Source organism: Camarhynchus parvulus, chromosome 5, assembly GCF_901933205.1.
Source record: "Camarhynchus parvulus chromosome 5, STF_HiC, whole genome shotgun sequence".
NCBI lineage: Eukaryota > Metazoa > Chordata > Aves > Passeriformes > Thraupidae > Camarhynchus > Camarhynchus parvulus.
In genome coordinates this window covers 21511579-21572526 of record NC_044575.1, presented here as the reverse complement: position 1 = coordinate 21572526, position 60948 = coordinate 21511579, and the positions used below count along the sequence as shown (strand labels likewise).

Sequence of the window (60948 nt, the reverse complement as noted above, 5' to 3'; positions counted from 1 at the left end):
TTTACATACATACAGGGGCTAGACAAGAAATTGCTTTTTCTAGATACAAAGAGCAATGTGCAACAGATTTCTTTTGAAGTTTTTCATTTACTGAAAAATAGAAAAAATATTCAGTGCACATCCTCTTTGTTCTTTTAATTTCAGGTTTTATTAATTTTCACTGAAAAATCTGTAGGCATTTCAACATGAATAAAAACCTACAGCTTCTTTTACACAAAAAAGTGATCACAGATTTTTGCCAGAAAGACGAAATCACAAAAGAAAGCAAACCTCTCTAGCTCTTTGGAAGATGACATAACCAGAGTTTTTCTGGGATGAGAAAAGTTTGGGAATCACCTCGCCCTTAGATGAAGTATCTGACCCAAACAGAGGTTTGCTGCTCTCCACTATGGATCACAGATGGGGAATGCACAGCCCCAGTGGGGAAATAGCCAAGTAGAACAAGGCTGCTGAAAGGGTGATGGGAGCAGCAATTGTAAATGATAAAAAATCCTGACATCAGTTGAAAGCAGTCTGAGGAGCTCCAGCCTGCATGGGAAAGAACAAGAAGATGCAGCAGATATTTAACTGTTCTCATAAAACTTTCCATTGGCTATTTGCAGTTATTCCTCCTATCCCTGGGCAAGATGAACAAAATTGCCTAATTAGGTCCACATCTTTGAATGTCCCAATTAAACCAGCTCCTCATCTTCTCTTGCTGAGAGGCACCCTGCATTCTCTGATTGAAGCTGGTGGCAGCATTTAATGTAGTATGCTGAGAGCTTATGGCTAAGAGTTAGAAGCTCTGAGAATCTCTCCTGTGCCTGTGAATTTGGGATGGAGCTGGTAAGCAGCAGGCTCTAGAAGGAACATGGACACTTTAGTTTGAAATGAGCCCTTGAGGAAGTTCATAAACTGTCTGGTAATAGCAGGTGATGAGGGTAATAGGGGCTGGCAGTAGCTCAGAAGAGGTTTGCCTCTTACCTTGGCAAGCACAAGGGAAACTCCCTTCTCTGCCTCCTCTTCCCCTTAAACAAAACAACCCCCCTCAGAGCATTTTGGAAAGGAGCATTAGTGCACTAGGATGACAAGGCATTCTGCAACATGGGTCTGAGGAACTGCTTCCAAGAAAGAAATCCTCATACACATAGATCACAGGAACTTGAGCCCTTTTCATATCAAAGCAACTTGCTCAAGGGCCTTCAAAGTGCATTCTCCATTCCAAGGCCTAATGGAGTTGGAAACCTTCATGGAATGAGAAAAGATAAATTTCTGCCAAAGAGCCCCACTCCCTGGATTTTTAAGAGATCAAAATGTTTCAAGCTGCTAGGTCTGCAACTAAATATGGGATAAAATGGGATATTTTATCCCATTAACAACAGTTCCTTCACACTCCTTTTTCTTCAAGTCCCTAGTTTAAGAAGGATTAGAGCAGTGGGAGGTGAGGGAGGGAGAAAAAGTACTGAAAGGAGAAAAACTGCTAAAAGACAAAGCAATGACATTTTAGACAATGGAAAACTGAAATTAAATATAATTGTATAATTGGAGTAAGGCAGGATCAAATATTTCTGATTTATTACACAGCTTGATTCTTGATTTCCAAGGAGTAGAATCAGCACTCTGATATATTGTTTCAACTTGAAACTGTAGGATAACGGTGACAAGATCTACAGCTGATGACTCTGCAGCACCCCATATAAGCTATTGGGGTGTGATTTCCACATCAAGATCAGTACAGCTTGTGGCTGAGGTGAAGCCTTAGAACATGCCAAACTTTTTTTTTTTTTTATCTTAGTTTTAAATCCAGTCCAGCAACCACTCACAACATCAAGCCTCATACATTTACCAAAACCTTCACCAACATTTTTCTTAAAACTACAAATCCTGGATGAATTCCCAAAACTCCTTTTAGTCCTCAAGCTCTCCTGAATGCTTCCCAAGCCTAGCCTCACCTAAGGCTGTCCTGACTGGCACCTATTGGAACCTTGACATGGCCCTTCTTGGAACCAGCCTTTATTCTTGCCCTGTAGGCAAGGAAAGGCAGAACAGAATGATAAATCTTAATCCCAGCCCAAATCCTGGCTGCCTCTCTGGTGGAAAGTCACCAAGCAGTTCTGTCACCCGTGCCAAAATTCAAAGCAGCCTTACAACTCTGTACTCCCTCTAAACACTGGAGTTAGGAATAAACACCCTCCACGCTGACTTGTATTCATGGTCCCATTTCAATGGGCAGCCATCAGTAAGAGTCTAGAAACCACCCCTACTCTGAGACCTCTGGACTTTAACAGGCCACAAGGAACACCAGCATTAGGAGGTTGCAATGCCAGAGGGCCTGCAAAAACAATGAGCCTGTTGTGAGCCAGTGGCTCCAGCTGAACTTGCACGGAGACTTGTTGAAGAGCTAAGTGAACACCAGGGTTCAGGCTGGATTTATAATTCTTGTTCCAAAATATAGGCATCAAAGAGCTGCAGCTGAACTCCTACATGTAGGTCTCCAAAAGTAAGTGTAAGCATGCCACAAAGCTCCTCCCAAGCCATGATTACTTTCTGGGATACAGAGCCTCAACAGCCTTCAGCTAAAATTAGGATTACGAATAGGAAGTAACTGGAGGTCCTTCTGTTTGTGAATCCCAGAAATTTGCACAAGCAGGCAGACAGGGCTCCCAGACTTGTGCTTTATTTGAGCCTGCATCATCAAACTCTTCTGAACACTGGATGTATAGCTGAGGTTAGATGTTACTTTTTGAAAAGAAGAACGGTTCTTACCATGCCCTCAAAGCTTGCAGCAGAAAAAGAAAACAGCAACATTCAAGGGCATTATTTAGATGACAGAAGGTCTCAGTGGTTATGGTGTAGCATCAGGGCGTGCAAGAAAAATGAGGAGAATATCAGTTGTTTTTACATAATAAAAGACTTCCATGGATTGTGGACAGAATTATGTTCAGTAAGATCCTAGAGTTTGTAGGTACTCCACTGACAGCACACTGTAACAAAGCCTAGGCTTAGGAGGAATCAGACTGAACTTCTTCCTGACCAAGCAACACAGTACTGGTAGCAGGGTGACCCCGGCTGCTGGTTTTCCAGGTATAGTCCTGTAACATTGCTGTGCCATGAGTGCTAACATCGTAAAGACTGTTCTAGAGCCTTCTACCCAACTGGCCCCAGAATGTTTTATTTACAGTTTATTTACTGTCTAAACCCAAACCAGTCTATAGGTTGACTGTCTCAACTCATTTCACCCCACAATCATTGTTTCTTTTTCCGGTGTTAGTTTTTCAGAATACAGCAGTAAGAGGTGTTAAATCCGTTCTATCCCACAGCTAACAAATTTAGCCATATATTAATAAAAATTTCCAGTACCAGAAGTTTCCCTAAACTAGAACCTTCTTGCATAGCTATTCACCCTTCATTCTTAACTCGTGTCTCATTTTATTCCAATGAGCAAGATGTTACTGAAGCCAAAGAGTCCTATCAACACCAGCCTTCATTCATTCCTGAGGAAAGGGCAAACACCAGCTTCAGCATTTCTTGTTCCACCCCTCATTGTCCTTGTAAGTAACTCTGCAGAAAAAAACCCAGGGCAGTTAGAATTGCATTCACACTTTATATTCATTACCATACACAGTGCTCTTCAAAATTCTGGATAACCCTAAACCTGATGCAGCATGTCAGGCTGCTCCCCTTGGCGCGTCTGATAGCAGCCCTGCTGTCTGGGGAGGCTTAGCTTCAACAGCACAAATACAGGTTCTTATTAAAAAATGGGGACAGACCTTCTACTAGGACCTGTTGCAATAGAACAGGGGTAATGGCTTTAAACTGATGAGGGTAGACTCATATCACATATAAGAAGAAACGTTTTTATAATTCTAGTGTTGAAACACTGGAGCAGGTTGGCCAGCAGGGTGGTAGATATACCTTTACTAGAAACATTTCAGGCCAGGTTGGATGGCGCTCTGAGCAACCTGATCTTTTTGAAGATGTCCCAGCTCACTGAAGGGGGCTGGAGATAGTGGACCACCAATCTAAACTACTCTAGGATGATTCTATGCAATATACTCCTCCTAACCCCCTAAGCAGACTATCAAGACATTCTCTGCTTCTGTTACCAAACTTTCTGCTATAAACAGGTGAGCTTCACAGTCCTTGCATGGATCCTAACCATAGTCTTCCACTGTCAGTGAGGCAGGCTTTCCTTTACTGATGGAATCTGGCAGCAGCTGTACGCATACAAGCCTTCCAGTACCCTGAAATATGCCATACTCTCAACCTTCCGATGCTCAGCTTTTATCCTTGCAGGAAAACAGCTCTGCACATCATAAACCTACTGTAGTCCTCTTCCTGCAAACAACAGTTAGCAAAGCTCTTATAAGGTCCTGTTGGCAGTAACACAAGGATGTGACAGAAGTTCTCTTAGTCTGGGAGAATAAAGAGCTGAGCATGAAGCAGTTGCTCAAGAGATTCCATCATTATGTCAGAAGCTAGCAAATTAACCTTTCCCACCAAGCTGATTTCAGGGTAGAGACAAAGAGACCGCTTTCTCCTCTACTTCTGCTTTACCCTCCCCTTTGCTACTGGAGCATAGGAGTCCCCAGCATGGCTTGTAAGGAATTCAAGAGGAGAGAAGAAGATCTCATTACCATTTTGCTGCCTATTAAAGAGTGAGATAATTGAGTGGTGGTAAAGAGTAAATAGCTGTATGCAATTATGAGAATCGCCAGACATCTCATTTCATGTCAGGCAAGACTATTGCCTATAGGAAGACAATATAATCCTGCTGTTGCCTTGCTCAGATGAGAGAGACTTGAGATAATTAGCTTCCACTATAGCCAGGCATGAAATGGCCAACTTTATTTTATGATAGCCATCTGAACTGTGATGTGCTCTCTGCATCTTCTCATCACATAAAAGCTGGTGTAACCAGCTTCACTACTCTAACAAAGTGCAAGCTCCTCACTAATGACCACAGGGATACTGAGGGAAATCTAAGAGAAAACAAGAGAAAGTTCCCAAATCCCAGACATACCTCTGCTGTGAAGCCTTGGTCCCTGGAAGGTCATCTTCCCACTTCTGCTCACAGCTCACCAGTGTTAGGAGATTCCTTACAGCCAAGAGACTGGACCCCCCAGCATTCTGCAGCCAAAGCTCATCAAGTTTTGGTATTCATTAGTCAAAGTAGGAACTGCTGGGGACTCCAGGAAGAGGCAGCAAGTGTGAGAACCAATGTTCAATCCAGTGTTAGAGGAGGCAGGAGACTGTTTACATAACATCTGTGGTGAGAGTGTATAAGGCAATAGACAGACTGCCAATACTTGGAACTACTCAAAAGGCAACTCTGGCAACCTCACAGATTGTTTTATAAACAATTGGTTTCAAACTGATCCTGAAGTTAATGGGAAAGGCAACAGAGTCGCTTAAGAATAAAGGTGCTGTGGTTTCTGCATTCCCTGCTGACTACTTCCACAACAGCAGCCCTGCACTGCAGTGCTCACATCAGGCACAGAGGTTCTGTTCATCCATCTCTCACTGCTGGCAAGAACCAGTGTGGCAAACCTCACTGTCAGGTGGTTTTGACACCTGACAGCAGATAAAATACTGAAAATAGTATTTCACTACTGAAATACTGCTGCAGCTGAAATGCAGCCTACCTGTCTTGTAAGTCCCAGTCCCCTGAGAACAACTCTTGCAGAGAAATTTTCTTCCTATATTCCCCCCATGGCTGGCTGCAACTCATCCTGCTACCCTTCATGGCCATACCACAGCCTAGCATTTGCTCAGCAAACCAACCTACCTGGCCATGCTGGCTGGCTCCTCAGGGCAGGGCACTGCTCTGTGGGGGCCCATTCCTGTCACTGCCTTGTCAGGCCAAACCCCACACCACCACTGTCTGTCCCAGACACCTCCCTCACCTCCAGACCATGTGCCAAGGCCTCCCCCTCCTCCTTAGGCAGTTCCTTCCTAAAAGTACAGCTCACCTTCCAGAGGTTCCCACACTGCCCCAGCCCACCTTGCACACCACCTCACTTCCAAGGTTCATACAGACCTGGTACTCATGCATTTCCACACAAAAACCAAACAAGACCAAAACCAATCCCCTTAAAAAACACCCACCAAACCTCACACAACAGTAGTAGTGGCTGCATCATTTCAGCTTCTCCACCACCTCTCCCCAGGCTCTCAGCACACAAGGAGACATTAGCTCCCACCAAGCGCCAATGTGACACCAGGGACACAGCTGCTGCCATGCAGGCACTGAAGCAAAATCCTGTGCAAAACTGTACTCAGTTCCCAGGTGAGTGGGAATGCACTGATCTTGAGGAAAGGCATCCACTGATTTTTCCAGGCAGCTTCCCTCATACACCACATGGAGCCCACCTCACTTCTGCTCTGCCCTACTTTGTTCTGCAGCTCTGAAGAATTGCCCACAGTGGTCTAGAGAAGCCTCTCCAAAATACAAAGTGCTCAGGTGTCAGGGTCTTTGCCCAAGTGAAAAGTGACAGGATGAAGGAAACAGCCTCAAGTGGCACTGGGGAGTGAGGAAGAAAGGGGATTAGATTGGACACTAGAAAAAACTCTTCACTGAAAGGGTTGGCAAACATTCTTCAGTCTATCCCACCTCAGAAGACCAACAACACCCTGGTTTTAGGTCACAAGTTTAGAATATAGCTTTATAACCCTATTTTATTCAATCCCAAGTCTTTTACATAATTTTTACTATGAGGTAACCACTGAGAAAGCAGAAGAAATCCCTCAATCAGAAGTCATTCAACTATTTTCAGTCTGCTTATGCAGAAGAAAAAAAAAACCAAAACCACTTTGTTTTAGAGGAACTTACATCCTCAAGGGAAAGACGGTTATGCCAAAAAAATCCCAATCAGTGCTTACCAGAGTTAATTACAACATCATATCAAAAGAACAACTTATTTTTGAATAATTAAGAGTATAGTGAAAAAAAAACTCTGCCAAAATTAAAAGTCTGCACTGTGCTGGGTTATTGTTCCAGGCTGTCTGCAGACATCACTGCATGAGTTATACTATTCTGACATCATTTTGCAAGTTCAGTGCACAAAGCACATGCCTATACTATAACATGACAGGACCTCACATTTCCACCCTAGTAAACCCCAAATAGTTTCCAGAAGGGCTATGCAGAAAATACCCAGGAAGCACTCTGGGTAAGCCATTCAGATGATCACATGCTCTGGGATTCTTGCTGTCTCTGAAGAACTTCCATATGTCCAGCCTGTAACTATAAGGAGGGCAAAAAGAAGGAAAAAGTTAGTCTGGTGCACAATCCTCTGATCTCCTGCACTGTCACAGCTGTTGCTTTGGAGCTGAGAACCTGATGGTGGCAGACAGATTCCAGAAGAATTGCAGACAGAAAACCTCCAGAAAAATTGTTTGGACACGGAAAGACAACATGGAAAAGATTTAAGCTGATGAACAGCAGATAACGCTGGCCAGAGACACATGATGGAAAAGGTCTGGCATTCTGGTGACACAGTGAGGATCTGGGGTCCTGCAGGAGGCCTAGGTTTGATGTCAGTATAGGTCCTAACCTGGTGAACACTCACAGAATGAAGTGCAATATCAGGATAATCCCTGAGCTGCTGCCACTGTTCAAAGAAACATTGTGAAGGAATGGGAGTTACTTACATCTGGACCCCATAGGTGGGACGGAAAAGGCTCTCTTGTTTCCTAAAGGTAAGGCCTGTTGTAGTTACAGAAGTAGGTTTCCATACTTTCTACTAAACTCTGCATTGTTGAGGACAGAGGAGTTACTCCACGATGACATTCATCACTGAGAGAGCTATAGGAAGAAAGATAACAGAGAGAAATTTAATTGAAGCGCATGAAAATACCATCCTTGGGGCCTAAAGCAGCACCTTCCCTCTCAGATTCCATACCTCACAGAGCATCTACATATTACTTGGAGCATTATCCTTCTCTTAAATCCCTATTTTAAATGGAGCTAATATTTTTTGCCCAGAGAGCTGAAAATAATTTTTCTCCAGGTAGTACACAGCATCCAATATTCCCCTAATCCCTCCCCACAAAAGCCAAACAGCACACAAACCCCAGTCAATTGTATTATTAGGAGCTTAGAGGAGAGAAACCAGACAATTTATACCTGTGAGAAAAAAAGAATTCATGGCCAGGGTTACAGAATTTACTTAACGAGAAGGTAATTTCCCATGTTTGGCAGAGAAGATTCCTGCCACAAGGCAAAAAAATTGCATGAACTCTGCCAGCACACGCCTGCTAGAAATTGTTTATAATGGCTAAAGCACACTTAGTAGCTTTACTAGCAACATTTTACTAATAGCTTTGGTTCACTAATGGCATATTTTTTGCTAAGGGCCTTTTGCCAGTATACAAGTGTTTGAAGACTTGCATGCTAGTAGATTTTTACATTGACAAGCTTTTAGTATCAACCTGGTTTAAGATGTCATTCAGAAATGCTGGCTGCTAACTAAGGCTTATATGTAATAAAAGGCCAAGGCTAGAGCAGAGTCTCAGAGGCTGACAGGGTAGAGCCAGCCCATGCATAATTGAGGGTATGTTCTCCATTTATGGCATTGAGTGGTAGCATTTGTGGGAACCCCAGGGTCCTTTGGCTTTTCAGCAGCAAGCCCCTGGGGCTGCCTGTTCCTCACTTTCCTCAACAATGTCACAGAGTCTGACACCAGCACTTGCAGTCTGTCCTTTGGCAGCCAGAAACCAGGCTTTTCTGAAGTCTACCACATTCAGCCTAAATCCTGAACAAAGCTGGCAGGGACCAGCCACACCACCACACGTGGGAGAACTATAAGGAAAAGAACAGCTGCCATATGTTAAATTGGGGTATGTTCCATACAGAAAACAAGATGCATTGCGACCTACAGACTTACCCTTAGCCACTCTAACTAATGCAATTCCTCTTCCCACTCCAGAAAAAAAAACACCTCATGGAAAGAATTATAGCAGCTCGTGAGTGCTTCATGATCACATAGAACAAGAAACATCACCAGTTCATTACTAGGGGCCTTGCTTCAGGCCACAGGGTGGTCACAACTCTGCTCTTGCAATATTAATTATTGGCCTGGGACAGCTACAGAGCAGCTTACTGGCTGTGCACAAAATGCTTCCATGTGCTGAGCTTCTGCAGAGGCTGGCCCTGTGAGCTTTGCTAGACAAACACTGCAGCTCCCAAGAAGTCTGAGTGCTAGGCTGATTTCTAGTTCCAGCAGCAAACCTCCACCTCCGGAGAGGAGCCGGGAGCCTGGCCCAAGGAGCAGCAGCAGATTTCCTCATCTCTGAAGGTCTGAGGACTTTCTTCCTGGAATCTTTTTAAAATCAAATTTATAAGTATTCAATGCCCTCTCCTTCCCCACTGACTGACAACTCAAAGGAACTGAGGCTGGAAGGAAACAGGAAAAATGGGGACAAGAAGCATCATAGGAATTCCCTCATGCTGAACTTCCAGACCTAGGTAGAGCAGAAACACAAGAAGGAAACACAACTCTCACAATAGTGGAAGACATGCAACAAAATATCCAATTGTGTGCTTCTCCAAGAAATGGAAGGGAAAATTATCCCTAAAAATGCCAAGCACGTAGCACAAATCGTTTATGAGGAGAATACATCTGTAATTACAAGTTAATTTAGCTACCCTGCTGCCAGGAGTAACTGGGAGCAGACGGAAGCGATCAGTGTCATCTTCCCATTCCCTTGGGACCAGCCCGGGCTGGGTTTTCTTGGTGGAACACCTCCCTCCAGTGGCCAAAGGCAAGTGGTTTCCACAGAGCTCGGGCAGCTGGGGACCCAAGCTGGGACAAGCAATTTTCCTCAAGTGCCCTACTTTCTCCTTCCAGGTCCTCAACAGGCTGGATGGAAACCAGCAGCGCCCTTCCCCAGCTAGGAGCCGTCTGGTCAGGGCTGGCAGTTCTGCCAGAAGTGTAGCCCTCCAAGTTGTGGGGTCCTGGGAAAGCATTACCTCCTGATTAAAGCAGGGTGCTCTGGGAACTCAAGCAGAAAGGGGACACTCCATGTGACCAAGAACCAAGCTCTCCTCAAGCACAGCCCAGGACAGCCTAAAGGAACAAGTTGTACTCACGGATAGGACAGATCATTGCACCCTACTGTGGCTCCAGGATCCATTTAAGTTCCTCTTGCTCTGCACTCATCTGGTCAGGGTTCCTGAAATCTTGACTTAGACCAGTTGCCACCAGTGTTTTCTCGTAGCATCCCAGTACCTTCTCTGCAAACTTTACTGTTTCTTCAAAACATATATGAGGACTTAGGTCATGCTTATTACTTCCTAAAGCAACAGCTGTAAAATTCATTAGTACACCGCCTTAGTTTCTTCTAAGCCATTAGTCCAGATGCACCAATATGGTGCAGGATCTGAAGGAATTTTGAGATCCAGTTCATATCCACTTCTCAGTTGCTCAGCTGAGAAAAGCAAGAAGATTTATATAGTTGGTCTATCTACTTCTGAAGAGCTTTTCAGTCAAGGCCAGCATGTGGTGACATAAACTATGAAAAATGGCCATCTAGCTTTTTTCCTTCTCACAGTGGTAGGGCAGGGACTGAAGAATCCTACTGAAAGTGAGTAGGAAAAAATTATATAGTTAAGCTTGCAAGAGCTGTATGCACTGTGGGCATAGCAGCAAGCTTGTATTTAATCAGAATTAGTCCCCAAAGCTTATGACTTCAAACTGTGCAGACTGTGAAGATCTGAAGCAACATCTTCAAATATTTCGCTTAGGAGGTAGCAGGTAATTCAACGAACTATCACTCAGTCAGCTCACCCTAAGAAAAACATGCTTCATAAAACAAGAGAAAGTTTACTTTAGAATACAGCCCAGAAAAATTGTAACCTCCCCCTGTTGGGCAGGATCTTCAGAGCCCACACTGATCTCACACATGCGCATCAGACCTTTTGGTACTTTGAACAAACAAGATGTCAGTGATCTGCACGTAAAACAGAAAGGGGTGGAGAGGAAGCAAAGGGAAAACACTTCAATACACAAGTCCCAGGCAGAGAGACGTATTTTTTAGCAAAGTCTTTATTACAGAAATAGTCACCCTCTAGACTTTTATATCTGTACATGCATTTCTTCCAGTAGGAAGATGTTGCTAAAAACAGACAAAAACAAAAAAGGAAATCCAGAATGGGCTCCTTTTCACTTGCTGCTCAGCATTGGCATCTGTAACTGAACAAGAATCTCACAAATAAGAAGAACACATTAGAGAATAGACTTTGTGTTACAAAAGCTAGCAAGCTTTACTGCTAAAGGTGCCTTCTGCTATAGAAAAGGTCAGCTTGAAGGATCTGTGCAGGAAGGGGCAGATATCTCAGAATTGCAAAGCCTTATCAGACCTCCATAAAAACCAGTTGCCTAGTCATTCTCCCCAGTCATCACTGTCCAAAGATGAGGACAGAGCAGCGACCCACTGCTGGGGCCCTGATTCCCTGCACCAGCCTTTCTTCCCAGAAGGAAAACCAAGTAGGTTTTACCAAGTAGGGTTATTACTACCTGCCCCACCCCTGACAGGAGACAGTCCTGGAACCACCTCTGTAAGGCAAAGGCTCACTCACTAAGCACCTTGCAACAGGTTCCTGGCAAGGACCATCCACTTATCTCCCATTCAGCTTCCTGATGTCACAGTCATTGTACCACGTGTAACAGCAGGAAATCTGCTGTGCCCAAGACACCTCTAAAAGTGAGGATTTGCTCTCTTACATAAGCAGTTGGGGCAGTGCTTCTTGTGCATTTCCTACCTTCTTCTGGTCTACCCCACTCCTTGCTGCTGACCACTGGCTCAACAGAAAAAACAGCCCAGCCATTAGCACAGAAACCTGCAGCCTGCACAACTGCAGAACCTGCTACTTATCTGCTGCAGTGCTGGCACTTGAGGCAGAACTCAGGATGCAGCCATGGCTCTGGACCACAGTGGAGTCAGAAGAATGGACAAGTGAAATAAAAGCAACTTATCTTTGCATCCCAGCTACAGAACCTATACTGGGCACTGATACCAGTGATATTCCCAATATACAGCATCAGCAATCCAGTCAGATCCTTCCATATTCATATCTAAATCCACAGCTAACAAGTTTTATGTTCATAAAGGAGCAGGGGAAGAATCAAATTAATTGTAATCTCTATAAAGTTGGCAACCCGAGAATGCAAACAGCAGAGCCAGCCTGGGGCTGAGTCCACAGTATGCAGCAGTCTCTGAAGTAACCTCCAAGCTGACAGGAGCCAGCAAAGCAGAGCTAGGGGGAGAGGAAAAGATAAAGAGGCAAATGGGAGAAATGTGTCAGATCCAAAACCCAAGGGATCCATTCCAGAAGCAGCTGAGCACCACCACCACAATCTGCCAGGTCACACTAGGAATAAACAGGTAGGCTTGGCTCCCTCCTGGTGGCTTCTCATCATGCTCAAAGGGAAGAGCTCCACTGAAGGCAAGGCATAGCTGACTCCAGAAACAGGAGAAGTGAGTGTGACAGTAGCACTCTGTATTTCAGATGAGAACCTAGGCTGGAAGATGTATAGTCGGAGCTGAATCAGGTCAACTGCAAGGGAAGAGAAGGCCTATAAAGCATGACTAGTTACCACCACAAGTCAGTGAAGCAAGTGAAGCTACCAAAGCACTGGAATCTCAACAGAAATCCTGGCTCATGGGACTTCAGAGGGGAGGTGAAAAGATGTGCAGAAGAGCAAGGGAGAGAAAAGTTATTGTATGTTGGGTCCAGTGGGTTGCAGAATGAAGATATGAATAGTATTGTTTAACATGGAGCAGGCAGCAAAAGCATTGTCCCCTCAGGTTAACCGGTGTCTCATGTGACACAAGACAGTTTAAGTTCTGCTTCTTGAAGTAGAAATAATCCAGAGGCAGGATGCAGGTGGCCCAAGGGCCCTATTGCCAGAAGATCAGGCTGTGTTGCAGCTCTAACAGTTCTTAGCAGAGTGGTATCAGAAATGGGATGTCACAGGAATAATGGTCAATGGTTGGACAGTCTGGGTATGAGGCAGGAATGTTCTGTTTGCTCCTTTCTCTGTGGTGCCATAGCTCTGGAGTCAGCCAACTCAAGACTTGGGCACTTTGGTGTAGTCTTCGCTGTGTATGTTCTTGCAAAGTGAAATGGACAGTATCATCCCCAGCAGCTGGAACAAGTATGAAAAGTGGGAACAAAATCAGCAACCAGACAGATAAGTGGGAAGAACAGGTGATACAGGGGAGCAGAATACAGTGAACATCTTTTAATAACATCATACAGGTGAACAAAGTTAGTCCTCAACATAAGGCAAATGCAGTAAACTGAAATGACAAAAAATTGGGCTTCATAAAGATGCGACTTCCTCTGGAAACTATGTTATGGGCTTTTTAAGGCAACAAATGGGATTTCACTGAAGTGGGATTTTGCTTGCCTCAGTATTCTGGCTACAGAATTGCCAGAAGTCAGATACAGCAGGCAGAACCACAAATAGACAAGGCTTTGTTATATTTTTAATCCAGTCAACAAAAGCCCCAGTTCAGGCAGCTACAACCAAGAGCTAGAGCTGCACTGCCATTAAACCAGGTGTCTATTACTTGAGAAAACAGCTTTGCCTTTAAAAAAGTCTCTACGATAAGACAATATAGGTTCATGTCAGGAAATTACCTACCTCTATAACAGCAACACCAGTGCAAACCCCAAGAATGATACCAAGGTTGTCCTTCAGCCACTCCTCTACACCATCCATGCATCCCTATAGAGAAAACACAGCCACAAAGAAGAGAAGTATGTATCTAAATATCTCAAAACTGAAAATCCATAACATATCTTTGCACACAGGAATTATCCCAGTTACATGGTATATCATGTTTCATGGAAGCTTTTGCAGAAAAGGGCAGGATCCTTGTCACCCTGTCCCCCCTCACCCCAAATTCCACAGGTACTTCAAGCAATAAGGACATGAAAGAAGTGCTCTAAATTTCCAGGGGAACAAAGACAAGGCAGCCTCAGTGGAAGCTTCACAGGGCCCAGACATACTCACTCACCTGCTCATGAACAGGCCAGTCAGCATATGTTGCAGTGCCATTGAGAGGGTCTTCCAGATTGCAGAAACCTCTTCCTTCCACTAAGTCCTTAGATCTATTGGAGCAGGAGCACGGATACTCAGTATTGCTTTTGTTCCTAAGAATCTCATTATTTTCCCATTCCTTTGCTCCAGTCCAGCCACAGCAGGCAATCTAATAATGAGAGAGAGATCATTACAGTCTTATACTTTGACTGGCAAGATAACTGCACATGACAATAGGCAGGTAGAAGCACTCAGGAGCTCTTGGTGCAACAACAGTCAGGCCATACAGTCTGCATGAATTAGCAGCACTAAACACCACCCTGGTTAGTTATGTACAGAGCTGTCCAGAACACAGGGACATTATTTCCTACTGAAGAGCCACTCTGCTAGCAAAACGAGAGTTCAAGGGCCCCGGGTCACCGCCGCGGCCCCGGGGCAGCAGCAGCCGCCACACGGTGGCGTCCCCACGCCGCCAAGCCCCAGCACGGCACCGCGCACCAGCGTCCGCCTGGGTGCAGCACGGACCAGCTGGAACACGGGATAGGGAAAATTTCCATCCAAAGAAACATTTACATTCCTACAGAGTCACGTGATAAAGCCGTACTTGCTGAAGGGAAAAGCACATCGGGAAGTCCAGCAAGGAGTAAGAGCCTAAGCATGGATCCCAGTGCTTGCCCACTGGTACAGAGCAGAAAGGCTGTCCTACGTCAAGGTAGAAGTTTAGGGAAAATCCTTCTTTGCTCAGAAAGGAAAAGTAACATTTCTGCTATAATAGACATGAGATACAAACAGCTGAACATCCACATCAGGACAAGCATTTGGTTTCCAAAAGAGTGTTGTGAAGACACAGCCTCCAGAAGGAACTACATTTCCCTCACAAGAGGTTTGGACTTTAAACTCCCAGTTTACAGAACCCCACCCTCTTTCAAATGCTAACTCCAGTGTGTGAGATGAAGTAGACTCTTAACACTCAAATTCTCCATCTCTGCAAAACCTTTTTCTTCTGCTCCTACATAAAAGAAGGACCCAAGCAGTAGCCTCTCTCCACAGTAGAATTAGGCTTGAGTTCACTACCAAGGAGTTACAACTGCAGTGAAAAAACATACATAAATCATTCTCCAAGGAGGAGAAATACTGCAGGTCAGTGTTTTGCAAAGCAAAGAACAGACAGAAGACAAATGCTGTTGCTTGTACTTACTACCCATCAGTCCCACACTGGCCATGTGTTTAACTACAACAGCCAGCCAGCTCTCAAGCTTGTGGTTTGGCAGTAAAGCTGTCATGACTCCAGTGTGCTTGAATACCCTCTAGCTGCTCAAGAGCTGACCCTGATGCTAAAACAGAAACCATGGGCAGTTGGATGGCTCCCAAGAACGCTGATACTTGCAGAAAAACCATCACAATAAGCAAGCAACATGCACCAAGTAATAAGGCAGGTGGTTCTGCTGACTTGCCTGGCAATAAACTAGGGACTTTTTGCTACAAAAATCATGTGCAAAATGTTTTTCACACATGTTAGTATTCAGGAGGCCCAGCAGACAAAGAGAAGTGTTGGAGTGCCATTTGACAGGCTGGATACATTAGGCCACACAGCCAACACTAGCTAGCTCTAACATCCAGTAGACAGGAATGGTTCAGGGTCTGACACAGAAGCAGCAAGCAAGACCATTTTCTAGTCTGTAGGCACCAAACCTCACAGGCCACTTTGTAGATCAGCCAGATCAATGTGCAATAGTTGCTCCTCTGTCCTCAGCCTAGCTTTAAAGGTCGTTGCCTGCACTGACAAATAGCATCATCTACCTCTTGCTGCCCCCCACAACTCACCTGTGTCTGCACATAGTCCCATGCATCTTGCAAGTTCCTCTTATCTTCATCCGAAGGGTCATAATTTTCAATCAGATCTACAACTATGCCAGACAACTCAACTTTCAGCTGGCAAGAAAAAAAGAGGCAGGAGAGTTAGATTATCAGTTCTTGTAGCCTTTTCTTTGGTCTTTCAGATACACATATAAAGCTACAGTCACTCATAAAAGCTGACTGCAAATAGTTAACAAGTACAGATAAGGGCAGCAGCTTTGCTGCTCAAAAGCCAAAGCACCAGCAAGTCCTTGCCAGGACATGGGGAAAGCCTACAAACCAGGTGAGCAGCAAGGAAACAGATCAGGTATGGTTACCTGCTAAGACACAGGCTGAACAACTAACTGCCTGCCCCAGACAAGACAGATGTGCAAGGTAAGTGCAAGCTGAGACAACACTGCCTAAAGGACTCATGGGTTATGTGTTTCTAACTTGGTACTGCAGGAGAGACCCGGTCCAGGATCTCTGCCACTGCAGCTCATCTCCACTGCTCAGAGAAGGTGTAAGCCACTCTGTTCATGAATGCAGATGGGTTTGCTGATACACAGCTGATGGAAACTTGCCTTTTTCACAAGGTGCTGATCCACCTCTCCCCAAACTCCCACAAGTCCTGTTTCTATATTAATACAGGAAGTATTACAACTACCTAAACTGCTCATTAACAGTCTTATCACAAAGTTCAGGTGTATCAAATCATCCCTTCACCACTGCTCCTTTTCCAGAGATATTTACAACACCCTTCAGTTTGATGAGAGGTGCAAGCTACCACCTGGCAGACTCCTTCACCTTCTCCCTCCCACCTCCTTCCGAAGCTCTTCTTAACCAGCCTGTACATAAGGACTGCTAAGGACAGACCCAGATGCACAAGAGGTTGAAGAAAAGTGCCATTAGACTGCCCAAAGGATAGGATAGAGTTACATCAGCCTAAGCACCAAGATGTTCCCATCCCACCTATTACCTTTTTGACTGTGGTGCTACAGCATATTTCAAATCAGTGGAAATGGGTTTTCTCTTTTCTTCTACTATCAAGCATTTTCAATGACCATGGCAAATACCAGGACACTCAGCAAGAGGAAGCACTGCCTACTGTTGAGAGAAGCTTCTCTACATCACCAACTCCTTTTCCTAGGACAACTGCAGCTCAGTTCACTGGGATCAGCTATGTCAGGCCAGATGGATGGGAGCTGCATGATCTTTCTTCTCATGATGTCTCTCTCTTCCCCTTTTAATTACTTCACTTCCCCTTTTTCTTCCCTTCAAATCAAGCCAACCTGACCTGGTTCTCACTAATGAGATTGGCCTTGGCTGCTGCCATAAGCCTTATCAGTTACTGAACCTGTGAGTTCCCACCCTGACCCCTCCTGCACACTGCTGCTCCACATGCAAAGGGAGGCAAGGAGAGCTGGGCTTGTTTTCCTACCCCATGCCCATCTTGCCTCTTATCTGTTGGGTCAGATGGAGCCTACTGCCACTTCTGCAGGAATCCCAGGACCCCACCACAAGCAGACAGGACTTGAACCTGATGTCCCCAACCACAGACACATAGGGAAGCTGTATGTCTGCTTTGCCCTTACTCTTACAAAAGAACAGGAAAGAAGTCCTGCAAACAGCTCTTGTTTCAAAAAGTGAAGCATTTCAAATTAAAAAAAAATAATCAGGCATTCCTAGGTGTTGTAGCAAGCAATCTGAGAGAGGGGGAATATTATGCAAACAGTAGCACAGCTCTGGAGCCACATAGGCAGCTTGCTTGTGGGTTTAACCCATAGAGCAGCCCAAAGGGAAAAAAAAACAGGCATCTGCAGCTGTTCACCCTTAAGCACCTGGCAGAGGAAAACTGAAAGATCAACAAGCTAGAAAGACACACAGAACACGCAGGCTTTCAACATTCTAACCATCTCCACCCCTTTAAAGTTATCAGGACTTAGCACTGTGTGAGACATGAATACCGCAGGAAATGGCTACCCTTGCTCTCAGGGCTTCTTGCCCCTCCCCAGCTCTAGCAAGCCCAGTGTCCAAAGGCACAATCCCACCACCTCAAAGCAGGGGCACTTAGATCCTAGGCACCAAAGCCACAGCCCACTGCCAGAAAGCAGCAAGGCTGTCAGTCTCTCCACCACATGGGCTACTGAAGAGGGAGATGGGGAAAGCTGAATGCCAGAGGCAAGACCAGGTCTTTGATCACACAATGGATTGTGCAGGCTTCTTCCCCTGACACTGTCAGTCATCTATCTTGTCCCTGTCAGATGCAAGCTAGATCCTTTCCTCAGCAATTATTAGCATCTAGCCTGCACACAAAAGCAGGCTCAAAAAACTGGAGGGAGCTCTCCTCTGCCTTGTCACTTCAGATTCTGAAACTCATGCATAGTCCATAGCTCCAGACAAGTCCTTGCATGCAATCACACAGGCCTGTCTGCTGCAAACAATAGCTAGCAAGCAGGGCTATTCCCAAAACACCACCATTCTCTTTTACTCAAGGCACTTAGAGCCAAGCTGCACAGAACTAGGCAAAGAGAGAACTTGCCCAGGCTCTCACACATTTAGAGGCTTGCGATCCACTAGATGTGAGTAGCAGCATTCAGTTCACAAAGCAGAATATCATTTGCAGCATTTGTGATGTTACTATGTTGTTGTCGATAAAAAAACCCACCCCAGAGTTTCAGTCACCAACAAATGTAGGGAAACGAATCTTGCATCAACATCCTCCCAAAAGTACTGGGCAACTCCAGTCTGAAGGGGCATTCCTCTAACAATGCCCATGGGAGAGGCAAAGCAGTAGCCTTCCTGTCAGAGGCTCAGCCTTTTACAGCTACACTACCTCTATTCCAGTATACTTTTCATTTGTCAGTGTGGGGGAGGATTTTGACACCAAAAAGGAAAAGTTATGCCAACAATAACTTTAAGTGAATCCACAGAAATAAATACTTCAGTTACAAGTGAAGGACTGAGTACCACCTTGCTACATTCTGGATCCTAAATCTTTTCCTTCACCCTTGTTGTTCCTTGTTTTATATCTAACCAAGTTCCTGAAGTCAGAAATAAACACAAAGAACACAATAGATATCTGGGGACTGGCTGTTGAGCAGTTTCAGTGTGCCTCACTGTGCTCCAAGCTGCCCTGGGATGACGTACAGCCAGCGAAGCAGAGCAACTCGCACAGCAGCACTGAAGCGCAGCCCCAAACCACTGTGCTGGAGGTTTCAGCCAAGACCTTCCTCAAGCAGCTTTTCTTAGTGCTCTAGGCAGGTACTTTGGAGGATCCCTGAAAAGAGAATGGCTCTAGAACAGCTTTTCCATTAATTTTGTTCATTAAGGACTGAACAGGAGCATCTGTTCACAGCCCAGCTTCCCTGACCATTCTCCCAGATCTGTAAAAGCGATGATCTCAGTCACAACAGCTCCAACAGCTGTGGAAAACAACCCCCAGCACTTATGTTCTGATGAGGCTTAAATGAAGAGCTACAGCTTAAAAGTTGGAGTTTTCTAGAGTAGACTGGCAACTGGAGGAGAAATGCCAACAGAGGTACAGAATTTCCTGGTTTGAAGTCACATTTCCCCATCGCAGGGGAATGCCCAACCCCACACCTCCATATCTGCATTAGTCAGAGCTGTTTGTTGAGAATTATCTGTACACACCAGTTTTAGTCACTGTTTTAGTTTCTCCTTTAGCTTCTGCCACCCCAGAGAGCAAGCTACAGCCACATTTGGCAAGGAACCCAGCCAACAGCTGCTCAGTCACCACAGTACAAAGCTTACATCAGTTATGCTGGTGGCAGGCACCTTCCCCCTGCCCCAAACTTCTCCACCAGGCCCCATCCATAACCTCCTCAATTGTTCTGCTTTCTGTAGCCATCTAGCTAAAGAGTTGGCTTAGGAGAGGCAAGCACAGCCATACAGTGGTATATACAGCTATGCAGCAAAGGACAGGGTTACCCACAACTTACACCAGAAGCCAGTAGTGACCCCACAGCTATAACTTGTTTCCACTGCATAAATGTGGCTCCCAGTTTAGCTCTTAAGTAGCTGAAGGCCTGATCAGGCACTGCCTTGGCCAGGGAACCTATACCCATGATGGATTGTTGCAATGCCTAGGTAGCTCCCTTTTACACTATGGAACATATTGGAGCTCCAGAAGCACACACTGTGAAACTGCTTTCCTGACAAAGGAATCCACTTCAAAATATTAAACCGCTTGGCTTTAAACTCCACCTGTAGAGCAGGAACCATCAGATATTTGGGTTTGCTTCTGTGGAAAGAGGACAGCTCTTTCAAGAAGAGTTCCACCCACAGATGCAGAAAGACTGAAAGAACAGAACAAGATGGCACAAGGAGGAATACCAGTCAAAAAAGCGCTCAGGCTGGTAATTCCTCAAGGCACCAGGGATGGCAACATGGTAGAAACCACTGCTACTACCTGCCCAAAGAGCTGTCTACAGCAGGATCAAAAGGAGGTGTGGTCTAAAGCATTTTAGGACATTTTTTTTCCCCACTGTTCCCACTACCCAAAAATAATGCCTGCATACCAAATAAAGCTTCATAATCCTTGAGAAAACAGCACTATTGAGGCAGATACAGGAAAATCAAATAGCAAAGCTATTGAGCTGGGAGAAAAGGAGAATCTAGCTATGCCTGCTAGCAGGATAGCCCAGTTTGGAAGAAAGAATTTCTAGCTATCACCCTTCTCCCAAACCAAGACTAAGGAAAAGATGTATGGTAATAAATAAAGACTTACTGTTTCTTTCTGGAAGTAGATGACCAGTGCAGCAGCAATCTGAGCTAAGAGGATTAACATCAGGCAGGTGAAGTACTGGAAACAAAAAACAACAGGTGATCACTGTCAGTCTTTAGAAAGGTCTGTATACAAAAGTTAATAAAATTACATACAGAAGAGAAATCACAACATGAGCTAATGTCTTTTTGTCTGCAGACAAACTCTGCTATCAACAATGCCTTGCCAGGAAAAGGCTGGAACCAATGTCAGAGCAGGGCAGTTCAGTGTTTCTCCCATTAGGCCAACAGAAAGCCTTCAGGAAGGAAAGGGTTTACACGCCCTCTCTGCACGTGTCATCTTGACTAGGACTCTCTCCCACATCCAATTCCATTCACAGACCATTCTGGCCTCAATCAATCAGCTGGATTCTGCCTGCCTCAAGCCTCAACAGAAAAAAAGAGTCAATTTTACAAACCTAATTTTTAATGTATTTTTTTAGAAAAATCAATTACCCTTTTAAAACATGCTATTTAATTTGTTTGAGGATCTAAATTTAAGATTCACCAGCAAACTGCTGAGGTTACTTTTAAATGGTGGCAGCTACTGTTGCTAGACAAGAAGATACTGGTAATACCAGGACACACAGTGTGCGCCATGCTTGGTTTCCAATACATATGTGCTCTGAGTAAGACAGAGTCATGCAGCAGGCTGAGACGTATGATGGTGGTATCATCTCACCTATCACGGACAGAAAGCTTCCTATAAATGAGCTGCCTGAAGAGAGGTCCTGACACACAGGACATTCCTAATTGGGTCTCTCTCAACTCTTGCACTTTCCACAGATGTGACATAACAAGATACTATCACTCTTCCTCTTTTCTTTCACTGCCTTTGGAACTTGCTCTTCTACCACTGAGAGCACAGTACCAACTTGGAAGTCAGGGTGAGGGGGACAGGGTACACTTCTCAGTTGGCAGTCCTCAACTCACTGTGTGCAAGAAGTGTCAGTGACATCCTCTCTCATTCACAGTTCTGAGCTTATTATCAGTAATGTCTGAGGAGCTCTGCTGCAGTCTGCTGACTGCTGGATAATTTAATGTGTGCAAATTAAGAATTAGATCTAAGCTGACCTAGCAGAAGTAACATCCCCAGGAGACTGAAGCCCCATCTACCAGCCAACAGATATTTTGCAGGAGATGTATTAACGGCTGGCTCTGAAACAGGCATGAATACTCTCACCAGACCCAAGAGACACCGGATTTCATTGACGGCTCCAAGACAGCCCAGGAACCCCATCAGCATGGTAAGTGCCCCAACACCAATGAGGATGTATGCACCAGTCTTCAAGGAGGGAGATGACATCTCTGTAGGAGCCAGGAGAAGGAACAACATTAGCTACTGACAAAACTATACATCTGTCATCACCATTTATAGAACTGCGTCCATATCTACTGATAATTGTCTTTGTCCGCTCCAAACAGACTGCACAGATGTGTGCCAAACACAGCGACAGATAGATGCTTCTGGCTGTCTTTTGATGAAAGTAGACTTAAAAGCCATCCTGCAGGATGCCAGAGTCTGGAAGACTCAAGGTCACTCCAAACAAATAACTGTCTCCAAACAAGGTTTATCTCCTTACTGGAATTTTACTCCCTCATGAATGTACTGCAAGTAACAGTAATATAAAATATGATCTACTCCATAACTACTGTCTCTTTGCTTCAATTCCCTTTGCTATCTTCAGGGAAGCTTTCTTCCAAGTCCTAAACCCCATTTTTGGATAGCCTTTTCACTTTGAAGCACTATTTCTTGTTGTAGCCATTCTGTTTTCACTTATCTACTTGCAGTCAACACTGGGACAAACTAACTCTGCAGAGTGAAACATGCAACAAGCTACAGCTAGTGTTGAGCACAGATGATGTGACAGGTTACTTAGCAAGTCTGGGTTGAATGGCACTTACCACAGGCTGCTGCAGCACCTGTGCACAACACCCTGCAAACAGATGCTATTCCAGGATCAAAACAGATATAATACCCAAATTAGCTACTTTTACAAATCCTCCTAGAAATCCCCTGCTATTGTTTCTAAAGTCTGTGCTTCTGAATGCTCAATGGTTTTTCAACCAAGTTTAGGTCAGATTATTTCAGACATGCTGGTGATGTCAGCCCTCCCCCCTCAGCATTTAGTACTGCAAGCAACAGAAGAAAAACTCTTACATTTGAGCTGGTCAGCTGACTATTTCTTGCAGACTATATCTTGCATTACAGCACATAAGTTGAAGAGATACTCTGTCTAGAAACAGCAACTAGAAACCTCATTTATCATTAAGAGACATTCCTGTATCTGCAAGCTACAGAGTATAGGGGAATTCTGGATGCCCAGTGATTAATGAAAATAACATTTTTAGAGCTCAGCATTTAGTTTCCTGAACTAAGGAAGTCTCAGGAGGCAAACTTCCTCTGAGCTTCTCCTGAAATATGTTAAAGGAGAATAATCAAGCCCAGACTGATACTCTCCCCCTAATATATACTTCCCTGTGCTTCTGATATCTGGCACAAGCCACCAGCTTCCAAACTTTTTTCCCCAAAACATGCTGAACAGAAGAAAGTTCAGTTATCAAGAAGTGAAGCAGATCCGTCTGTCACACAGGTCACTTCAGCCAGCTCTCCCTGGCTGGACATATGCCACAAACCCCAGGATCCTGCTTCTTCACCAGTCCTGTGACTCTTGCTGTGCAGGTTACGTGCTGATACTGCAAAGCATTTACTGAAGCAGCAGCCTTACAGGAGTGGCCTTCATAACTCTATCCTATTCCCTCCCTCAAAATCAGCTCAGCTATCATGCAAGTCAGTGTTCAAGTGCCCAGGCTGCAACACCTCCACAGTGCTAGAAAGCATTGCTTTGTCAAATTCCCATTAGGAGAAAGAAAAAGGTACTTCTAACTCAAAAGCCCCCTGGAGAACTGATAGTGTCAGGGGACAAGAGCCACACTTGCAGTTCTCATCTGCAATAGTCTTGTCTTGCAAGAGAAGGCTCTGAGGGCATTCAACTCCTGCTTGTTTGCCGTCACTCCGTGTTTTCCCCTGCGCTGGGCAGGCAGCCAAGCAAGTACAACAGGCTCCTTTGGCAGCAGCTGGGTGCCCTCCCTGATGCCTAGGTTACTAAAGCAGAGGGAAAGAGGGGCAAGGCATGGGAAAGGAAGTGAGGGGGCAGGGAGAGAGCTGATACTGGAAATCTCCAGGAAGGAAACTAAATTCTTAAATGCTCTGTTAGCAGAGATTCTAAGCAAATGGGAAGAAACAGGGCCAAGTTCAGGGACTTCTCCCTCCACAAGTAGCTGTAACACCCACCAATCTGAGGGAATCAGCTGCTGGCCCACTGGTACTAAACACACCTCAGACTGTGAGAGGTACCACAAACAGCCAGGCCATGATAGGCTCCATTTAGGCTGCATATTCTGCTTCTGCTCATGCCCTCACTTTATTAACCAACACCCCTTGCTGTGCTTCTTGACCTTCTAGTACTGCAGTACCAAGCCAGTTGCCACAGCACAAAAGCAGAGTGAGGAATAGCATTTGCATGTGTGGTATTAGCAGAGGTGTCTTCTCCATCCAGCACCTCTCAAACCAGGTCGGAGTGCTCAGGGGGACTTGGGAGATGAAGCCCTTTGCAGAATCAGTGTAGCTGGGAGCAGGGCTATGAATGCCATTAGTGGGCACTCCCCACATGCAGGCGCCCTCCTGCACTGTCTGAGGCTGGTGCCCAACTCAGCAATTCTGAAGGTAGTGACAACAAGTAACCAGAATCACCAAGCAGAAAAGTTTGAGGTGTGTCTAGGAAAGAGCTCAAAGGAAGCAGAGCTTGTGAAAGATGGAGCTGAGATATCCATTTGCTGAAAGTCCACTTACAGTCCTCTGAAGCCCAGACTCTGCTAAGCCAGCTCAATTTTTGGTTTTTGCAGAAAGCAGACTCTCTGTTAAGACTCTAGTCAAACTTTGTGGTTGACTTTAGGGGAAGAAAGCTAAGCCCCTTGCACAATACAGAACTCCTCTGATGCCCAGGGTAAGTCACTAAGTGTAACAAAAGTACGTCTTAGTAGTCAAAGCACTTCACACACACACACCCTAAATCTGCATTCTCTACTGCTTAGCAACAAACATACCATCTCCTTTCAATGTACATGAAGCATCAATAAAACCAGGTACTTACTTTCTTTGGCATTTAAAACATTTAAATTGAAATAGATCATTACAGAAAGAAAGCAGTGGAAGGCTCACACAGCAAAACTGCATTAAGGCACTGGGGGCATTTGCACATTATGGTAATAAGGAAATCACTGTGAAAACACAGAGCATGCAGTGAAAATAGGATGAAATACTAGCGCCTGTGTTTAAGACAAAATATTTGGATTGTTGGTTGAAGAGGCAGTTGTCTCACTCAGTCTGACCGTGGTGTTTCCATCAACAAGACTAAGAGGATTGCTGTGTCTCCAAGGCTGCTCCCTTTCACCATGTCCCTGATAACAAGCCCATCTCGCTAAACACCACATTACTGCTCAGGCTACAGACTGTGCACAAAAGTATTGCTATTCCTAGACAACACCACGGCCAAACACAGCCCCAGAACAGAGCCAATTTAGAAAAAGAAGGAAGATGAAAGAACACCGTCTTACGTAGAACTGCAATGAAACTCGTTTTGTCGGCCAGAATCCATACTCCAAACCCCAGGATTACGGCGCCCAGAATCTGAAAGAGCAAGAACAAAACATACATGGCTTTGTGTAAATTATAAGCTTAGATAAATAAGAGGAGGCAGTCACTATTATCCATACTTCCAGTTAAAAAACAATCATTCCTTTGCTGTTCCCACCCATCTCCCCTATGGTACTCCTCCCAGGGTAAACAGGATTAGCACAACTCCAGGAAGAATGCCTCAGCCAACTGCACAGGAGCACCAAGATCTGCTTGGCAGTTTTTCACACAGTATTTTAATAGTACATAATGTTGTATGGGAGGACCATTCAAAACAGTCTGGGGAAGAGACACCCTGCTGCTAGAACATTGTCAGAAGCAAAAGGTAAGTGCATTGCTTCTGTGAAGAACCGAGGAAAGACAAACACATTATTTTAAATATTTTTTAAATAGAGAAACCCAAGAGGCTTGGCCCCTACTTTCTGGCAGAATACCTGAGCCTCAGCAGAGTCAAGAGTTATGAAACATTAGCCTTAGCCTCTGCCTTGTTCACCACACAGTCCTATGTAGGGCAAGGATTAATAGAGCAATACATCCCTGTGAGAACTCAGCTGAATCCAGACACTGAATTCAGTAGCCAAGAAATGCATGTATTTTCCCATCTCACTTTGAAAGGTGGGGGAAGCATGCTCTGTTTTAGCCTTCATGTATCAGCAAGTCTTCAGGTTTGATAAGAAGCTGAAAATTGTGCTGTTCAGCCAACTAGGACTGGAAAACACTTGTGCAAAGATCCAAAATAGGCCTTGAAGAAACAAGGAGTGGACAAGAACTGCAAGAGAACTGCAAGCAGCTGTTCTCACATCAGCAGGATTTCAAGATAGGATGAAGTGAAATAAACTAACAGGGCTAAAGACAGATTGCAATTCTGTGCTTCATTAGATAACACTTTAATACTTGGGAGACACGGAAAATGCCAAAACACCGCCAAACCAAGCTGGCAGAGAGGGTTGTATGGACAGGCATTTTTACTCTAGGCTTCAGCTGCTCATACAAAGAAGCTTTTCTGAACAAAGATAAAGCCACAGTCTGAAATAAGCTGCTTGCAAGCTTTCCTGTCTTGGCAGAAGGTGCATCATGTAGTTAGCTCTGGGGACAGCATTAGAAAGTCATCAAGCAAGTTCCCACCTACAAAGCATACTGACTCAGCTTCAGAAAGCATGTAGCTGTTGTATCTCAGAAAAAAAGAATTCCCCTTTGCCTTATGTCCCAACATGCTGCCCACAATGCTCAGTCTGCTGATCAAGCTAGAAAGGCCCCTCGAACATGCAACAGCTGGGACACCTAAAAAAATTCCTCTCAAACTTGGTAGTATCAAGAACTGTTGAATAGACAGTTTAAGGCAGTCTCACATTTCAACTATAGTTTTAATAAGCATTTGTTTTAACAAAAGATGCAAACCGGGCTGTATGTGACATCCCTTTGGTTCACTGACCCTGATATGACACCTCAGTTTTGCTGTTGCTGACAAAACACAGAAGGGCTGCTGAGCTGAGTTCCTGGCAAGTTATTTGTTATGAGGTGCTCAGACTATCCAAGGCCTGTTTTCACTCTGATCTTTGCTCCAGTCCACAACTTGTGCATTTGCCAGGAGCTGCTATGGAAAACACTACAAGGGGAAGGCAGGGAGACAATAACCACAGGCAGGGAGAAAACACTGTCCCATTAACAAGAGTGTATTTACTTCCTAGCAGGATAATATCTCTGCTCAGCATCTTCAGGAGTTTGCATCAGATAACAAGGCTGCTTCTGCCGCTGGCTTGTCTTCAGACCCTCCAGAGAAGAAATCACATCTGCTTTCCACAGAGTTAACTCCTCTGTTCCACTGCTGTAAACTCCTGAAGTGGGGAACAGATGTCTCCCCTCCTCCCTGGGGGGTGGAGATTTCACCCCTGGTTTCAGCAAAATCTCCTTCTACACCAAAGCCAGAAGGATGCAGATCCCTCATTGCAGGGTCAGCGGTTTCCCACAGAGAGGAAGTCAAGAGGGGTTTGGATAAACGAAGCAGTGATGAAGCTGACTCATCTTGCTGGAAAGAGCAGCTGGGGGTTCCCAGCTTTCCTTCCCCAGCACTGCTTTCCTTCATGCTCAGATTGTGTGATGTAACACTGAACCTGGCACAGGGGTCAACAGAAAGGCTCTAAAACTCCAGGCTTTGCTTTAGGTAGCCACCTTCTGCTGCATTTACTGAAGGATTAGAAGCAGGACAAACAGTTATATATTCCAAACAAATAGTATCCAGAGACTGTTAAACTTGTCTTGCAGAGCTGTCTGCCCTTTAAGGAGAAGCATGTGCTGCAGCACGTGTCTGCTAGCCAAGAAGGCAGACGTGTTAAATTCTGATTAGGAAACCAGGATTATACTCCAAGCTTATCTGGTATCTTTTCTAGCAAGCAGGCAGGCAGTCCAAGTAACCTTCTTCCCTTCAACCAAAGCAGGTCAAACCCCTCCCTGAAGTATATCTCCAAGACTGCAAAATACCACTAAGTCCCTGAACTACTTCAGCTATAGCAAACGACCTTCTCACAGACCTCGAGCTGCAGAGATGTGCTGTTTCAATGGCTAACTTCTAAAAAGAGTCACCAGCATCTCTCTACAGACTTCAACCATCAGCAAGGCTGAGGAACACACTTCAGCCAGCTAGGGCTGGCCTGCACAGGGTGCAATCACATAGGCTCAGCTCAAGGTCCAGAGCAGACATAGGGCTCTGTCAGCAGCATTGGTGCTCACCTTTGCTCAAGCACCCTCCTCACAAAGCTCAGCAGCTTCAGAAAAGCAGCACAAGGCATTCAAAACCTGTCTGTGCTGACAGCTCACAGCAACTCAACACAAGCAGTTTCTCTGCTAATTAATATAGTTCTACCACACTGTACAAGCTCAAAAATCACCAAGTACCCTCCCCAATTCAGACCCTGAACAAGAATAATGGAAAAATGTCTCATGTCACCTACTTCCTATGAGATGGAGAGAGTAATGTACACCACCTTCCTCAACATCTGGCACGTGCAAAAACCTTGCCCTCAGTCAAGACAGAAGCACATTCAAAACCTTCACTCCAGACAAGTATCAAGTTCAGCCAGAGCACAGTGGCTTTGGAGACCCCACTTTGACAGAGCAGTCTGAGGGGAAGACAATGCTTGCGCTGCACAGCAGGGTTAAAGAGCTCATTTAAAGCAGCTTCTCCCTTGAGTCAGCACAGACCTTCTCACAATACATCCTACCCTAAAGTTCTTACTCTCCAGGTCCAGCTAGTGAATTAGACCAGCTTTCCACAAGAGGGAGGGGGCTGGGTGCTACACCAGAGGATTGGCTCAGAGCAGGACATGCACAAGACAAAGAACAGCTACTGCCAATCACTTGCCACTCAGACAGAGTATTCAAACTGAAGTTCTCCAGGACCCAGAGAGGGATTCAGCACCTGCCATCCTCAAAGTCTTGTAAAATATAGGAAAGTGCAGCGTGGATGTGGGTCAGCCCAACAAAGCAGTTCAGCTCTGCCTCCTGAGAGCACATATCTCCCCACAGGCTGCCTGCAACCATGCCTGGCTCTGCAGAGCATGGAGAGAAAGGACATGTGGAATAAAGATGCCACAATGACCCTAGACAGCATACACCAAAACCAGTGACAGTGTTTTAAGGTACAGCAGTATCTCAGGCTGTCGTCTTCCTCCTTTCCTATATGCTAGGCTGGCTTTCTTGAAGAGAACTTTCTCTACACAGAGATTAGCTAATGAACTCAGACCGAGGTTTAGGGCATTAAGGAAAACTAGACAGTGCCAGATACTAGGCTTCAGCAAGACTCAAACACTGTCTTAACAAATACAGCTCTGCCTCCCAGGGTAGACTGGCTGTTATATGCTGCTTAAAATTTATCACTTCTTCAAGAGAGGAGAGAGACTGGATGCTGGTATCTGCAGAGGAGTCCTGCACTAGTAGGAGGACAGGCCTGGACTCAGATGATTTTTCCTATCTTTAAAGTGGACTAAATCATACTCAGAAAGACCTAGTGGCACTTGAAATACCTTCCTCTCCCTCCAAGAACCTTCTCCATGGATGCTCTGAGCACCCCTGACTTTGGACCATTAGACTGCAGTTACCTACTCTTGGGATGGAAGGAAACACAGAGAGCAAAAAGAGAGCACAGTAAGCCAAGGGAAACCAGATCCAGATGTGCCTCAAGTTCATCCTGTATGCTACCAGCACAATGCAGCCATGCAGGAAGCAGGAGTGAAGCTGTGTGCAGGGACAGAGACCAAAAAGCAGTGCTCACCTTATCATGATTCACTCCCCTCCCATCTCTCCCAGCCTGACACCTCCTTTTCCTTTCACACTGCACCGATATGAGGATATAAAGGATACCGATATGAGACAGGCTATTTTCTCGCTGACATGTGGAAAGCTGAAACCTTGTACTTCCCCACTACACCATTCCACTGCAAGAAGGCATCACCAATAGTACCATCACTGCCCACAGGACACACAACATCCAGGCATCAGAAAGATGCATGCAAGAATGTGTGTGGCCCTCCCAGACCCAATCTGTTCCAAAAGGCGTTAGTCTTTTGCTAAACCTCACACTTGAAAATAACTGCACTCAGTGGGCTGTTTTATTTCCCCAGACAAGCCTGTCTCAGTCTCCCCTACCTCCCAACTCCATTTCAAACAGGAGACTTGGACTAATTCATCTTGTCACAAATCAAAACCAGCCGTTGGGACTCAAACAAAATTAGAGTTGCTCTTTGAAGCCTGGCTGGCCTATTTAGGAGGGCACTGCCATTACTTGGCAGGTTTTGTAGCTTTGCCGCTCAGGGACAGTTCAGCTGCTGCTCCAGATGTGTCAGAGAAAGTAGTTACAACTACTCTCCTTCTAGAAAGAACCCATAACTTCTGCTTTCCCTTCCCAATGCAGGAATGGAGCTGTGTGCACTGGAGGCAGCAGGTGGCTACTGGGAGTGGAGCTGCTTAGCAAACCTGAGACAAACACAGCAGATGTGACATCCCCCAACTTCAGGGGTCCCCTCCCTCCTTCCAAAACTCTGGCCATTTTATTTAATGAACACACTAGGCCAACATCCAGAAAAAAAACATCTTCTAGCTAACTTTGGTCCAGGCCTTCCTTCTTACTCCACAGATGCTCAAAATACTTACAAGGAACAGGAGGTTGAAAAGGAAGAGGAAGTACTTGGTGACTTTTAGGCAGCCAGACCCCATCTTCCTTCACTTACAGGACCTAAGGGGAAAGCAGACAGACAAGGAGTTATGTTACACACAGGTCCTCTGGGCACCTTCAGAGCAACACCCTTACCCTGTGCAGAGCTCTGGGTTGTCTGGTGGACCTCAGAGCACGTGCACAGACAGCACAGAACACCAGAGTTGCCTTTTCAGGACACCAGCACCACACTGCAGTCACTGTCGCCAAGATTTCCTGGAGAGTGACACAGAGCAGTTACAGAAGAGAGTTGATCACAAACACACTGCTAATTCCATCGCTATTTATACGGACTTTGCAATAGTAGCATTAATCAAAACACCAACCCTAGCTACTACTTCTGGTGGTGAAAAGTGATCCAAGCTACTGCAATTCCTTGACAGCAGTAAAAGAGATGCGTGGAGCTTCTGGAGCAACATAGATTATTAAAGGCAACAGAGATCATTAAGGGGATGGAGCACGTCTCTTATAAGAACAGGCTGTGAGAGTAAGACCTTGCTCAGCCTAGAGAGGAGCTGACTGAAAGAGGACCTCATCAATGTCTGTCTCACCCTGAAGACAGAGTGTTAGAGGATGAACCAGGCTCTGCTCGGTGGTGCCAAGCGACAGGACAAGAGGCAACAGGCAGAAATTGATGCACAGGAAGTTCCACCTGAACATGAGGAAGAACAATTTTGCTGTGCATGTGACTGAACACCACAACAGATTGCCCAGAGAGGGTGTGGAGTCTCCCTCACTGGAGATGTTCAAGAACCATCTGGATGCAATCCTGTGTCATATGCTCTTGGATGACCCTGCTTGAACAGGGAGGTTGGACCAGATGACCACAGTAGTCCCTTCCAACCATTCTGTGGTTCTGTCAGCTTTTCTGCTTCTCCTTCCTGGCCCAGAATCAGTTGTTTCCTACATAAACAACAGAGAACTTTTAAGTTCCTTAAAATTTGCTCTACCAAGCTCCTTGCTCCAAACACACCATGCTACTTTAAGAAAAACCAACCAGAGGAAGAACAATAACAGGCTGGGGTGACCAGCCTGGCCTGGGAAGAAACAGCCCCAAGAGAGAGCAAGGTCAGCAAGGTTCTCTGCTGTCAGCCTCAGTGTACCAAGGATCACCAGAGCCCAGTTTGTTCCTTTGTTCCAATCAAAGGCTTTCGCTTAATCCTATTAAATATTTAGGTTAACCCTGGAGCTAAACTGGTATGTGGGCCTTGTTATAACCGGCCAGCCTTCCCAACAAGCAATGGTCACCCTCAACTACCAGGAGAGAGCACAAGTCTGAACTCTGTGGCTCAAGCTGCTGCTCTAACTTCAAGGAATACCACAGCTACAGACTGTGCTAAGCTCATCACTGCACAGCAGTGATGTTATTGAGATGGGAAGCAGAAGAGATATAAAATGTCAGCCAGCTGTGCTGCAGGCTGGTCTCAAATCTCATCTGTATAGCAGTCATTGCACCTAAGGAGCTCTCAGGTGCAATGTTAGCTCTTGCTAACTGCACAGCCAAGTTAGCAACACCTCAGTCAGTTTTTCTTCAGTTAACTCCTCAGGTCAGAGGCCATAAAGCCAGTTGCACCCAAAAGTAGGTCCTTCAAATGAGCCATGGAAAAGTCCTGTAATAGTTTCTGGTCCAAATGTCAAACACACAGCATTGCCATTTTCAGGGCCCTGGGTGTAGCCATCACCATTGAGTTGGTTCTGTTCCAGCACAGATGCACTGTACAACAGCTGCATCACTACCAACCTAGGAAAAGTGAGTGAAGGCTCTCTGTTAGCAGAATTCCTCCTTTCTTCTGCAGGAGAAATGCTCTCTCAGGCCACTAGTCCTGGAAGGTACCAACACCTAAGGCAGCAATTGGAAAAGATAACTAAGATGTTAATTTTCCCATCCAGGGAAAATTGCTTCACCATGAACACATCTCCTCTTAATAGGATCACAAACCAGAGCCTGGAGTCTGACCAGAATGCAAAGGCAGCCGGATCTCTAGGTGATGATGAGTTTCTCTTGTGGGAGTTACACATGTTTTTCTCTTCTTTAACCTAGCCAAGAACTAAGATAGCTAACAGCTTCCTGCACAATGCACTGGACTTCTTACCTTAAGACATCTGATCCCAGGTGCAATCCTCCTAATTTTCAAACTGGAGCAGCAAGTCCCAGTACTCATTGACTTGCTTCCTAGCACTAAAAGCTGTATGCTGCCTACTTAAACTCTGCCCACATTGTTTTGATTTGTCAGGAAAAGAGATTTGCAAAGCTGTTAAGATCTTTATAAAAGTTATTTCAGCTAATTAAGCAGCAAAGCAAGTTTACTGGGAAAGAAGATATGCCTGAGGTAACAGGGGTAAAATATTGCTATCAGGGCTCTTCTATTCCTAGCTGTTTGTTAAAGGCATACCATCTTCAACGTTTATTAAAAACACAACCCCAAAACAAATATCCAACCCCAATGGCATTACAGCATTATGCACCATTCTCTTCTTGCCACAGGGCAATGTATCTCTTTCATAGCCCCTAGTCATAAAGTAATTCAAAGTACAGTTTTCATGTCAGAAGAGAAAAAGCATGTAAAGGTTTTGCTTCGAGCTTTTAAGATCCTTTAGAGCTTCACTGAAATATTACAGAATTTCCAGTTTTCCATTCTTTGCAAATTAACTTATTTTTGTCCACTATATCAACGAAACTCCTCAAAACTCCATCTTCTGAAATTGCACAGTCATGAGACCAACACTGTCATACAGTAGAAGCAGAAGCTCAACAAAATTTGAGACAGGGCAGGTTTGGAAGCAGATGAGCTTGGAGTTAGCACAACCAGGCATATCCAAATGCCACTTGGTGCCAAAAAACCAACTTAAGCACCATAGCTAGTGCTGCAGTAAAAGCTGAAGTTTGCCTTCCGAAGTTGGTCAAGTTTTGAGCTTTAATGTCTTGCAGCAATGCATGCAAGGTTAAATACATGAAGTCTGCAGCTTTCAAATTCCACTGGCTGTCCACAATTATTTGTTTTTTTCCTCTCCCTCTCCATTCCTACTGCTTTGACCATTTGAATTTTCATCCCCAAGCAGCAGCACCTGCTCTTTTCAACAATCCTGTACATACACATCTAAATTTTCCCTGTCATTCTCCAGATTGATGCCAGCTCTGTAGAGGATTTCACAAGACACCATCAGCTTGCAGAATGGCATTTCTTCCAACCTCTCATTCTCCATCTTGTAAAGACATACACGGTTTTTTATGCAGTGTGTTGCTTTGAAGCCCTAGTGCCACAAAAACTTGGTTGCCAACACAGCCTGGTCAGCTGCTGTGAAGTTGATCCAGGGTGTTTCTTAGCCCAAGGTTCAGACCTAGGACCTGAAGGGAGAACTAATTCCAGGAAGGCATCAATTGATCCAGAACTCAGGGGTTTCCTACCAGGAAGGAATGGAACAAGTCTTCACAGGCTAGACTGGCATCAAGGGATAACTTCCTGTCCCCTTGTGACCTCCAGGTCTCAGGCCCATCATTCTCCCAGCAACAGCAATGATAGCAAGACTTGCATGTGGAGTAGGAACATAAAACCCAGAATATGTGTGCCTGAGGAGATGCAGACAGAGGCCTGCTTTGTTAGCAACTGCAGAGGAGTCCCATCACAGCACAGAGATTAACTTATTTTTGTCACAGGGGCCTGTGAAACTCCCAGTCCCCCTCCTGTAAAAGTTGACCCCAGAGAAGGACAGGTGATATGGGGAGAGCTGAATGCCTCTGCCTCCTGACCTGCATTGGCCACAGAGGCAGGAGAGGGAAAATTCACATGCAGACATTATAACCACACCAGTCAAGGGGCAGAGAGGCTAAGTTAATTTTTAATTGCAATTCTGCTCTATCCAATTAGATCCTGTACTGCCTCGCCCAGCAAGCACTGCATGCTTGGTGCTCAGTGAAGTTAATGATATTTGGCCCAGGCTAGCTCTGTACATGCCTGGGCCATGCAGCTCTGCTGGGAAGGGCTCAGCCCTCCTCCGCAGCTACCCTCACACTCACTCCACAGGTTTCTCCCTGATGAGCTCTGGCAGCTGAAACACCTCAGCTGCCAAGTTACTGTACAGCACAAATAAGGGGCTCATTTATGACTGCAATGAAAGAAAAGAACCACAAAACAAACCAAAGCAGAACAGCTGTGGAAATCACTGTCTCAGTAGATTTACAAAAAAGTGCAAAGATCATGCAAACCCTCAAGGACAGCACACATGTTCCCAAGTGCACTGAGCTCTGACAGTCAGTCCCAATACTCCAGCTCAGGCAAAGAGCATTCACATTTGACTGCATCTACATAGCCTGAGGATGCCGTCCCCTCTTCTCCACATCCTATTGCTTAAGGACAGGAAATGATTGGTTACAAAGAAGCTGCAGGTTGTTTCTGTGTACTTTGACCAGCTGCTCCCCACCAGCACCCCTCAGGCTCTAACACCAGGGGACATAAAACTAAGGTAGACCCTACAGGACGTGCTACTACCAACTTCTACCAGGCTAGGATGGGGTCAAACCAGCACCAGATTTGGCTTTGACGAGCTGCTATTTCCATTGCCCCCACAAACACCTCGAATGCCCTGTAAGGTTGGCATGATGGCTCAGATCTGCTATCCCTCCTGCCTGCTCAAGGAGAAACTTCCAGTTTGACAGATGCAGAGATGCAGCAGACAGCACTATGAACTTAGGTTCTGCACCATACCCTAAGGCTCCTGATCCTCCCTCACATCTTGCATCTGATGTGGAAGGGGGGATCTTTGAGTGAAAGTACAGCTGATGCACTGAAGGAACCTCCAAAGCAGCCTCAGCAGATCTCAAGCATTGCAGGTGCTTCTTGACACATCAAGCAAGCACCACCTTCCTCACTTAGGTTAAGTCTTACACATTGCAACAGGTCATTTCCCTCGACATATTACAAGCCTGGACACTTAAAATACCTAAAGCTGTCCCTGATCCTGTCTCACCTCCCTGTCTTTTCTTTCTCACACCACAACACTGGCCAAAGTTAGCTGGATCCATTTGCAGACAGATTGACCAAGAAATCCTGGAGATGGAACTCCCATTGCTGTACTCAGGCTGCACAACTGGCTCCCTCTGCCCGACTAGCAGGTGTCCTCAGGAAGGGATCAGCATGCTGCTGGTTCCATAAAGATGTTTATCTGCACAGTAATTTGCATGAGGCTGAGGCCATTTTGAAGGCCAGTGCAGTTACTTTTTACAGTGTTATCCCAATCCAGAAGCCACAGAAGCCAGCACACTAGAGTTGCTCACTAAATGGCCACTTTCCAGCTCCAAAGCAGACATCCCCACGCAGGAGAGACTGGGGAAGGGGCAAGTCACAAAGCCATGGGGCTGAGGAGGTCATTCTTTGCAGGATTCTGAACCCTTCACTGCAAAGCCCAGCTGCTTCTCTATCCATGCACATGCAGAACAGACATTTGGCAACCAGAAAGTCTCCCGATCATGACTGATGAGACAGGACAGCTTCACACAACAGTACCAGTTAATGAACAATGACAGAGTTACTAAGTCTCCTGTTAACCAGGTACATCACTGCCCTCAGGGCAGGGACTGTAAGTCACAGCCCCATTAACATACAAAGCATATCCTAAGGAGTTCATCTTGTTGGCATTAATATACAAAGTCCTTGGACTTTCAGTACACCTGGGAGGTACATCTTGTCTCTGGCAAGCAAATAACCACAGAGCTGATGAATGACCCAAGTCTGAATTCACTGAACTTTCCTTTAAGCTTCACTGAGATAATACCAGCTGTGTATTGACCTTGAAAACATAAACAAGATTATGTTTGTCATGGAAATTTTCCAAATAGCATCTCTTCACAAGTTATAATGGAAGGATGGAGGGAGAAGCTGGATCCTAAAAATTAAGGTATATATATTACCTATGATATATATATATATATTTATATGTGTGTATCTCAGTGATAGGGATACACTTTCTTTTTGAAGGAAGGTGTCAGTACAAGATAGAAAAGTATTTCTGCATATTACAAATTTTGAAAACAGAATAAACCAGATCCTCTCCTATTCCATCTACTACTAGAGAGTTTCTTCTGAAGTAGTTGTCTTCAATGGTAGAGGAGATGGTCTGAGGGCTAAGCACAGAAAGACCAGCACAGCTACATCAGCCTGCAAACTGCAGCATCACACTCCATTACCTGCAAACTTCGAACTATCAGCACAGACATGCACAGTGAGACCCTAACAGCATCTGCAAGACATCTGCAGGACAGAGACTCAAACGTGCATGCAGTCCCCCTGCATTTGCTACTCCTGGGGCAAAGGGAGCAGACTAGAGCAAGGCAACAGCTGCAGAAGGTACTGCAGAAATACCACTGTAAAGAACTATTCCTGAGAAATAGTTTCTGAGGGAACTTATCACCTCACAATGCAAAGGTAGACTTGCTCCTGGTGCACCTGGTAAGACATGCAGATTTCTGTCTGACTTCTATAATTAATACACTGTTGTGTGAATTATCTGACTAGCAGCTGCATTCCCCAGCAAGACCCTGGATTAGAAAGCACCTGTAGGACTTCCTATGATGGCACAGATTTTTCAGTATGTTTTATCACAGCAAGCATGTGTTGCGTATTTTGTAAAAAGGAAATGCGTATTTTAGAAATGTACTTCTGATGCTCGATGGGAAGTGATCAGATATTTATAAACCACTATCATATCCTTAAAAAGAAACCAAGTCGACAGTTCAGTATCAAAGAGCAGCAGAGGTTTTAGAAGCGTCAGTTTTATCTCTATGTTTACAAGCAGTGTAACACATTTTGAGAACATCTGGCCTTCACACTTCAGTTTGAAAGCCAACATTTAAGTAGGTCTTCAGTCCCTACAACTGGCAAATTGAGAAAGTTCTTTGCTATTTTCAGCCTACACACTCATGCTTGCACAGCATGACAGTATTTGCAGGACAGGGTTTCTCTGATTTAAGAAAAACTTTCCATACATCAAGACCAGAGATAGAAATCTGCCAAAAATGGGAGGAAAAAACCAACCCCAAACCCGACAAACTGTCCCAGAAGTCATTTGATTCTCCTCTCTCCCTTAAAAAAAAAAAAAAGTAGAAGAAATTAATCAACTTACCAAAAATAGCAGACAGAAGAAATAGCCAAAAGTACAGTTTAGTGGACTTTCTCTTTTTAATTACCACGTATTAGAATGTTAGTTGTGCAACAAGCTCTGCAGGTCAGGTCCAGAAAGAGGTCTCCACACTGACTAAAGCCAGCACACAATGCAGTAAAAATGCAGAGTTTTCACAAAACTGGTTGGGCAACTCTGTCACTTGACTACATTGGCTCTTTAATCGCTTCAACAAGAGACCAGCTCAGCTTTGTTTTCTGCACTTGGAGCTGCCAGGCTGCAAACCTAACCTCTGAAATGGATGTGCCCACCAGCTCCCACTGCCATCTGTCAGTGGCATCAGTGTGTCAGAAGCAGCCCCCCTGCTCTGGCCTGCCCCACACCTTCCCACAGAGGAGCAAAACCTGCGAGCAGGACCTGCACTCCAAACTGCAGCAGGGAGACCAGCACAGACAAGGAGCATTCTGCTTGTGCTTACCTGCTTACCTGATAAGCCTATCCCTGGCATGGTTCTGCAGCGCAGGGGATCCTTCAAAGTGTTTCCCTGTGCCAGGCATCAGCCTGGAAATCCCAGGTGCAAGTTCATGCACAGGACAGGCTCCCCTATCTCCCTTCTCATGCAAGCAATGCCTTGGAGGTCAAAAAAATCTCCTCCAAGGAGTTGCACAATATCCCTCCCAATGCCACTTGGCTTGAAGACACCTTCCTCAGACTCTGCCAGGGCACCCAAAAGCTACCACAATCCAGGCAGGAAGAAAGCCTTTTTTTTCTATTTTATGAAACAGCAACAGAGACTCTGAGACTTAGGTAGGAGCCAGGTAGTATAACTGATTTTTATCTTTCCTGCTTCCTCCTCCCCCCATAAAATGCAAGAGGTCAAGGTCGAGGACTTTTTATTGTAAAGTTCCCCTTCCAAACAAACTGGTTTTCAGTCACTTCCATTTTCTCAGATGCTAAGGCAAGTAACTAGTGGGTGGTTAGATTCAACACACTTATGACAAACATGTTTCTGAGAAGTTACAGCATCTGCTTGACCTGGGAAATGAGGATTTCCTACTCTTTTTTTCAGGAATTAGCAGGGAAAGTAGTTTTACTTCAAGGGCAGGAAGTTTTCCACAGCTTAGCAACTTGCACAACACTTAAACAAACAACTTCTCTCTCTACCTGCCCTCTACTTATTGGGCCTTCACACCCCACATCCCCACAGACAGGTGGATGGGGCTGAGCAGAGCCTGGGCACCAGCACCTGGCATAGGAAGGAAGCTGAGCTTACCCAGCACCACTGCCAGTAATTGCAGGTTCTCCTGGAGTTCATTTCATAGCTGAAGCCAGACACTTCTAAGTCAAAGTACTAGAGATTGCCTATTCAGAAGGGCATAGGGCAACGAGCACTCCCTCGTCCTTCTCAGATTAAACCTCTGGAGGAGCTCAGACACCCTGCCAAACTGTTCTGACTCACCAGAGCAATGAAGTCCCTTGCAGCTGACAGCCCTCTGGAGAATGGAAGCGTCCTCTGCCACCAGGATTCTCCCCAAGACCTCTCCCCTCAGAGTACATCCACATGCTCTCAAGAGGCAGAAAAAAAACCAAACCAACAAACACAGCAAAAACCCAATACAAAGCAAACAGAAGAGGCCTCTGGCTTGTTATTCTAAATGACTGTGTGTCGCCGGTTGGCCACAAGGTTTTCGGGGTGAAGGAAGAGACGAGATGGGCTCCATGATCAGAAGGCTTGATTTATTATGTTATGATATATACATCTATTATAACTATACTAAAAAGAAAAAGAAAAGGAGAGTTTCCAGAAGCTGCTAGCTACCTAAGAATAGAAAGTAAAGAATGAATAACAAACCTTGCTCTCTCGGACTGTGTCCGAGAGAGCTCAGTTGTGGATTGGCCATTATTTCCAAACACTCAATCTGGGCCAATCCAGAACTGACCTGTTGCATTCCACAGAAGCAGACAATCTATTGTTTACATCTTGTTTCTGGGGCCTCAGCTTCCCAGAAGGAAAAAATCCTAAAGAAAGGATTTTAGTGAAAAGGATGTCTACGACAACTGTGAAGCTTTAGAATTAAGTAATCTTCCTCGAACAACAGAAGAGACAGGCTAATAGTCTAATCATATCACATGCTTTGTATCAGACTCTTTGCTGATAGCAAGACATTGATCTAAAGAAGCTGAGGCTTTAACCCTCTAGCCCACAGATTAAGTAGAGCTGGAAGAGTACTGCAAACCCATCATGACTGGAAAGTGAAAAGAAGTCCTACTGGCACAGGAAAGTGCCTCAGGCCACAAGGGGATACATCTTTTGGCTTGTTATGGGAAACAGTCCTTTTACTATTTGGAATTTTAGGAAACTTTGGTTTTGCCAAAAAGAGCTTTTGCTAATATTTAGCTACTTAACCACTCCTGTGCCCATGCTAGTACATTGGCACTGCTACCTGGGATTCTAGAACAGAAGAGCACAGATCAGCAGCTGTAACAATTGCCCCTCCTCAGCAAGATCTGCCCTACCATCACCAGGGGCCTCCAATCTGAAGGCCCCCACTGCAGGCTGACAGTACAGCAATCAGAAGTACAGGATTCCTGCTAGATTCTCACACAAAGTACCTCGTGATCTCTCTCAGACTTGCATACCAGGGAAGACAAGGAAGGCAACTCAGCCAAACCATTTGTTACAAGCAGGCAGGGCCAGCTGAGCCTGGGGTCTCCAACTTCAGTGGTACAGAATCACACACACTGTGCGCTGCCACTGTGTGTGGCAGCAGTGACACAGCCACAGAAGGTCACTCCCAGACCCAGCCTCTGCCCCAGAAGGAGCTGTACTTCCACCAGACCACCCCAGGGTCACAGGAGACCTTGTGCCCTGCTGGAGCGTGGTCTGCCCTGCTGACGTGGGGAGCATTGTCACAGACAGTCTGAGGATGAACATTTCACAACATCCTGACTTTCATGCCACAGATGCCACTTGACACCACTAAAGGGTACGAATGAAAACAGTAAGCTGGAACTATAAAAAGCTCCAGAGGAAGAGATTCTGTCTCAAGCAGCCCCTGTTTCCAAAATGATGACATACAGAGGGCAGGAGGGCAAGAAAAGCCCTAAAGTGCAGGACTTTAAATCACAGATATTTTGAGTCACTTCCTGCTACTCAAAAACTTTCTCCTCAATCACATTTTCCCTCTCCAACATCACGGTAAATAATACAAATCGTTTCATATTTGTAACTGGCAGTACCTGGCCACAATAGCCAAACCCCTTGCTGCCCTGATCACTCTGAAGATGCAACACAGAAGCTATTTCAAACCTTGTTCTGGAACAGCCAGTCCCAACAGGGGCTGCTGTACAGTCTCTCAGATGTACGGCATCATTGTCTAGCACTTTTTCCTTTCACCTTTAGAGAACACTCTCCTCATGCCAAGCTCTTCTGACAGGAGACAGAGAATGGAAAAGAAAGCAACATTGTACAGCAGTAAAAAGCAACACTGTGAGGAGCAAGAATAACACAGCAGGAGCTGTTACAGAAGCTGCAGCGAAGCTGCTTTGTTCCCAGTCTAAGCATTTTAGGAAGTGAAATGCCACAATAAAAAATCTCAGCAAGACAAGGCTGGATAGCAAAGGGGTCCTCTAGAAAACACTTAGCCAGCTGGAAGAGATACCCAAAAACTTTTGGTTGCCCTTCTATGAAGATGCTCCTGAACTCCAAGGCAGGCTGCAACACACAGAGGGGTTTTGCTACCCTGATGATTGATACATTACCATGCAGGTAATCCCAGCAGAGTTAACTGGAGCAATACAAAAACATTGATTAGTGACAGACCTGCCACCTGCAGTTACGATCATTCCTCCAACACCACCTCAAAAATAGAAAATAATCAATCAATCCTTCTAAGCAATACACGTGCTGGTTCTGGACAGAACTCTTTCAAGCCAAGAAGAACAGACATATGGGATAGGTTCCCTAGGAATTTGGCAGTTTAAAAAGACAGCAAGACTTTGAAAAGCTGGGTTTGTTTTGGGAAAAAGAGGGGCCTCCTTGGAGTCTGCAGACCTGTGCACAGTGGTCTGGAAAACAGGTTCAGCTGAACCTGAACCAAGAGAGGCTGGGTGGCTTTTCTTTCCTGAAAAGGTCTCCTTTTCTATATTTAGAGCATAAGTATTTCCAAAGACTATTTGATGGAGGAATGCTAGAAGAATAAGATGGAAAAGAGTAGTTCAGAGGTATTTACTTTAAAATAAGAAAGAACTCAGAATAACTAATTTACAAATAATCCAATGAGCCTCAGTGCAGACATAAACGTTCCCATTTCAGGGGGAAAAAATGCAGGCTGTTCCATCTTTAATCAGTAAATCATGATTGAGGCTAAGACTACTTCATAATAGGATTGCAGACACAATTTTTTCTTGCTTGCCTCTGTCCCACTGCATTGTTGTCTTTCCCCTCACAACCCACCTGGTTTTATTTCACATCAGCTCCACAATTTTTAATCAAGCCAAACTCACCAATCCCCTAGAACTACAGGAAGAGCTGTCATGTATGCTACCTGGGCAGGTTATGGTTGTCACACATGGCTCCCTCTGCCCTGAGCATACACATCCACCCCTTGCTAGTGCAGCAGCTTGAAACCCAGCCCAGAAAAGCCCCATTTCCTGCTCCTCCTCCCACCCATCACAAGGCACCAGGGCTGAGATCCTGGGCACAGGAATAACCTATGGAATAACCATCAGACAGCACCACACAGCTGCTGAGCTGCCTCAGCTCACACATGGCTGCACAGGCTCCTCTACCTGACAGCAAACACCTGGGGCAAAGGCTGTCTCTCTTCTGGGCAAACAAGGAGCAACTGTTGGGCTCCCATGGGGCAGCATCAGTGCATGGCCACCTACTTGTAGACACACCGGTGGGTCTTGCTGGTGGCTGACAGCTGGGATAGGAAGAGGTTTCCTATCTGCCTGAAGCTACACAAAGAAGGAACCTAGTGTTTTACTACAGGATCAAGTCTAAATCACTGCCACAACGGCCTTCAAAGTTGCTACACGATGGACTGGTAATGAATGCAAAAACACTCAGGCTCTGAGGCCACCAGCAGGACTGCAGCACCAAATCAAAGAAGCCTTTGAGGACTTGGATTTGGGAATTAAAGCAGCTTGCCATTCCTCAAAATAGCCCTTCCTTGAAGTAGTCTCTTCTGCCAAGGCAGCAGCCAGTTTGATGCAGTTTTTGACATTAAAAAATTCCCGAGAAGTTTTGGCAACTGCCTTTTTGTCACCTCAGTTTCATTTCAGGAAGCCCTGAGTCAGAATACCTCCCCCAGCGAGAAAGGGCAAGAGGAAACTCTGACATTTCAGGTCCTCTCACATCAGGCAGGAGAAGCACCAGCAGCTGTGGGCATCACCAACCCCTCAGGAGCAGCCAGGACCACCCCAATTATAGCTGCACTTGCACAAGGCGTTCTCACCCTTGGAGAATCTGGAGCAAAGGAGCTGCTGGGCTCTGTGCACAGGGAGCAGCCACCCCTGCAGCAAGGCCCACTTGGAGGGATGGGCTGGGGCTCACTAGCAAGGCTGATCTATCACACAGGGCTTCACTCCCCCACACCACCAGCCTGCAGGAACTCCTCTTATACCGGAAGCCTCTCCCCCCACTCCTATGCAGTCAGAGAAGTGCAGCAGACCCCTTGAGAACCAGGGAAGGGCTGTGCCTTTACCTTGTTTCAAACGGCTCACCACGGCTTCTCCACACAGCTGTGGTTTAGCACTGTTCTACAGCAGCTGCTGAGCAGAAGTCCTCTCTAATTAAAAGAGCTTCCTTGGGGAATAGGCAGATTCACTGCACAGCTCAGAGAGCTCTTTAGCTATTCTGTGTGCATAGCTGCAAGCCAGCATCAGAAAGGGACCTGAATGCAAAGAAGAGTCCAGCAGCTTCTCAGACTGTTGGGAAAATACATTTAGGCAACTGGAGTTTTATCTGGTCCTTCCGCCCCTGAAAGACTCCAGAGATGAGCATAACTAGAATTCCTGCCTGCCTTTTAAGTCCCAGTTTCTTCAAACATGCAGCACAGATGCAGCAGAATAGCTCCCGTATCTGTTTGGTCAGCGCAAAACACAAGGCAGCAGCAAGAGCAAACAGCCTTGCTAGCCTGCAGGTCAGCAGTCTGTCTCCTTAATCTGAGTCTTGCTCTGCTTCTGTGCCTTACAGGGCGCCTAGCTCCACGACACAATAAAGGGAGTGAGGGGACCAAGAGGCTGAGGAAGCACACTGGGAAGTTGAGGACATTCCAGCAAAGCCACTCAAGACTGACTCATTACCAGCAACTTCAATCCACAACAGACACATGACCAATTCCACAGCAGGCAAGAGGACACTTTGTGCCATAGCACCACATGAAAGAAGCCCCAGAACCAATGCAGCCCTAGAGACAGTGTCCTGTTACCACAGCACTCAGAACAGCACCTTTTTATGCAAAGAGTACTCTACAAATTAATTGATTACAAGCAGAGAGGAGAGGAGCAGAGCAGTCTGCATAGCAACTTTCGAAAGCAGCCATAGCTCTGGGGACCAAAGTCCAAAAAACCCCTTGACACTGTCACCACTGAAAACAGAACTTCTTTTCAATTTCTTTCCACACACATTCCAAGTAATACTAAGTAAGCCATTTGCATGACCAAAAAGAAATCAGAAAAAAATCATATAGGAAGGGAATAAGACACTCCCAACACAAATATTTTTTCCTCTATTACTAGAACACTTACAAACTGAAATGCCACAAAAGGTATAGAAACCTCCCTGGAAAGGTCCAACTAGACTAAGTTAGTACACATAATCTATGTAATTTAGACTTTGCAATTGATTCCCAACAAAACTCCTTACCATCTATCACAGGAGACATACCAGCTCTGGGCATTTAGGATTTGTATATTCTTATATTATGAGATGACAGTAGCAGCCCTTGAAGTCCTAGTCAAGTGCCAAAGATGCCCTTTCCACACCTGCCCTGCATGCTGTTCCAGAAGCCCAGCACCAATACAGCTTTTAAGGCATGGCCCCACAGCAACCCAATGCACAAAACCCCAGAACCAGGTTGCTCAAACCTGTGCCAGTCTGGTGTACCAGCCCAAGAAAAACCAGCATCCTGGAGCAGCTTACTTTTAAAACTAGACAGACAAGGTGCTGCATGAAGCCTCTCCTGTAGAGGCAGGAGCTGAGGGCATCACATTCCTCTGTAGTCCCTTGAACCCTCCTGGAGAGGGCACAGAAACCTCATGGATCACAGAGGCAGTGACCCAAGCAAGGTGCTGGAGAAGAACATGTTTAGATCCAGTGACTATAACCCCGTTTCCAGAACAACTCTGGGAAACAGCCTCCTTCGTTCCCAACAGGTATAGCTACTTTACAGCATGTTCAGTCCCTGCTGTGCAAACCCCTCTGAGATAATTCCTTTCCTTTCCCAAACTACCTCCTTGGCAATGGGAACAGGAGGGACCAAGGGCAGTTCCCAACTCCAGCTGTGGGACGACCAGCTTAGCTCAAGGTGCATGGCTGCAGCTCTGACAGCTCATCTGCTCTTTTGCTTGCATATGAGAGACTGAAGCAGATTTGTTTTGCCTACAAAGGGAACTCCCCATTATATAACTTCAAATCTTCAGGCTGCTGGATATCCTAATGTATACAGCTCGTCCCAGATCAGCATTTCTCCAGTACACATGGCCATGGGATTATCATCATACTGGAAGAGATCAGCAATCTGCTTACAGCTCAGTAACAATTTTGTAGTAAAGGGTAAAGCGCTTTCATGCTGCACCTGCCTCAAGGCTGTGCTGCAAAGCAAGCAAAATCAGCAGGCCAGCAGCATCCTGAACAAATTTCACCCATACTTCGCCTTTTGTGCAAGGTTCTTCCTCTAGTCCTTCTCAGCTCCTGAGTTCCTTAAAGACAGTCAGGGCACTTACCACACCAGCAACTTTCAGATATTAAGTACATGCACTGGACTTTGGTTTGACTTGCTTTTAAATGGTGGTGTCCCACTAGGTGGTGTCCCAGTTCTGAAGCTCCACCAAGGAGACAAAGAACTAGAGCAGTCAGCCAGACAGGCTGTGCACGCACCTCTTCCCACAGGACAAAGCCTGTCCCCAGCTTAGTCTCCTTCCCTTTCTCCTGTATTTACTTTGGATGAGCCACAAACCACCCAGCTTCTCTGTGCTCAAACAGACACATGCTTGGGTTCAGAGCTGGCAGTTTCCAATCCCTGTTCCCATCCCCACAGGCTACTGTTTTATTCCCTTTTTCTTCTCTGAGCAGCCAGACAGTCCCTTCTTTAGAGCTGCTCACAGAAACGCCTCATCCTTCTTCCAGAAAATTAGCTAGCTCTGAATCTGACAGCGCACACAAAAAGTGATTTAAGCAATCTCCACTACACAGTTCCTTTGCTTCACTTATCACCCCATCTAGACTGAAGTCAGCCATTAACTGCTTCAGTGTTTCCAGGCCCTGATAGCCCAGAGAGCTTTCAGCAAACAGGCTGTGCCACAGCCAACCAGCCGTCAAGGAACTGCTGGCGCTGACTGTGCCTCCTGTATTATTCCTTTCACCATGCCAAGACAGCCTGTCATTTTTAGCCTTTCCTCCATTTCATTCCCTCTAAGAATACAGAAGAGCCAAAAAGACACAGAGGTGGTTAGGTAATGATTGCATCTCATTAGACAGTTCTAAAGGAAAGGTGGCTCACTCAGCCATCCCTTCATACATCTGTCATTAATCAGTGGCCTGTAGAAAGCTCCAATCCCACATTCCTCCAACAGATGCATTAGTGCAAGGACACAGTTTATTTCTTTGCCCATTAAAGCTCACAAGGACGTGGTGGTGGGTACGCTACAGGGCCCAGCTACCCCTTTGCTGCACAAAAGGACTCCAGGACTCTGGATGGCATGATCCGTGTGCAGAGACAAATGAAGGCAGAGAGGGAGAAGAAGGGGATACAGATGTCATACTCCTATTTTAGAGAGGTGAAGTTAAGGCACTCCAGGGTGAATGCCATAATTCTTGGCAGTAATAAGTTGGCTTTGGTGCACATAAGTTTTTCCACAATGGAAACCGAGGAGTAAGTGCAAGAAGGCTGTGGCTCCAATCACCCCTTGTTACACAGGCCCACTGGAAATAACTGCAACCTCCTCCAGCCTTCCAAGCTACTCAAACAGAGCCTGAGCCCCGACAGAACCCACTCCCTCTAGCACTTCCCACTCACTGGCCAAGGGAAACCAGACCAGGAAAAAGGTGGCTGCCATGCCACAGGCACCTTTAAAGTGGAGCAGTAATTACTGCTTCAGAGAGCATGATCCAAGCCCCAGCACCCCCCTGGCATTCCCATAAGAGACCCTATCCCATCAGTGCCCAAAGGTCTTTGTGGCAATGCTTTTGCTTGCGCGGTGTGCTTCCTGCTGCAGCAATGCCAGCAGGCACCAAGAACCACAGCCACAGTGTGAAAAGTGCCCTGGGGCCTGTGGTTACAAGAGGTCTCAAAACTCCCACCTGCATCCCTATGACTTAAACATCTAGTGGATGAACACCTGCAGTCCTGAACGGACCCTTACTGCCTTACAGCTTTGAGACCAGGACACAGAGTGACAGAAGAGTGGTAAAACCTACCCTTGGTTACAGTCAGATGGGAAATTTCATGTGAAACCACCCCTTGCACTTCAAAGAGCTTGAAGCAGAGCAGCTTGAGCAGCAGGGACAAGAAAACCTCCATGGAGCTGTGGAAGGCCTCATTAGAGCATTTCCTGCACCAGCTTACAGTTGTAGGTCACACTACACCTGCCTGTCACCCGAGAACTAAAATAGAGACAATAACAGTAATGAAGAGAGTCCAGATGAGCCACATCATTAAAGCTGCTAAATCCTCTTAGGGGAGGAGCTTCCATGCAACAGGACAGAGATTGCCCACAGGGAGGGCTCTCTCCAGGCGCTCAGCTTGCGTCTTGCTCTATTTCTGTCACATACAGGTAGGAAGCTGAACAAACACTGCAAGACTTCACCCAGCCCTGCAGCACAGGGATGAGAATGCCATCTCAGTGGCCCCCAGAGCTCTTGACAAGGATGGAGAAATGCAGCCAAAGAGGGGTTTAAGTCCAAAGAGGCTACCCCAAGCAAAGATATTCTGACAGCAAGATCCTTCTCTGAAAGGGATGCTAAATGACACAATGTTAGGAGTAAGGTGAGGCTACTCACTCCTCTAAGCCATTCCAAATTCACACACAGGCTTGCAGAGCAGTTGGCAAAGGTTCCTCTTACCTGTGTGGGCTGCCCAGCACGAGCAAACACCCAAGGATTTTTTTTTTTTTTTTTGGTAAAGAAGCACAACTACAGCTCTAGGAATTCTGCTCCCACCAAAGGACCAAAAACAAATGTAAATGTTAAAAATCACCTCACTGTTGCAAGAGTTTCTGCTATGGAACACTGGCAGGTCTTCCGATGCCCTTGCAGTGACACCACAGAACAGGTCACTGACTGTACCACCCAGTGCCCTTCTGTCTCATTAACACTTTCTTCCCACTTAGTGCCCATGAAGTATTTAGTAAGAGCTGAGTAATTTGTCATTTTTACAGTTTGTCATCTGCTTCACATCAGCATACAGCAGCACACTACTGAGACTACTCCTCTCACTATACACCTCCATCTAGATTTTCAGAGCAGTGTTTCTACACTTTGACCTTGTGGTCCACCAAAATTATTCTAACCACAGGCTTCTGCTTGACGGTTCCCATGCAGTAAGCAAGCTTCACAGCAGGAGGCTCACATCTCAGGCCTTGAAGGGGATTTTTCTTAAGCCCAAGATGTCTAAAAAAGTAAAAATTAAAAAAAAAAACCCAACAAAAAACCTATGGAGGGGAAGTATCACTGATGGCAGATTTCAAGACAGCACTCTCCAGCTGTTCACCCTCGCTTGCACAGAAGCACACGGGTGTTGTCGGAAGCTAAACAACTCAGAGGCCTCACAAGCGGCAGGATCTGTTACATCCCTGCGAACCTCCACCCTCAACAGCAGCTCAAACACCTCCAAGAGCAGCTCTTCTCCCCAGCCACTACCTCTGGGAGCACTGCAATAGGACACTCTCCCTCCCTTGCACAGCTAGTAAGTTTCAAGCTCTCCTCTTATACACGATATGCCAGAGCTTGTCCAAGACATAGGAACATTTTATCCCAAACTAGCTTTACCGTTTACTGAATCCAGTATTTGGATCCCAGGACGGTTGGGTTTGGGTTCTTGATTTCTTATTTTTTTTGTACCAAACACCCCATCTTACATGAAAGTATTCACAGCAGAACTTTAATGCTCTGGGGCAGAATCAGCATGCCAGAATCAGCAACAAGCCGCTATCCCCTTACCCTCCTTGTCAACAGATTTGTTACCAGTCACATTGCAAATACAATTCGCATTTAAAGCATCTATCCAGCTGTTGAACTGCAAACGCTGCTCTGAACTGCTCACAGGGATCTTAAAAAGGAAGGAAGGAAAAAGGGACACAGCAGGCTGGGCCAGCACCAGATTTCTGTAGTCGTAATAGGGTAAGATCGCTACGGAAGCATCTAATCCACATCCTGGAAATCAATCAAGACAGAGCCGACTGAAGCCAGCTGTATGCCCAGTGTCATCGGCAGGCAGCAGAGGCACTCGGCCGATATCCCCGCACAGCAGCAACCCGCCGGGCCAGCCGGACCCGCTCCTGCAGGCACCGTGTTTGCTGCACCTGGCGCGGTCTCAGGTCGCACAGCAGCTCCGCCAGGGGATCACAGCTCAGCCCCCTCGAGAGCGTGGAGGGGCGCGCCTGGGGGCGCCCAGCAGCGGGGACTGGCGCCCCGAGCGGCTCCCGCGGCCCGGGAGCGGCGCGGGGGTGCCGGGGCTGCCGGCCCCCGAGGAGCTGCCGAACCGCAGTGGGGGCTCCCGCCCCGGCCACCAGAAAGCCCCGCAGAACACCGCTGGGAAGTCCCCGCCGGGCACGGCTCCCGTCCCGCCACGCCGAGACCCCCGGGTCGAGGGGAGCGGGGTGTCCGGGCGCGGTGGAGGGAACCCCGGCCCGCGCCTCGCCCGCCCGTGCCGCCCCGCTCCCCGGCCCCTCTGGGGCAGGCGGCCGCGGCGCGCCTACCTGCTCCGCTCGGCGGGCTGGGCACGGCTCAGCTCGGCACAGCGCTCCCCCCTCCGCCGATGTGGCCCCGGGGCGGAGCCGGCGGCTGCGCTGAGCCGGCCCCGGGGCGGACTCTGCCCGGCCCCCGCCGGGCGCTGCGCAAGCCGGCGCCTCGCCCGGGCCCGCTGTGCCCGCGGCCGTGGGCTCTTGCAGCGCTCGGCGGTGCCGGTCCGAGCCCGTGCTGCTCACTCCTCACACCGAGCCTCGAGTTTCCCACTGCCCACCTGTGAGGCCTCGGCCGCTGCCTTCTCCTCTCTCCTCGAGCCCAAGCCAGCCCGCTCCCCGGGGCAGGTGGCCGGGCAGCGCTGGGGCCCTTTGCCCTGCTCGCTGCACTTGCCGTGAGCCGTCTCCTCCCACGAGCCCCTGCCTGGCCCGCCCGGGAGGTGCGACATGCGCACGCACAAACACCCCTTAAAGCCTTCTAAGGCCGCTCGCAGCTTGTCTGCTGCTGCGAGACGCGCGCTGTGGCTCCCTGCCCAGTGAAAGCAAGCCTGATGACCCACCGAAAGATTTTTCCAGTGGGCTATTTCGCTGCCCCAGTGAATCCTGTAAACATCAACCCGGCTGCACATTGTTTCCCCTCCAAACCCCGTTAAGCTCTTGTTTGCCCCAATGCCTCCAGCACTGTGAAGATGGTGTGGTGTTTGCATGCTGTGGCTGCTGTTTGCTCTGCTGACCAGTGCCACTGCATTGTTTCCATGGGCTTCTCTGTTTTGTGTAGAGTATCCGCTCTGCGCAACAGGCAGCAAGCTCAAATCACCAGCTCTTTGTTCTTGGCACGTGGCATAATTAGCCCAATGGGATCCTGCCTCTTCTCTACTGGCAGAACGCAAATAAAAATAAAAGTGATAAGGCAATCTAACAGTAACAACGTGATTCTCTGTAAATCCTCATTTCACAGTTGCTGGAACCAAACCTATCAAGCCAATCCTAACATGAAGGAAGATCAGGAGGTCCCTCACCCTTCTGAGAAGCAACATTCTTTCTTCACCTTCATGTATTCTGCTGTCCTGGCAGGAGGAGGACCAGCCAACTCATGCAGCTCAAGGTCTCAGTCCTCATTCCTGGGGGCAGCAAAAACCAGTTTGGCTTTTGTGCTGAGACAGGTGTACCATGGCCACCTTACTCTCTCCTAACAAGATGCCTCTTGGTCCTCTTTCTGTGTCTGAAGGCTGATTCCTTACTATGCCACCACCAGGCTTCAAAGAAAATAATTTAAAAGGTCCTTTTCTGGGCTATGCTTTATTCATTGCATTTACTTGACTTTCATTCTGATATTAAGAGCCCCATCCAGTCCAAATTTTTCCCTGCAGCTCCCAATCATTTCCTCTGGTACCAGGATTAAACACATCCTTCTTCCCTTTTTCAGCAGTGGCACTCAGCAGCCTTCCCACTAGCCTGTATTTTATCCTGTGGACATATTTTCTGTCAGGATGAGCATGTGGCCGTGTAATGGGCAAGGCCAGGCCACATAACAAGTCCTCCTTCACGCACGGATAGCGTGAGGCAGGAGGGGCCCTGGGAGGAGGCTGCACCTGGAGAGCAGGTGTCACTTGCTGAGTACCACGCACATTGTGTGCAGCACCCTGGGCTCCACATCCTCCTCCGTGCCACCAGCAGGTAGCTGCAGGCTCATCAGCTGGCCTCAGGGCTTGGCTGGGGAGAGGGGATGGAAGTGCAGGTGCTGAGGCAGAAGAGGGACATTAAGGTGGAAGTGAAATTACTTGCTCTGCAAAGGGATTTTTGTGGGTGTGGTCTCACCACCCCTATTTCTGCAGCTGCTCACAGAATAGCAGGCTATCCATGGCCTGCAAGCTGTCTGATTTTGCTCAGGCTCCTTCCTCATACCAAAAAAATCGTAAGGCCAGTTGTTGGTGTCTAAGACAAGGACAAATTATGCTTGAGAATTATGTGGGGCAATATCTGAAAGCTCATTTACAACCAGTCTTGGGGATTGTGTCTTTCTGGAAATCAGCAGCACTCCAGCATCTCTTTTCAAGCAGAATTAAGCTTCATTAAAAGCACTTCTACTCTCAAACAAAATATTGAGTACTTTTTCTTTACCTCTTCTCTATCTGTAATAGTCTTTGTCTTTAATTCAAACATCTGCTCAGGCTTATGCCTGTACTCTGTAAGCCAGAATGCTTACCTATAAAGATACAAGGGTCGGTGGGGCAGGTGAAATAGCATCTGGCTGTTCTTATATTTAGTCTTCCTCATCTCTGTGCCAACAGATTATCCAAGCCTACAGGTACTGAGCATGTAGCTTGTTTCTGATTCTTACAAAAATTGTCCTACTTTGAGGAAGGAAGCCTGGGCTCAAAATATTTCCCCTGAGGATTAGTGCAAAGGCTGTTTCTTAAAGAAAATAGGTTTAAAATAAAAAGTGATTAAAGGTGCAGTGCAAATGGATTGTGCCAGCAGCTCTGTGCCTGAATTCATTTGTGTCAGAGGCTTTGAGGACAGGATCCATGTTAGCAAGGGCAGTGTGGGAGTACATATGCATCAGTGACTGCATGCATAACTGGTTATGCTCGAGTGCTGCTCGGATATGAACCAGTGAGTCCAGAAAAAGCATTAAGTCTGTACCACTGCATTTGCTGAGAGAAGGGAATAGGTTTTAAAAAAGAGCTTCCAAAGTGCCTGAATTTTATTAGAAAGTCTGACGTGAATCATGCTCTTGAGAAGGCTTGCAACAGCGACTTGGCAGCAGAGGAGAAACAGATCTACTGCGATGTTGTAGCTAAGCTGTGCACAGATGGCAGACTAAAAGCCCAAGTATAAACAGCATCTTTTACAATGTACACATCAGGCTGGATTCTCAGCTAGTGATTAGACAAAAGTGCTTGTAAGAAAACACCCAGGCTGGAGAAACCCACCATTATGTGGCATGTAAGGCCGAAAACTGAATACCATTTCAAAGGCAGCCAGAGACCAGCCAATGGGTCATTGAGCCAAGCAATCTGTTTTTGCCTTGGGCCATCTTCATTTCAAACACAACAACCATTCCCTGTCAAATGAATACTTTCTTTTTAGGAGGAATTAATCTCTGTACCAAATCAAGTCATGGCCTATTCTGTGGGTAAACAAGGGAAGTCTGCACAGGAGTCCAAGTCCCTGGGATGCAGCTTCATACAGGTTCTGATTCATTTGTACACAAGGTCTGTTTCCTCAGGCACAAGGGAATACTAATGCTCTGCACAGAGCTGGCTAGCTGTGCTTTTATGGCTGCTTGCAGCCTTGCCCAGGGTCGTGAGAAGCTGCACAGTCCCCACTGCTTTGCAATGAAAAACACAAATATGGCATGGGTGGCTGCTAATTATGGGTGGCTGCTAATGATGGAGGGAGCTACGGCCCCTCATTCTCTGTTAGTAGACACATGTCTGGCTGGGTAGGGGCCATCCTGGAACAGCTGGATGCAAGCAAGAAATTGCCACCATTTTATGTATAGGCATTTTTTGTATATTCATATCTCTCTGAAGCTGGGATGAAAGGTCTCAGGGTTGTTTGACTGCAGGCTGCAGAGTGGAAGGTACCAAACTTCTTTTCTTTAGTCTCAAAGGATCTCTGAGAATAAAGGGTTTGAGTTGCAGCTGGCACAGATTGCTGTGCTGTGCCACATACACCACAAGAAGGAAATTAGTCTTTGGCATTAGGGGGAACAGAGAAACAGGAAGACACGTGGATTTCTAGTGTTTGCATATCTATTTCCCTTAAAAAGTCTTTGAATTGGCCTCACATTACTGTGACTCTAAGAGAGGAAGGATTTATTTCCTGATAGGGCCAAAACATTGAGTGGTCCAGGTGATACAGTGACAAGGACTGTAATTATCAGTACAAACTGCCTAACTTTAAAAAAAAAAAGTTCTTTCAAAGTTGCTTTGACAAGGAGAAGAGACTTCAAAAATAGAGCAAAGAATTGCTGAGGGGGAGGGGGGAGTGTGTTTCTGTTTAAACTCCAAGTGAAAAACAAAATGACCAAACAATGTAGAGTTCATGGTTAGTGTCTGTTTGATAGCACAGTATAAAATAGAATGCAAAGCACAATCTAAAATTTCAAGTCTAATTTGAAGTGTGTTCATTTCACTGTAAGTGGAATCTTCTTTTATTTGTCCCAAGCTGTGATTTAGTATCAGATTAATTATATAGAAAGAATAATGGTTAGAGTGAACAGCCATAAAAGTGCAGTGGTTGCTGAGGCTTGTGGTGCAAGAGGGGATTATTTTAATTTATATTAGGGAAAGACATGTTTATCAAAAGGTATGTTTTCAGGACTAAAATATTTTTCATATTCTGTGGTTTAGGACTTCGAAGTTCACGGCAGCTTTAGTAAACTGATCTTAGTTTCCTGATGACCAGTTGCCCTCCCCTGGCTGAAATGAGAAATGCAGGCAATTGAAGTTTTCCAAAAGTTGGACTTGGATAAGCTAAAAGTAAACTGTTCTGCCAGAGGCATCATATAACTGGGAAGCAGATTTGTCTATAGGGTTATTTTGGATCCTGGTATGGGTCCCTCACTGCTGACTATTACAAAGGTGACTGCAATTCCAAACTTGGTATTTTGAGACAAAATATTGATCCCCCTCAAAAAGTGCTGGAAAATCCAACACACAGGGATGTGTTTCCTAGGCACTAGATTTGGGGCTATTGAACTCTACGTTTTTGTGATCTGTTAAGCAGTAGCATGTTAAGTAGATCTGTTAAGTATGGAAGCATGTGCCTCCATACTTGTTGGATAACTGTCTGACCCTTGAGAAGGGAAATTTGCTGGAACAAATTTCCAAGATTTACCATCCTGTGCTTTCCATAATTTTTCCCTTTTAAAAAAGGGAAGCAAATCTCGGAGGGTGTGTGAGCAGGTCACAGATGTCTCTGGACTGAGAAGAATCCACAACTGTTGCCATGGGCTTGCTCATTTGAGGTAGATAAGACAGAAAATTACTGGAAGGGTTTCAGAAATGCATCCCACTCACTAAGGGGCTCTTGCTGAGCTCATGGGTGTGCCTGGGCTAACAACATCTACAAAGCAAGGCTTCAGGAAACTAGGTGAATCTAGGACTTAACCCAATTTTACTATCCTCATTGTGCCTTTTGCAGTCACTTTGGCAACCAGATATTAATTTCAAAGAAGTGGCATTCAGGCTCAGTCCTTTTAAAGACCTGTAGATATGGATGAACACCTGAAGAACGTGACTGTATTCCTGAGGCTTCTATAGTAGACGCCAACAATTTTTCTTCCTCTTACACAGCAGTATCCTGCTTTTTCTGGTGTGCTCTCTTTCCTTAGAGATACAAGGTGTTTTGTTTGTGTCTTTTACAGGTATGCTGATTTTGGCTGGGATAGCATTAATTTCCTTCACAGGGACTGGTACAGGGCTGTGTTTTGGATTTGTGCTGAGCACAGGGTAATAATACAGAGATAATTTAGTTATTGCTGAGCAGGGCTCACACAGAGCCAAGGCCTTCTCGGCTTTCCATGCTGCCATGGTGGTGAGGGAACTGGGGGTGCATGGGAGGTTGGGAGAAGACACAAGACAGGTGACCCCAACTGACCAAAGGGATATTCCAGACCATATGGCATCATGCTCAATATATAAAATGTGGGGGAGAAGGAAGAGGAGGGGACATTTAGAGTGATGGCATTTGTCTTCCCTAGTAACTGCTTCATGTGATGAGGCCCTGCTCTCCTGGAGATAGCTGAACACCTGCCTGCCCATGGGAAGAACTTAATTAATTCCTTGTTTTGATTTGTTTGTGTACCTGGCTTTGCTTCCTTTTTTTTTTAATTTTTATTTTTTTATTAAACTGTCTTTATCTAAACCCCAGCTTTTACCTCTCCAATTCTCCCCCTGATCCTGTTGGTGGGGAGTGAGCAAGCGGCTGCGCAGGGCTTCATTGCTCGCTGCCGTTACTTTGAATGCCAACCTCCTGTTCAAAGAGCAGCAAGAATGTCCACTGCTCTTCCAGGAACCAAGTACAATCTTGTTTCTAAGGGCAGATTGCTGGAGCACAATAAGTTGCACCTATAAGCTTCTTTTGATCTAATATTTACAGACTGAAGTGATATTCTGGATTTTATGTGCAGGTTTGCACTGTGAGGTTACAAAGTGCCAAAGCACTATGGGATTAGTACCCTCCCACAAGATTGGAGCTGTTTTGCTTAATATCTTTCCATAACAGTATTTCTGAGGCTGGGCTGCCTGGCTAAGTATATGCATTTTTCTGCATGGTAGGAAGAAGGAGCCAGAGTACTGATAAGACTGCTTTCCTATTAAGTTCATAGCATGAATGTAGAGTTGAATGCATCTGCCCTTGTCTTTCAAAGTATGAAGAAAATAATTGGCACTAGAAGAACATGGGCATGTCTGGGCAGATCTCGTACATCGTTCATTTCTGGCACCCGTGTTGACCCGGACCAGCTTTATCTGATAGAAGACTGAAAAAATGTTTTTAGACCCTCATCTATCTCTTGAAATTCCTTTTAACTTTCTTTTACACTGGATTGAGAGGAATAAACATTGCTGATCCCCATTGATCTGAGAGGGGTGTGTGTGAGGAGAGATGCTCTTGCCTAGGCAATATTATTTCCACACCCCACAGCTCCAGAGACTGGTGAGAAGTCATCCTTTTGAGTCCAATTAACATAAACACCTCGGAAAACCCAAGGAAGAAGAACCCAGTTCAAGGTCTGCTGAAGTAAATGAGAGCTTTGGCAGCTGGTACTGGCAGGCTGGGTATTTTCCCAGGGAATCGTGTGCAGCACTAGTGTGATTTACCTAAAGGAGGAAGGCAAGTGGAACAAACAATCCTATGACACTAATACCTCTTACATAAGCTCAGATTCACAAAAGTATTTAGAGACTTAATTCCCTTCAATTTCATTTATTAAGGCATCCAAGTTCCTCCTTGCTATGCTAAGCCATTTCAAATCATGCATTGGAAAGAATCTCTTTTCCGCCTTTGCTTCTCTCTCTTTTCTCACACAGATGCACGTTTCAATGTCCACATGGCCAGTGAAGTGCCCAAAAGCACCCCTGCATCACCTACTTAGGCACATAAAGCTGCAGCAAACCACACAGAGGAATTAAATCCTTGAGGGCCGCTGGCATCTTGCAATTAGCCATGAATCTTTCTTCCACTTGGTGTCTCCCTTTAGTCTCAAATCTGGGGCTGCATCGCCAATAGTGCTCTCCTGGGACAAATATTTGTTATTTGCACCATATAAAGCACCCCAGAGTTTCAGTGGTGCACCACGACTCCCCTGTGATTAGCAACACAGAAAACTCACAAAATGTGAGACTCCCCTCCCAGCTGTATAGCTTTGCTATATGCTTCCTATCAGTTTTAAATGTGTTCAGGAAACTCAAATATTTACTTTTTGTTACTGTTTGTCTTTGAGAAAGAAATATATTCATTGTCTAATTTGATCTAATTTTTGTCACAGAGGGCTAAGGCTGGTTTGACTCACCCTTTAATAAATGCTAGAGAAGTTCACAGGCACGCAAGAGAAATGTAAAGTGTTACTTCACTGAATTAATAAAATATTGGTTTTTAAAGGGATTATTTCAAAATAACACCGAATAAGAGCACACTCTTTGCCCTTGTGCAGAAACAGAAAAGGCAAGGGGTACTTCTAAACTTTCTTCATATTGTAGTGGAAAAAATCAGGGGGGGAGATGATTTAAGCTTTTTTGCACTGGAACCAAATATTTTTATGGTATATAAGAATTACTTGGTCGGGAGATTTGAAAGTTTGGATTCCTTTTCAATTTATATATAGTGCAAGCCAGTTGTTCAGTGACTAAAGATACACTGGAAGTTTCTGCTTTAAAGACTTCAGATATTTGCAGCTACATGGAAAACACTGTGGCTCATGGCATATATGTGCTAATGTGCTTGATTCACTCCTGTTTCTGGGCCTTTTCTGTTCTGCCAGTTCCTCTGAGATTAAATCTCTGAGAGAAGGTTGTCCCAATCTAATGTGTTTGGCATTCCCCTCAAATAAAAGCTCATTTCTCCAAAGACTGCTTGGTGTCTTGCTTAATTCTGATCTGGAGACCTAGAGACTAGACTCTCAGCTAGTATAAATGAGGGAAGTATACCACATAACAGCAGCTGAGGATCTGGAAAATAGTGTCTACCAATAACGTCTTACTTCATGTGGGTTCTATCCAAATAACTCACTAGCCCTCCTGTGGGAGAACAAAGCACTGTATATTTCTTTTTATGAGCTGTTTTGCACATAAATGCTCTTTGCAGGCCTAGTACATCTTCACTGAAACCAGTAAGAGCAAGTTGGCAAAGTCTGTGTGCAGCTTATTTTTAAATCCTTTTAAAATCACAGAGGAATGTTCATCAGATTGCAGATCCCTGATGCAAAATAACTGCAAATTGTGCCAGCGTTTTCTTAGAGCAGATCTGAGATAATATATCATCCTTTTGCTGTGTGTGTGTGGGATGAGCGGGCTATCCTGGACTTTCACAGCTGTGAGATAGATACCTGTGAGTTTGGATGAGGATGGACATGCCATCTAGCGGCTGCCTGTCCCGACTGCTTGGACATTCTTATCACAAATTATTAACAGGATCCCCCGTTTGTCTCTGGAAAGTGAAAAAATAGACATTGCAGAGTTGTATCTGAAAAAAATCTTGACTGGTCCATCTCTTCCCTATAGCATCAAGCTGGAAGATTTCTGTGTCAGGGTTCATGTGGTTAGCTGGATTTTCAGCAACTGTTTCTAATAGTCAACCAGTCAGGGGTTTGTCCACTGTCCCTTCCTCTGACCCAAGAAAAGGAGCTTCTGTCACTTGCTGTGAGTAGAGGTTTCCTTCTCCAGAAGATTTTGCCTTCTTCCAGTTGCAAGACTTTCCCTGCCATGCCCCATTTCACTCCTACCCTTTTGAGCTCTCTCAGCAGCTCCACTTAGTCCCTGATGCAGGGGTGCCACAGGGGTGGTAGCACTGCAGAGGAGGCTCTGGAGCAGCTATAAACAACTCTTTAATTCTAGTCCTCATGCCAAAAACTGACTAAGGCTGCTATGAAAGGGGTGTTAGATGTGGGAAAGCAATTTTCAACCCTCAGGATCCTGCTTGCCACCAGCAGAGTTTCCCCAGCAAGAAGAGGCAAAAAAGCATATTCCACACTCTCTCTAGACACCCTCCCCTGAGCAATCCCATACATCAGGCCAATATCAAATGCAACCACAGAGGAGGCTTTCCCTTATCTTTCAGGACAATTACCAAGCTATACATCACTTGAACAGTATGGGAACGATGGGAGATTGTGGTTTCTAGTAAAACGGGAAAATCTTTTCATGGTTAGCACTAGCAATGAAATTTGTTGCCCACTTCCATCTGGGCTGAGCCATGGGTGATCATTCTTGGAGATTAGCTTCTCTCAATGTCAAAGGGCAAATAAATAACTAAGTATGTGGGAATGTGCTTTTCAAGGAAAAATCACGCTTTTCTTCCTTCTCCCTTCCCGCCCCTCATTTCGCCTTGGAGGAATTACGGGTTTCCTCAGGTCCTCAGAGAGGTTGAAAACTGTCCAAAATGTGCTTCAGGAAAGTGATCGCTCAAAGTGAATCAGTTTGCAGTGTCTGCTCACCATCTGTGTGCCTTTAGGAGATTGTCACACTTTCGGCTGGCTTCATCCATCTCTCTAATTCCTTGGTTACAGTCAAAACAGTTTTAAAAGGGTTTGGTTCCCACAGTGGGAAAGTAACTTGGACGCTGCCTGCTAGCATCACTTCACCCAGGAGCAGCTGACGCCTTTTGGAAAACTTTGAAAAGCAAATTTCGCTTCTGAGTCAGTTCTGCTGATGTAGCTTCTACTCTGAGAATTACTCTGCTCTTCTCTGTTTCTATACTTGTAAGGGAGCTTGTATGAGAAGAGGATCTTGCTTTCCTGGAAGGATGCACTGCCTTCAGTGAAGTCATCAGCATCTGTGGCATTGGTTCACCCACTCTGAACCATCTGAATGGTTGATTTTCAGGCAGAAGGAGTCTGATATGATGAGCCACAGCTTTCTGGTCTGACATATTTTGAATTATTATTCCTCTGTTACATTTTTCATAGAAATGCCCCAAGCCACTGACAGACTTGGTTTAGCAATAAAGAAATAATCGTCTCCACAGCAGTTAATGGGATGCCAACAAAGATGCTATGTGGCTGAGTCATCTTGGTGTTGCAATAGTGCTGCCCAGCTAGCCACCCTACGAGATTTAGCAGGCCCAGACTTTTCAGCTGGGGTAATTAATCTCTTGCAGTCTCTCTCAATAAGCTTCAGTAACTAGAGGGGTGAAATAAATGCCCTTTTCATTACAGAAGACAACTGATGGTCTCACCACCTAAAGTGCTGACTGTTCCAATATGTATCTTCATTAAATTTGGCAGTCAGTAAGAAGGTTTGGGAAAAAACTGTCCTCTCATTGTCTGAGAGCTCAGCGAATGATCCCATAGCACCCACTGATCTGTTCCTGAGCTCAGACTGTTGGCCCATGGCTGGAGTTCTAGTGCGCATCATGGCAGCTAAAGAGAAGTTTGATATCTGAATAATCATGGGAGATCAGGTCAGGATTAGAAAGAGAGAGGAAGCAGGAGACCAAAGATCAGTTTACTGTGAATGAATGATTCACACCTTACTACTTGCCTGCTCTCTAGAGGGATAACTGCAGCCACTGTGCTGATGAGCAGCACCAGCTCTCTGCTGCTTCCATGTCATGAGCAGGAACAGTTGTCTCTACAGCTTTTCTTGCCTGTTCTCATCTTGCCACCTCTTGCTGCAATCTGAAAACTGTTTGACTTTGGTCTGTTGGGCCATCTGTTTGTGCTAGATCCCTCCCCAGAGAGCAGAGCTTCAGTTGTCTCACTCTAAGTTCAGTGAGGTTCTCTGCATCCTGCTCAAGAGTGAATTGCCCAGTTTAACTGGGGCTCTCCTCACTCGCCTTTTCTATAGCATTATTTGTAGACTGGCTTCTAAGGCAGCTACCAAGCTGTGTCCAGATCTCAAACCTTTATGTCACTCTTGATAACTGGCGCCCCTGCCCAGAGTTGTACACAACTGGAAGGACAAGGCAGTGTGGAGCATCCTGTGGTT

General features: G+C 45.8%; 1 protein-coding gene across 4 annotated transcripts; it reads right to left on the bottom strand.

Moving 5' to 3' along the window:
• Positions 1-11009: 11009 nt before the first annotated feature.
• On the bottom strand, positions 11010-50371 carry CD82 (CD82 molecule). Of its 4 annotated transcripts, none has more exons than XM_030950378.1 (9): positions 50353-50371; positions 30493-30574; positions 25269-25341; positions 21835-21959; positions 20617-20691; positions 15855-15962; positions 14008-14199; positions 13632-13715; positions 11010-13130 (listed from the first exon to the last, which is right to left on the bottom strand). In XM_030950378.1, exons 2-9 carry the CDS (start codon positions 30553-30555, stop codon positions 13053-13055), a joined length of 798 nt encoding a protein of 265 aa, XP_030806238.1. In that variant the 5' UTR covers positions 30556-30574; positions 50353-50371; the 3' UTR covers positions 11010-13052. The 4 variants fall into 4 exon arrangements, with proteins under 4 accessions (XP_030806238.1, XP_030806237.1, XP_030806236.1 ...); XM_030950377.1 differs by lacking the exon at positions 50353-50371 and adding an exon at positions 50074-50180; XM_030950376.1 differs by lacking the exon at positions 50353-50371 and adding an exon at positions 49811-49887.
• Between the last annotated feature and the right edge of the window lie 10577 nt (positions 50372-60948).

Excerpts from the sequence above, each read along its gene's own strand:
- CD82 (XM_030950378.1), bottom strand. The coding sequence starts at position 30,555 with ATGGGGTCTGGCTGCCTAAAAGTCACCAAGTACTTCCTCTTCCTTTTC. Across the intron at positions 25,342-30,492 it reads TTTTCAACCTCCTGTTCCTT|ATTCTGGGCGCCGTAATCCT; the intron begins GTAAGTATTTTG and ends TTGCTCTTTCAG. Across the intron at positions 13,716-14,007 it reads ACTGGCCTGTTCATGAGCAG|GGATGCATGGATGGTGTAGA; the intron begins GTGAGTGAGTAT and ends TTTTCTCTATAG.